Here is a 72,089-nt window from a genome sequence, read left to right as displayed (position 1 = left end):
ACATGAAGGAAATTAAACAGAGGACCAGATACTGCAACCCTTTCTCATGTGACTAAATCTTATTCCTATTAATATAACAATTGACATTTTTGAAAAATGGAAATTTCCTTTGAAATGTTTGCAAAAAATACTTTATTTTCTAACCAGCTCTATCCATTAGCATCAGTGGAACTACTGTGACTTATAACTACTTACAAAAATAAGAACTGAAGAATGGAATATGTTGTTAGTGATTACGTCATTCTGTTGGATAACAACAGAACTGAACAACAATGAAGAAAGTTTGAGTAACTTTTAGAGTTGGATGAAGATTGTAAAATAATTTTCCACAAGACAGGATGACATAAATAGATCCTGGGAATCACCAAACTGGACTCTGTATTTTGGTCAAATTGTTGTTCAAAATAGTCCCTGATTTTTAAAACTAAAGTAAAAAAGATGCAGAGTTTGCTTTGTTTTTAAACAAAGAACCCTTACACAAATGGCCTCCATCACTTATAAATGTTTTGTAACCAGTCAATTCAAGGAGAGAACAATGATCAGATTTAGTTGGTAGCCTTTTGCTACTCTTATGGCAACTAGAGTACTGAATGAGTGGTATTGCTATGAAGAGTCTGTTTTTGATCACTTTTAAACATTCCATTCAGGGTGTTATGACATTGTTATTTAGAGGCTGGTGAGTATTGGCAGTATAAAAAAAGGAATAAATTGAAGTTCTGACTCAGTGAATGCTTTATGTTATGATTGTTCAGCCACATAGTTATACAGTGCATAGCTCTTTTGCTGCTGATTCCTTTGATTTTTTTAAAAAGATTGCTTTAATATTAATTTGTGTTCTCCACGGGCTACAACACTTATTATCATTTCAAAGAAGTGTATTCTTCTGTCATTTTACCTAATGTATTCTAAACAATTACTATCCAACACTTCAATTTCCTGACCAGAACACACACAACCCCCATCCCCAGCCCCCCCAAAACCCCACTTTTTTCTCTCAATAATGAAATTTACAAAACCAGAAGATTCAAGATTGAGGCAGAGAGCATTGTATCCGTCTGTCATTTGAGTTTCAGATACTGTATCAGTCCAAAAGGTGAAAGGCTAAAATTGGCCATTACAATGGAAGCTTAACTACACGGGGGTTACTGCTCTCCATAATATCTAAAACAGCTAGATTATGCCTGTCTGGAGTGTACAGCTGGCAAAACAAATATAGCTAAATTTAATTGAGTTTGCCTTCAGTTAAGATTGTTATCTCTAAACATGATTTATATGTTAGGGGCAAAGGGATGAGGGAAGAATATAGAACTTCTTGGGTTCTTTTTTTCACTGACCCTATTTTCCTCAAGTCACAGCAGCCCATTATTAATTTTCAGACATGGATTGATTTTATTGTTAACCATTGTAGATTTGTATTGCAAAGTGTCTGGAATCATTGTTATCTCTTTATTTTTTACATAAATAAAATATAAAAGACTACTGACTTTTAATAACGTAGTAAATGTTCTCAGTGATAGAGAAAAGCTAAGCATAATTTCCCACTGAAATAAACTTCTTTAGCCCTGGAGCCTAAGTGAATTTCAGCAGTGATGATTAATAGGGGCACTCAAGAAAAGCATTTCTCAAATCTGTTTTTCTCATGAATTCTCTTCTAAACTGTCATTTTAAATCTTTGAAGATTAGTCTTGTGAATCTGCCTTTGCTGTTAAAAAGGATACAATGGACCATAACAATTGTCTGAATTTTCTATAGGCATCACATAATAGGGTCATCAACCTGGATGTGATGCAAATTACAGAGCACTTGTGGATTCAGATTTCTGGGATATTTTTGGTCCTTCTCAGTGAAGAAAATGTAAGGGCAGATCCACCAATAAGCATAGTGCTTATTACCCCAAGTAGTCCCACTGGCTTCAATGGGGTTACTCAGAGTAATAAATACTATGCTCAATTTTAAACTTTTCCCGATTAAGTCACTTACTTTGCACTGGATTTGTCCAAAATTGTATCAGTTATGTACAGACACGGAACCAGGAGCTGTTGCCATTAAACTCTACTTGACAGGCAAGGTAAAATGTGTCAATGTCATCCCTATGTGTCAATCCACATTTAGTCTCAATCTCGGGTGGCTGAACGCCACTTGTCCCTCTTAGAAGTTGTGTACAAAGGGCTAGGATTTAATCAATGTGAACTTAAGACCCGCACTTACTGGGAATTCCTCGTTCATGGGGAATAATTGCAATCCCCGATCCCCATCACGAATGGGGTTCAACGGGTTACCCACACCTGTTGGCATAGGGTAGACACACGCTGAGCCCAGGGGCGGCTCTAGCTTTTTTGCCGCCCCAAGCACGGCAGGCAGGATGCCTTTGGCAGCATGCCTGTGGGAGGTCCCCAGTCCCGTGGATTCGGCATCATGCCTGCCGGTCCCGCGCTTTCGGCGTCCCTGCCGCCGAATTGCTGCCGAATCCGTGGGACTGGTGGACTTCCCGCAGGCATGCCACTGAAGGCTGCCTGACTGCCGCCCGCACGGTGACCGGCAGGCCGCTCCCCGCGGCTTGCTGCCCCAGGCACGCGTTTGGAGTGCTGGTGCCTGGAGCCGCCGCTGGCTGAGCCAGTCAGTGTAGCGCGCGTGCAGCCCCGGACATCTAAGGGCATCACAGACCTGTTATTGCTCAATATTGGGTGGCTGAATGCCACTTGTCCCTCTAAGAAGTGGTGTACAAAGGGCAGGGACTGTAATTCAGCAAAATACTTAAGCATGTGCTTGAGACCTGTTAAGGTTAAGCATGTGCTTAGGTGGTATGCTTAACAGGGATGGAGTTAATCAGATGCTTAAGAGTTTAGCAGAATTGAGGCCAGACCCCAATTCAAGTGAGCTCAAAGCCAGGGCTGAATTTGGCCACAGACTTTTAGGCGGGAAAACAGTTTGCGCGCTTTTCCAGTCATTGACAGCGCGGACGCCACTGTACTCCGAGCATGGAGCCCGCTGCGACCATCGCTGCAGTTGTGGCCGCTCTCAACGTCTCGCAGCTTATCATAAAGGTTTCCCTGAGGCAGATGCAGAAAAGTCAGGCGAGGAGGCTACGGCACCGCGGTGATGTCCTGAAGTCTGAGAGTAGCACAGACCTGTCAGAAAGCAGGCGACCCAGCGCCGAGGACATCACAGTGGCAATGGGTCATGTTGATGCCGTGGAACGGCGATTCTGGGCACGGGAAACAAGCACTGAGTGGTGGGACCGCATAGTGCTGCAGGTCTGGGATGAATCCCAGTGGCTGCGAAACTTTCGCATGCGGAAGGGAACTTTCCTGGAACTTTGTGAGTTGCTGTCCCCTGCCCTGAAGCGCAGTGACACCCGGTTGCGAGCTGCACTGAGTGTACAGAAGCGAGTGGCCATAGCCCTCTGGAAGCTTGCAACGCCAGACAGCTACCGGTCAGTCGCGAACCAGTTTGGGGTGGGCAAATCTACCATGGGGGTTGTTGTGATGCAAGTAGCCAAGGCAATCGTTGATGTACTGCTGCCAAAGGTAGTGACCCTGGGAAACGTGGAGGCGATCATAGATGGCTTCGCAGCGATGGGATTCCCAAACTGCGGTGGGGCCATAGATGGAACTCACATCCCTATCCTGGCACCGGACCACCAGGCCACCCAGTACATTAACCGAAAGGGCTACTTTTCCATGGTGCTGCAAGCACTGGTGGACCACAGGGGACGTTTTACCAACATCTACGTGGGATGGCCGGGCAAGGTTCATGACGCTCGTGTTTTCAGGAACTCTGGTCTGTTTAGACGGCTGCAACAAGGTATTTACTTCCCGGACCACAAAATAACTGTTGGGGATGTGGAGATGCCTATAGTCATCCTCGGGGACCCAGCCTACCCGCTAATGCCCTGGCTCATGAAGCCCTATACTGGCGCCCTGGACACTGAAAAAGAACTCTTCAACTACCGGCTGAGCAAGTGCAGAATGGTGGTGGAGTGTGCTTTTGGCCGTCTCAAGGGGAGATGGAGAAGCTTACTGACTCGCTGTGATCTCAGCGAAACCAATATCCCCATTGTTATAGCAGCTTGCTGTGTGCTCCACAATCTCTGTGAGAGCAAGGGGGAGACCTTTATGGCGGGGTGGGAGGTTGAGGAAAATAGCCTGGCTGGTGATTACTCACAGCCAGACAGCCGGGCGATTAGAAGAGACCAGCGGGAAGCGCTGTGCATCCGGGAGGCTTTGAAAGCAAAGTTCCTGAGTGAGCAGGGTAACCTGTGACTTTATAGTTTGTGTACTGAGAAGCTAAACCTGCCCCCGTTTCTTTACCCAGTTAATGTTGACTATCCTATCCAGTTACATACCCCCTTCACCCCCCCTCCAACACACGTGTCGAAATAAAAATAGTTCTACTTTGTTAAAGCACACCTTTTTCTTTAATACTGTTTTCGCGGGAATTTTTTAAAACTGGGACGCAGACTGTGGTGCGGGGCGGGTGTAGTGTTGTGACGCGAATGCAGCTTCTAAACTCAAGGATTGACAGGCTCCGCTGCGGTGGGATGCTTGTTTCAACGGAGCCTGTCAACCCTCCTGATCGGGACTGTGTGTATGGGGGGTCTATTTGACTTTGTGGCAGGGGGAGGACGGTTACAGATCCCATGCTGTGTGGCTCTGTCATCCTGCCTAAGGACCGGCGCTTAAGATCTGTAACTGCCCTCCCCCGCCACAAAGTCACAGAGCAACCCACCCCCCCCCAACATTACATCAAAACAACCTCCCAGACTAACCGGGGCAACTAGTCACTGCATCACTGCACTGTGTATGTGCCCTGCTGCTGTGCCTGCCCCCGACTATGTACCCTGCCAAAGGAGACTGTCCTGTCCAATTACCAACCCCCTTTCCCCTCCTCCTCCAAAAGAACATGATTGAAACAGTAGTTAACAGAAACGAATTTTTTATTATCAACTACACATGGCATTGGGAGATGAAACTTGGACGGGGGCTTGTGTCAGGCGGGAAGGAAAGAACTTTTCAAATTTTGGCAAATGAGAGCCTTCTGCTACGAGAGCTCTCTGCAGGGGTGGAGTGAGACTTAGCAGGGACTCTGCCGCCTCTCCTTCTTTGCACTTTGGGTGAGGTGGGTATGGGACTTGGTGGCGGGGGAGGGCGGTTAGAGATGGACTGCAGCGGGGCTCTGTCCTCCTGCCTCCGTTCCTGCAGAACATCCACAAGGCGCCGGAGCGTGTCCGTTTGCTCCCTCAGTAGTCCAAGCAGCGTTTGAGTCGCCTGCTGGTCTTCCTGCCGCCACCTCTCCTCCCGATCCATGTTGGCTTGGTGCATTCGGGTCAAGTTCTCCCGCCACTGGGTCTGCTGTGCTGCCTGGGCTTGGGAAGAGGCCATAAGCTCAGAGAACATGTCCTCCCGTGTCCTCTTCTTCCTACGCCTAATCCGCGCTAGCCTCTGGGAGTGTGATTCCAGGCTAGGTTGTGAGACAGTCGCAGACGGGGCTGTGGAAATGGGAAAAAGGGAGTGAATTCCTCAGAAAGATAAATGTAGTTGTGAACAAAGAACATAGTCTTTCTCTGTGAACAAGACCATGCACAGCACCTTTCACATGCGCACTCAGCACAAGGTCGAATTCTCGGCCTTCGCATTCAGTGCCTGGGGTCTTGAACAGCACATTTGAGAAGCGAGGCAGCACAACGGAATTTCTGTTGCAGGCAGACATGGTAAGCCGTACACTTGTGGCAGTTTAAAACTTTTATATTACCACTGGCCTCATTTCACATTTAAATCAATGTCAGTCCCTGCTGCCAGCAATCCGGCAAGCGGGAACTCTGCCCCTGTCCCACCCCCTCGCGGCTGTCCCCGGGAACGATCCCTTTCGGCTGCCCCTCTCCCGCCTCCACCGCGTGGCTGCAAACCAGCGGTTACAGTTCTGTAAAGGAACGGGAAAGCAGTCCCAACACTAACATTCCCCTACCTAATTAAAAGCAGGTCACCATGGCAGACATCACCCTGATGAGGATCTCCGAGAGCGACAAAGAGAGAATGCTCCGGGAAAGCCTCCAAAGACCAGGGCCGTATGCCGCCCTGCTGTGCAGAGCAATGATCCCCGAGTACTTGATAATCTCGTGGCGCGGCAACGTGTCGTACTTCGGAGGACCCAATAAGGCCGCTCTCCCCAAGAACCTCATGCAACGGCTTTCAAGTTACTTCCAGGAGAGCTTCATCGAGATGTCCCAGGAGGATTACTGCTCTATCCCCGGACACATAGACCGCATTTTACTGTAGCTGCAGTAGCAGGGAATAAACAGTAGAGCGGCTTGTGCAGGACAATCACTGAAAACCGGACATTGCTAGATTTCTTTTCAAAACTTGCACTGCCCATTACTAAACCATTAAGCGCCTAGGGCACACTAATCATGAACAACCCATTCTTTTAATTGTTAATATTCCTGTTTTGTTAAAAATAAATGTTTAGATGTTTACAACACTTACTGGCTGATCCTTCCCCAGATTCTGTGTCCGGGGTAACGGCTGGGGACGCTTCGTAGGGGATCTCTGTAAGGGTGATGAAGAGATCCTGGCTGTCGGGGAAATCAGCGTTGTGAGAGCTGCCGACTGCCTCGCCCTCCTCATCTCCTTCCTCATCTTCCCCGTCCCCTAACATGTCCGAGGAACCGGCCGTGGACAGTATCCCATCCTCAGAGTCCACGGTCACTGGTGGGGTAGTGGTGGCGGCAGCACCGAGGATGGAATGCAGTGCCTCGTAGAAACGGGATGTCTGGGGATGGGATCCGGAGCGTCCGTTTGCCTCTTTGGTCTTCTGGTAGCCTTGTCTCAGCTCCTTGATTTTCACGCGGCACTGCGTTGCATCCCGGCTGTATCCTCTCTCTGCCATGTCTTTAGAGATCTTCTCGTAGATCTTTGCATTCCTTCTTTTGGATCGCAGCTCGGAAAGCACGGACTCATCGCCCCACACAGCGATGAGATCCAAGACTTCACGATCAGTCCATGCTGGGGCTCTCTTTCTATTCCCAGACTGCACGGCCATCACTGCTGGAGAGCTCTGCATCGTTGCCAGTGCTGCTGTGCTCGCCACGATGTCCAGACAGGAAATGAGATTCAAACTGGCCAGACAGGAAAAGGAATTCAAATTCAAATTTTCCCGGGGCTTTTCCTGTGTGGCTGGTCAGAGCATCCGAGCTCGCACTGCTGTCCAGAGCGTCAACAGAGTGGTGCACTGTGGGATAGCTCCCGGAGCTATTAGCGTCGATTTCCATCCACACCTAGCCTAATTCGACATGGCCATGTCGAATTTAGCGCTACTCCCCTCGTCGGGGAGGAGTACAGAAGTCGAATTAAAGAGACCTCTATGTCGAACTAAATAGCATCGCAGTGTGGACAGGTGCAGGGTTAATTCGATTTAACGGCGCTAACTTCGACATAAACGCCTAATGTAGACCAGGCCATAGTCTTCTAATTCTAATTGTGCACATTACTCCTGTTTTTCAAAGTACAGTCTCTGTGTATGGCCCTAATTAGGTACATTATCTTAATGGGAAATGCGGGTGTGCCACACCTCACTGAATGTGCTGAGTGTCTTGCAGGAGTGGTTCCCTAATGAACTAGCATGTGCAACAGGACTTGCTCTGACTCTCTGAATCTAATTGTTGACCAAGTCCCTAAAATTAGCATTGTTCAGAACCTTTGACCTTAATGGGTGACTTGTGTTCTTCTCACAGCTCAGTCACTTTAAGCCTTGAACTAGCAGGAGAAATAAGTGGCACATCACCAGAGTGAGGGAACAGGTGATTTACAGGAATGAGAAGTATTTTGTTCAGAAGGCAGTTAGATTTGCTTTCCTCTGATTAATTTAGCAAGTAGAACAATAAAATCTCAAAGACACATTTTTTTTATTTCTGTATCCAATAACGAAACATATAAACAACTGCAGATCTTTGTCACTTAACAGGAAAACTGATCTAAAATGGTTCATAGACGTTTTCCCCAAGATACAGTTTCTCGAGACACCATCTCTCTCCTTATCATCCTGTCCTGAGTTTGAGTATGAAGATTGCAAATCCCATGGGTACAAAATCAGCCAGCAAAAAATGTCAGGGCAATTGGAATTTAGCTTCTTGGACTAAAGTTTAATTTTCACCAGGTGTGAAAACCAGAAGCATTCACGTCAAAAGGTAATGATTTTGCTCCTATTCAAATTGATGGAAAAAAGACCAGTGACTTTAATGGTGCAAAATTGAGCCCGTTGCCTTTTTGCAAGATGGGCAAAAAGTCCAAATGAACACATTTCTTTTACATGCAAAATTTTTCATATCACTCTTAGATATAGGGCCAACTTCACTGCTGATGTAAATGGGTGTTGATCCACTAACTTGTGTGGGGTTTTACCCCCTTTCATTGGCAGTGAATTTGGCCCATTGTTTCAGCAGTGTGTTCTGCATTACTTATGGTCCTTGAGTTTAGTCTGAATATGGAGACGTTTGTTCCATTGCTAGTTCATATTGATATTTCAGGATTTTTCTGAACAACTGATCCTACAGAGAGACTTGCCTGGGCATAAAGGTTCACCAGAATGTATTCCCAAGTGAACCCTAGAATTTTCTTTTTTCTGAAAGGCACTCAAGGGGCACTATGAAGCCACAACCAAAGTGAGTTGTTCCTTGATCTCTCTTGCTTCTTCTCTAAATATTGTACTTCCATGTTGTATATTTTTTATTTCAGGTAGGAGGCAGTGTCAGTAGGCTGAAACATACACTAATGACAGCTAATGCTCTCTCATCTTTAAGAGCTGATGTCACAGGTCAGCCAAGATTTGGCATATGAGATGGCTAATAGAGGCCTTTTCTCTCCAGGCTACACAAAAGCTATTCCTTTACAAATCTTTCTCTGTGGTCAAAAACTAATTCCACCCTCCTGTCCCAGCCCCACCCTGGGGCCAGAGATTTGGCATGTTAGTGATAAAAGTGTATTGCTTGAAAGGAAACTTCTTTAGCAATGGAGAAATACTTGTACAGAAAAGTTTAAAGAGTTTCAAAGGAAAATAAGATGAGAACTAAAAACTATTCAGCTTGAGAACTTGCTAGTGGCCCTGATGGGGGGAGTGCACTAATGAAATGATCCTGCAAACACATATGCACGTGCTTCACTGTACTACTCTGAGTTGTGCTGTTGAAATCAAAGGGGTTACTCATGGTCATAAAGTTAAGCAGGTGCATAAGTGTTTGCAGGATCAGGGTCAAATGTACACAGAGTTTAGAATTTTGTTATGCCTATTTGGCCATTCATTCATAGTCCTCAAAAAAATCTGAAGGGATTCCAACCTGTATGCATCCGAAGAAGTGGGCTGTAGTCCACGAAAGCTTATGCTCTAATAAATTTGTTAGTCTCTAAGGTGCCACAAGTACTCCTGTTCTTCTTTCAACCTGTATGATCATTTGTTTTGTAAATCTTATGAACAACTTCCTGTGTACTGTAGTGTTAAAGGGTGTGTGTGTGGCTGGGGAGAGTGGGGGAAGAGAGAATCTCTCTTACTCAATTAGAATTAAAAAAATTCCCAGAATAAGTTCTGGAATTACTGAAAAAGAGGAAATTGAGAAGGTCAAAATGCTGAACAAGCTGGATGAGGTAATGTCTTGTATTGCACCAACTTCTGTTGGTGAGAGAGACAAGCTTCCAAGCTTACACAGAGATCTCTGCAATTGAAATATGGTGTCCAGACATCTTTGTATTATTCACTTCCACTTTGTAAATATGGATGAGGAAAACATTTTTTGGGGGGTGAAATTAGAACTCATAAATGTGAGCAGAGAACCAATTTGCAACACAGCTGTCATTGCAGTCTGAAACTTGTCCAGAAAAAAAAGTGCCTAATTCTATCTACTTCTATGGCTCTCTAGTTTCTGAGCACCTCATAATGTTTACTGTATTTAGCCTTACCAGAGAGTTAGGAAAGTGGTGTTCTTGCATAAAGAGATAAGTGACTTCCTTGTTATCATATAGGAAACCCATGCCAGAGCAAGAACTTGAACCCAGCTTTCTTAAGCGCTAGGCTAGGGCCCTAACCACTAGGCCATCCTGCCTCTCCTGCAATGTGGCATTGAGGTGTGGACTTATGTCAAATACTAACACTAGGGTCAGCCCATCAAAATAATGTACATTAGTAACAAAGTCTAGAATTGGTTTAAAAACAAGTCTGCAGAGATTAAAAGAGTAGCAGACCAATCCACTGTGTAACCTGGGCTATGGGACTCAATTCTGGGATCAAAAAAATGGGATATAATAAAATAAGTAAATAATATATTATATTCTCCACCTTTAATACAGATTCTTTCAAGGTTTGCCCTTTTTCTTACTTGGCAATACATTTAGTCTAAGCTCAGGAATCGGTTATACCCTTCCCTTTACAAGTCCCACCCTATATATGCTTGTGTAATATAGGATAGGGCTAGGATGTGAAGTAAGTGTGTCTTTCTAGCACCCATTTCCATAGTGTCCAGTCATCAAGACGGAGCACAAACAAACAGGAGTGTCTGACTGTTTTCTTTACCTCATTCTTACAGAAAGTGGCAGGTTGTGGCAGGAAATTTCTTCAAAGAAAGTTAGTGTCTCTCTTTTTGCCCCTAAATTTTTAGGTCTTTAGAAATGGATCTTTTTGAATAATAAAACAATTGCAGAAGCAGAGATTGTCACATAATTCAAAAAATTAGGGTTTTGGCAAACAAATGCTCTGTTGCTTTCTTGGAATTTCCCAGATTTTATTTATACTTTCTTTGCTTGCAGTATCAGTCAAAGAATAATTGCCAAAGACAACAAAGGAGATGTGACATAAAAGAATGTTGATATAGATTTACTGTAGGTCTCGAGAGGGTTAGAGGTAAACATTCATTCAAACTGTGGGAATTGAGAAGAATGGTACTGCATAAAAAACAATTCATATCCATGAGAGGGACCAAATTCTTTTTTTCACTGACCCTGCGTTAATCTGTGTTGACACTGCTTGGTTACAGTGTTGAGTTTTTATTACTTTGAGGAATTTTTGTCACTTTGTGAATCAAACCACTCAGCTCTGGCCTCAGCTGCATGCCTCCATAGTGGCAAAAACACTCCCAAACTCTGGGGTGTTTAAAATTTGGATTTGAATTTTTCAGCTTCAGTTTATCACTGTCAAGGGTGGGGTTTTTTTCATAAGTTTTTTTTTAAAACCTTCCACAGGGAATGAATTGAAGCAAGATTCATTTTGATCTGTATACTAAAAAGTGCTCTGCTCTGCTTTATATTAAGACATGGAGATTCTCTGTGTGATGTCAGAGAAAGGCAGATAAGCAAGGATTTATGAAATAATAATTCTCCTTCTGTGAGTCACTGCAGTGAATCTTCATTTGCCAACACATCTCCATTTGTGATATTTCCTGAAAGTCCTGTCAAAAGAGCTTTTGTAAAAAAGGAGTCATTTTCTTAATTTCAAGAAGAGGACTATTGAAAGGTCTGGCAATTCAATTTAAGGAGCTTAATGATGAAAACCTTAGACAGGGAACACATTTGTATTAACACAATATACTAGACAAATAAAATAGCCTAGGAAAATTTTTATTAGTTCACTATCCACTTGATCAGTAGCTTTTAGTTCTGTTTCAACCTTGTAGAGGAAGAAGCTGCTTTTTGATGGCTTGCTTAGCAGAGAATGGTAGAAAGATCTAGGTTCAGGGAGTAGCATCATGAATATCCCAAGGGAGACACTATCAGGTGGATTGTTTGATTTTGAGAGCCCTGAGTCTCACAGTGGTAAACGTAAGTGGGAGATTAAAGTTTTATTAAAAGGTTTAGAAAATATTTGCCCTTAGTTAATTATGGAGGCACCAATTGTGGCTCTATAGTTAATGTTGAACTGAGATTTGCATTTAAAGCAGGGACGAGATATTTAGGGTCAGATTGTTCCCTGCTGTTCCATTGATGCACAATAGAGAGAAGGAGGAGGAACTTTAAGAAGCACCAACCATTTGTGTCCCTGTGCAGCAAAGACACAATAAAAGTCTCCAACTCCAGAGACTGTTCCCTCTAATGGGGAATAGGTGTGGCCATGACCTTACACTTACTACACACTGACTAGGAGAGTGAGCTATGCATGCAGGGGAACAAACTTCACCTCCTATAGGGGATGTACTAGCAGGTGAGTTCTTCTTGCATCCTAAGGCGTTCATATGGGCAGAACCCTTCTGTGAGCTCCCCCGGGATGGTGCAGCTCCACACTCACCCAACACAGCGATATACCTGTAAGACATAATTGTGTGCTCATTTACCATATACATTTTATCATGCCATGTAAGTTTAAGGTTATTTTATACACTTCCTGACACTATGCTCCTTTAACATCTCCAGTTACCCTTGTACTTTTTGAGTTTTCAAATTTGATGTCTTTGACCATAAAGGTGAGCTATTTTATATTTTTCAAGAAATATAGATTCACTCCAATTTTCAGAGTAACACAGACTGTCATTTAATAAATTTGTTATCTGTCTTTATTTAATAGGTTGATCATCCAAAAAAAATTCCAAATGCCTTAGATAAATATATAACTTTACTCTGGTTATATATATATATGTAGGGCTACTGAGTTTAAAAAAATTATTTTCATTACTTCAAAATAAGGGCCTGATTTACTACCTCATTCACAGTTTTAAAGTTGGAGGAGGGTGCAGGTTGGAAGGGGAAATTAAATAAGTAATAAAGATTTTACTGCTGCTTATTTTTCCACATCTACACATTGGTTACATATACAAATTAGCAAATCCACTTAACTTTTTTTAAGGAATATCTTTGATACAGAAAATAATAATGACAATAATTAATTCCTTTTATATACATATATACATAAAGATATAAAAATCTGGCCCTTTCTTTGAAGTAACGAATAGAAATTGTTTAAACTCAGAAGCTCTCCTTTAGACTCTAATCTGGAAAACTCTTACTCATATGAATAGTCTTCAGGTATACAAATCTCACTACTGAAATCAGTGGGAATATCTGTGCAAGTAAAGTCTACTGATATAGGAAAGAGTTGGCAGAATAAGTCCCACAGCTTTTATGATATTTTTTTCTTTGTCACTTTCAACATTTTTATTTTCATTCACAGGACTATTGACGCTCCCTCTGGTGGTTAACTGAACAAAAACATTCCTTTTTGCTTAAGGACGGTCATTTTATGGACAAGGTATTAGATCTGGAGTGCTAGGTTAAAATAATTAGGAAATGATGCATCAGATGAAAATAAAGGACCTCAGCCTAGTGTAGTCTGGTTTTCTTTATTTTACTTTGATCATAATATGTTTCCTGATTTAAAACTGAAAAATGAGAGTGGAGAGTGAAAGCTAGACAATACAGCATGTTAAGATTGTATAATATGTGCTAATGACCTTATATAGGTCTTCTAGGTCAATAATTCCAATGAAGAAATATTTAAGGGCCAGAATGTCAATTCCTACCCAGGCAAAACTCCCACTAAGTGGATAGAAATGATGAGATATATATGTATATGTATTCTGTCATAGACTACTGTAGTTAAGGCTGCATAATGGTTTCCAATATAACCCATTTTCCATTGCTCATAATTTTCTGAAAATGTTATCTTATGTGTTAACATTTGTCATTATTGGTAAATTTTGGGGAAGGTTTGAGGTATACATATCAGCTAAAGATATTTAGGCTTTAGTCAAATACAAGTATGGGACTAACTGGGTGGTACACAGAAGGTCAGACTAGATGATGTAACGGTGCCTTCTGACCTTAAACTCTATGAATCTATGAAAAAAATTGATTATTTTTGAGTATGTGGCCAATGAGGAAAACATAATTTTCCTACTATAACATAAAGGTACAATGCTTATCCCAACAATTTTACAGTCACAATGGTTGGAGGTAGACTAATGATATATAACATAGAAATAGACATTCCCTAGACCTAAAGAAGAGCTCTGTGTAGCTTAAAAGCTTGTCTCTTTCACCAACAGAAGTTGGTCCAATAAAAGATATTACTTCACCGCCTCATCTCTCATTCACAAGGGGAACTTTCAAATGTTCTGGAGCAATTTGGCTTTGATTTGATTAAGTTATGACCATTTGAAAATCACATGTTGTACATACACAATGTATTTTGCATGGGTTTTTGTTTTTGCTAAACTAATAAGAACATATATGCATGGCTAAATTAGTTGTGTAGTGAAAAGTGTTGTCAGACACCACTGGTGTGGTGCTCTGCTCTGTTCAATGTTGATAACAGTGGGCTGGGTGCATGTGTTCCCTCTGTGTGGTGCCCCGGCTCTGCAGATCGCTGGCACAGCAAACCCTGAGAGAACCCCCAATGACCACAGACTCCGATAAGGTATGAAGGCATCCGGCCAGGTTTATTGTCAAACGAAGCACAGTAATAGTTTCCTGCAGACTCTACAGGGCATACTACGAATATGTGCCCCTTGACAATGGACACAGCTCAGTCAGTGGCGGGACTTTCCACTGCCCCCTCGGCAGGACAAAGACACCGCCCCAGGGATGCATTCTTATATACAGGTACAAACAAGTTATACATCACTCCTGACATATTGAGGTGCAACCCCTCTATGAGCAAGGTGCCACCTCTCACCTTGTACATGTTGGTTCGAACAAAACAACTCGATCAATCATATTACCCTTTCGCCTGTGTCTTTAGGATGGGTCAGCCTGTTCCTTGTTATGTGTGTGGAATGTACAAGTATTGGAGTGTTCTGATATCTAGTGTCCAGGACCTTTTAGGTATGTATCTTTTTGCATCATCAGCCCTTTCCTTGCCAGCTTCTGTGAGCAGGGCCTGCCTCTGGCTTACAGCTTAACTTTGCTTTATGTTAGCAAAGTCTTGACCATTACTTTAGTTCAGGCCTTAGGCCTCATACCGGGCCTCTGATATAAGGGTTTATGTTTCAGGGCCTCATCTTACTACAAAAAGTATTTAGAAGGTATACATGAGCTGAGCAACTTAAGTGGTACATAGGCCTTGTGGTGGCGCTCTGCAATGAGGGTATTTCTTCCCTAGTCATTGTTGACTTCTCTGTTTCTGCATCTGTTCTTCATCCAATTTAAAACAAAGAACACAAGGCTTAAATATGTTGCTGATTTAATGAAGAATCTTGGTATATAAAAGCTACGGCGTACTGTTTTATTCCTTCTCTCTCACTTGTAAATCTTGTAATTTTTCACATTCAGACGAACAGGAGAAAAAATAAACAGTGACTCAAAATACAAGGTAAGGTGTTGTGATGACTGTTCTAAGACTGTAGTGCATTCATCCCATAGTGAACTGGTGTGGAATAAATAAGGAAATGTGTTCACTCTAAGTAGAACTACAGATCATTGTATCATATGGAGAATTGGCTGTTTGTGTGTGTTTCTCCCTAATCCTACTTGCTCCTCCTAATTTCTACTGGTCTGGAGAATAAACTCCTAGAGAAAAACCTACATAAAGGGATCAGAAAGCTCTGCAGAATCACCTCTTCTTCTTCTTCACTTCTTCCCCAGAGAGAGGTAGCTAAAGTCACCAGAGAATGAGGTCATTTGGGAAACTATTCTACCATGGGTGTTGTTGTTTGTTTCCTGTAACTTTGTATTTGATAACAGGGATTAATTTGGTAGGATCTGACTGGAGTGTCATTCTCCTTCATTGCTGACTGGCAGTCTCTAGCTATAAGGTGGATGTGGATCCTCTCCTGGTACCAGGAGAGTTTGCAAGCTAGTATGAGAGTGTTTCATGTTGGAGTCCTAAAATTATTTGAAGCTGATGGCTCAGTGTGGGTCTATTACTTCAAACAGGCTTCACCAGTTACTATTTGTTTAAGGAAGCTAAGCCTGATAAAAATATCTGACTGTACTGAGAGCTTTATTGAGAAGAAAATTGAGTACTACTATTAGGTTCTCCTTTGCAAACTCTTGACGCAGACAGACTGTTGCAAGCATAAATGGGTATTTTTATAGTGTCTGAAACAAAGGTGTCAAACTCATTCTGAAGATGGGTGGTTTCTACTTTATATTATGGTCCGACAGCTGGGGTATAAATTCAGGACTTCATAGTGCCCTCAATCCACAATGGACAGAGGTTGAGGGATGATTGTGGCCTTCCTGTAACTAAATTTATATTTATTCAGTAACTTATTGTCAGATCAATGTCACTCAATACATACCTGTCTCCATTACTTCTACCCATTGTTTCTCTTCCTTCTTCATGTGCCTTTCTCTGTTTCTCTCGCTCTTCTCTGTCTTTGTGTATCTTTTCTGCTCTTCCCTTTGCATTTCCTTCACTACAGTAACTCCCAATTCCCACCCTTGCGCATTTGACTCCCTCTCCCTTTCCTCTTCCACTGGCTAAAATAATCGGCAATGGAATAGTTAATGTTGACACTTCAGTGTCAACAGTGGGCTTTTGAGCTGACACTCTAATGAGATTAATAGGAGACTGGGGAGTTCACACCTCAGTCATTGTTCCAGGCTGTTTGCAGAGACTTCATGACATTAGTTTACTCTTGGTTCATGCTATAAAGCTTACCTCTGCAGCCATAATGGCTAGAAACTTACTTTTCATTAAATTAAAATTTAAATTCTGCATGATCTGAAATTTCATGCAGGCCACATAAATGCATAATGCAAGTCATATCCGGCCCACAGGCCATATGCTTGACACTCCAGCTCTTTAAATTGACCAGATGAATGCTGTGTAAATGGCTCCGCAACACTGCAGAGTATAAATATCTAGACAGATAGGTAGTCATATGCCATTGAGGACAAGTTTATGTTGGATGCTCCCTTTGATGTGCCACCTTAAATTTTAACCCTATCCTATGCCTAAAACTGTCACTCTTCAGAGACTTGCATTGCAAAATGACAACTTCCTTGAATTAGTTTTCAGAAGACAGTTAGTTTAGCTCTAACTGAAAACACAGATTCCAATTTCTGTTCACAGTTCTGTATAATTCTGAAAGTATAATAAGAAGGTTCTTAACAAAAGTAGTTAAACTGTACAGACAGTCATTGTGCAGAGCAGCAGAAACTTTTTATACTACTTAATTTACCATGTTAACATTTTTCATGTTGGAAGCTCTGTATTGGAAGGAGCTATTTCTCATTATAAACAAATAATCTGCAAAATTTCAATTAGAAAAGAACAAAGCTACACTTCTGCTGTAGGAACACAATTTGGGCATAGCAAAGAATTAAATAGCTGTTTTGCTCTTGCTGTCCTTCAATGTGTGAGGGCACTCTCAGTCTCATGTTGGCCTTCAAAATTGTTTACTTAGCCTTGAGGGTTTATAAATGAAGATTCCTCTGAAGTTTTTTTTCCCAACACATTAATGCAGGGAACACAAAACACCACTGTTGCTACTCATGCTTATGCATGCAGCTGATTGTACTCATAAAAAACTCCACGCACACACTGCGTGACACAGACTGAGAAGGCAGTTGCACAGCTTTCTTCATTTTTGGATTACGTTTCAATTGTACTGATCATTCGTTGCTGAAATCCTGACATCCAGATTAATATGCATACACAGACTTTTAAGGAGACAATCTTAAGGTCCTAACCAGTCTTGGAGTATGGGTTGCTTCAAAGGAATAGTTAAGGGGGTTTTATTTAAATGATCAAAGTACGCGATAGCATACAATTTGGTTGTATCCTCAAAATACTTGTACACCTCTACCCCGATATAATGCGACCTGATATAACACAAATTTGGATGTAACGCGGTAAAGCAGCGCTCCGGGGGTGGGGGGGTGGGAGGGGCAGTACTGCGCACTCCGATGGATCAAAGCAAGTTTGATATAACGCAGTTTCACCTATAACGCGGTAAGATTTTTTGGCTCCCGAGGACAGCATTATATCTGGGTAGAGGTGTATTATTGACAAAAAGTGATAACCTTTTGGCGCCACATGCTTTCTCAAGTATTAAGAGGGAGAAAATTCTTATTGCCAAATTTTGAACACAATTATAATGGATCGATAGAATATCTAACTACAGCAGCCCCTGCCAAGCACTACAATATATAATTATTTGAGAAGATAAAGTCAAATAAAAATTTTGCAGATGTGCAATTTCTACTCCTGATACATAAGTGTAGTCAAAAGTGCATGTGTGGGCTTCGAGACGAGAGTACAAATTAATATTTCAAGTAAAAAACAAATCAGGTTTGAGATTTCTCTGAGCGGATCATTAAGCAGAGGAGGCTTACAGACTTCTTGAGCTCCAGGGGTGGCATTTGCCCTGATCTTTCATAGCTCTGTGCTAGCTGAAACTGTAGTGTCTGCTCCGGATGTGGGCTGCTGTGGGGTGTGCCTGGCTGGAGCTCCTACTCGCCGCATTATCAATGCCAACCCCCTCTCCCCACCAGCCAGATAGGAAGCAGCAGTGGCATCCTAGCCTGGAGCTGAGTGTGGAATGAACCAAGCCCTGATCCCAGCCACCCCCAGCCTACCCCCTGCACTCCCCAGGATGTGGCTGGCCTGGCACCTCCCTGACCCCATCTGGGATCTGGCTGGCTGATTAACCTCCCATGAGCAGCCACAGCCTCAGCAAGGAGGCGGATGCAGAGGCAGGGATGCTGAAACAACTATGGTCTTTTCCCGAAATTTTCTGAAATGAGTTCCCTGCCTAGTTCATTGTAATTTTTGTATGCTATATTATTCTTTGTTACATACTTTCTAAACATCCATTCACATTATTACTGGAGCTGAGTGGAGGATGACCATTCTGTTTTGCAGCATCTTTCCAAGTTTTGAAATTGGCTTTCGTTCTGCTTTGTAATGAAAACAAAACCTCTCCAACGTTTTAACAAAAACAGAATTGTGTCAAAATGTCTGTTTTCAGATCAAAACATGAGCTGTTCAACTTAGGGGAGGTGTTGTGTATGGGCGAGGGGGCAGTGGTAGTTGGGGCACTCACTTGAGGTGTATTAGGCACAGATTCAGGTCCCCTGAGTCTCCCATGTCCTAGGCCAGTGCCCTAACCATCAGCCTATAAATAATTAAATAAATAAATAATTAAATAAATAAAATAAAATAAGCTATCTTCCTGATGAAAAATTAGTTGAAACTAATACGTCTTCAAGAAATATTTTGGCTTCGACAAAACAGCATATTTCAATGATATTTCATTTAATTGAAAATGTTGCAACCAGCTCTAATTTTTACATTCCTACTGAAGAAAATAACAGTCAGTGTAATACACTGTTTGTATACAGAAACATTCTACCTGAAAGCCTCCACTTACAACAATTTGGGATTCGCTACCATGAAGGCAATGGAACTAAGGCCTTGGCTACACTTACCAGCTAGTTCGACGGCTGGAAATCGAAGTTCTGGGTTCGACTTATCGCGTCTAGTCTGGACGCGATAAGTCGAACCCGGAAGTGCTTGCCGTCGACTGCGGTACTCCAGCTCGGCGAGAGGAGTACCGCGGAGTCGACGGGGGAGCCTGCCTGCCCAGTGTGGACCAAGGTAAGTTCGAACTAAGGTACTTCGACTTCAGCTACGTTATTCACGTAGCTGAAGTTGCGTACCTTAGTTCGAATTAGGGGGGTAGTGTAGACCAAGCCTAAGTCAATTTACACCAGCTGAGAATCTAGATCCGTGGTCTTTTACATTGGATTAGCGCCTGTTATATGTCTTAGGCCAAATTGGATCAATTCTTGCAAACATTAAGTTAAGCCAATTGTATTCACTATCATAATTAGTCATATATAAAGCATTAAAGTTCTTCCTGAAGTTTTTGCCAGGAAAGGTAATGCCATAATAGCACGGGATAGATTTATTCTCAAGACAAAGTTGGTAATAAAACCATTCTTGTTCATCATTACTATTTAATATCACACCCCTTTGGTTGTGATACTCTATTCCTATAGTATTGAAAAAAACCTCTCCTACTAGGGAAGTCTTATTGTAAAATAAGATAAGAAAATGTTATAAAATAATAAGAAAAAATGTAGTGTAATCCGGTGGCAGTGAAACCCTGGGTCCAAATTCTGGTCTTAGTTCCATCAGCATAAATATGGATAAGTTCCACTGAAGATTTCAGCGGAACTACTCCAGATGCAGTAACTGAGATAAGAATTTTATCCTTTGTCTTTTTGCAGCTGAAGAACATGGAACAAAGGTGAAATCAATCAACAACAAATTGTACACAGTTAATACAATCTATTAACATCTGCATTAGAAGTATTAAACTGTTGCATCTGTGTCCTCATCCAATGCTTAATACTTTATGACTATGGTAAGGATATCAATGATGCATATTTCACAAGAGGAATTAATCTGTCCATTGAAAAATTGGTTTACTGTGCATTAACATGATTTTCATCAAGAAAAAGAAAAGGAGATAAATCCCTCATGCACTTGTCACATGTTTTTTTTCTCAGCAAGAAAATCTTTAACTGGAAACAAATATACACTGAGCATATTCTCATAAATAAAATAAAATTAAGTCTCTGGGAGTTATTTTTACTACTAGATTTCCTCAGTCTCTTTTTTCCTGTTCTTTTTATTATTTTAATTATGCTTTCAAAAACACTGAAATATTGAACACCAGTTGCAGTGACAAAACGAAGTTGCTTAAATTCAAGACACTATAATTCTATCAGATCCCTAAAGGGAAATGTAAGCATATATTCAAAAGTTTCCATAACCCACAAAAAGTTATGATCTAGCTTCATAGCTGGTGTAAATTGGCATAGCTTCAACTAAGTCAAACGGAGCCATGCTGATTTACAAGTTCTGCTTCCTATAAGTCTCAAAGAATTGAATCTTAGACAAATAGAAGCACAACAGCTAAGTTATACATACTCTGTTCCATAAGGGCCTGATCCTGTGATGTACTGAGGAATCCTGAGAGGTGCTGAACACCCTGTCTTCCACTGAAATCAGTGGAAATTGAGGGTGCTTAGCACCTCTGAGAAATGCTCAACACCTTGCAGATTGATCCTTAAAGACTTGCAAATTTTAAAAGACTTCCTTCAAAAAATATTCAGAAAAGTTGGGGAAAGAATATAAGAATGGCCACAGTGGGTCAGACCAATAGTCCATCTAGCCCAATGACCTGTCTTCAGACAGTGGCCAGTGCTAGATGCTTCAGAGAGAATGAACAGAACGGGGCAAATATTGAATGATCCATTTCCTATTGTCCAGTCCCAGCTTCTGGCAGGCAAAGATTTAGGGACACCCGGAGCCTGGGATTGTGTCACTGATCATCTTGGCTAATAGCCATTAATGGACCTATCTCCTGTGAACTTATCTAATTCTTTTTTGAACCCAGATACACTTTTGGCCTTCACAACATCCCATGGCAATGATTTCTACAGGTTTACTGTGCATTGTGTGAAAAGGTACTTCCTTATTTTAGTTTTAAACCTGCTGCCCATTGTTTTCATTGGGTGACTCCCTGATTCTTGTGTTATGTGAAGGAGTAAATAACACTTCCTTATTCACTTTCTCCACACCCTTCATGATTTTATAGATGTAACCCCCTTGGGGTTTAGAGAGCATGGTCCTTTTAAATCTTTTTCCTCAGGGGGGGAAGTGCTGATTGTTCCAGAAGGAGGAAGTGCTGTTGGGGGGAGGGGAGAGAGAGTGAGGGTAGAGCAGTTCCCAAAGTTGGGTTCGCGAACCCCTGGGTGTTCGCAGAACATTACAGGGAGTTTGCCAGAAAAATTTCACTAATGACGGCCAGAGGACCCTGGGCACTGGAGGCAGCAGGTGGACCTGGTTGCATGGCAGACAGCCCGAGCCCCAGGAAGAGCGGGGCCGGGAAGTTGGGGCTGGCAGCCTGAGCCCTGCCCCTGGCAGCCCGAACCGCAGCGCTCCGCGCGGGGTTGGCAGCCCAAGCCCCAGGGAGAGCAGGGCTGGGCAGTTGGGGCTGGGAGCCCGAGCCCTGCTCCTGTCAGCGGGGGAGCCGGCAGTGGTTCCGGACTTCCAAGAGCTATGCAGAGGAAAGCAAGTGCATCCATCATTGAGGAAATTTAAACTTAAATCCCTGGAAATATTCATTTTTAGGAGGGGATTCACGAGATTTCACAATTTGGTGAAAGGGGTTTATGGGCTGTTAAAGTTTGGGAATCACTGGGGTAGAGGGACAGGGTGTGTGTCTGGAATTCCAGACACAAGGGATGCAGTACAGAGTGAAGCAGCCAAGAACCTACCCGAAGGACAGCTGGGGAGGGACAGAGTGGCCAATCAGGGACACCCCAGGACGGGAGCCAGGAAGAGCACTGTGGCAGGCAGGAATCACCCGAGAAGGACAAACTACAGCTGGACCCAGTATCATGGCTGCCCCGAGCTGTATGGAGCTGTGAGTACTGGGGCTTGTGTCTTTGCATTGGGAATAAGGAGGGATGCTGTTAGTTAGTTAAGTGGGGAGATTGTCGCTCTGTGTGTATTTGCAAAGAATGGCAGAAGAGGGCACTAGAGGGGTTTGTTGGGGGAAGTTTTCTGGTGCTGAAGATAACCAGGAACACCCAAGACTCACCACTGGACTGGAACTTTGCCCAGAACTCCTGAACTCTGTGTGCAGACACATTGCTTGGTGTCTGCCCTTTCAGACTGTGGTACTACTGGGCCTGTGGGGCCTCATGTTGAATGTAACTGTTTTATCACTCCCCCTATATTTCCCCCTGTTGTATTTCTCTGTAAATAAATATTTCCCTTTTCTATATTCATTGTTCTCTTCCGCTGCGTGTGTTCACTCTGGGGGGTTTGGATCAGGAGTTCCTGGGGTAAAAGGATCATTCCCTGCTGCATTCCTGCGCACACCTTCTCTTGGCCAGAGCTGCCTGCTCGCATATGCCATCTTGGCTAAGAGGGCAATAATGTTACATAGACATGTATCATAGCCCCCCTTAATCTTTTCTAAACTGAATGGTCTCCGTCTTTTTAATCTCACCTCATATGGAAGCTGTCGTGTTGCCCTTTTCAGTACCTTTTCCCATTCTAATATATCTTTCTTGAGATGGAGTAACCTGAACTGCAAGCAGAAGGTGTGGGCGTACCATAGATTCATATAGAGGAATTATGATATTTTCTGTCTTATTATCTATCCCTTTCCTAAAGGTTCCTAACAGTCTGTTAACTTTTTTGACTGCTGCTGCTCAAGAACTATCCACAATGATTCCAAGGTCTCCTTCTTGAGTTGTAACAACCAATTTAGACCCCATCATTTTGTATGTATTCTTGGAATTATATTTTCCAATGTGCATTACTTTGCATTTATCAACATTGACTTTTATCTGCCATTTTGTCTCTCAGACACCCAGTTTTGTGAGATCCCTTTGTAACTCTTCTCAGTCACTTTGGGATTTAATTGGCTTGCATAATTTTGTATCATCTGCAAATTTTGCCACCTCACAGTTCACCTCTTTTCCAGATCATATATGAGTATGTTGAATAGTACAGTCTCATTATAGTTGCACTACAGATCCCTAGAGGACTCTGCTATTTACTTCGCTCCATTGTGAATACTGACCATTTATTCCTACCGGTTGTTTCCCATCTTTTAACCAGTTTCTGATCCACAAGAGGACCTTCTCTCTTATCTCATTACTGCTTACTTTGCTTAAGAGCCTTTAGTGTCAGATTTTGTCAAAGGCTTTCTGAAAGTCCAAGTACATCATATCAACTGGCTCACCTTCTCCACATATTTGTTGACTCCCTCAAAGAATTCTAATAGATTGGTGAAGCATGATTTTCCTTTACAGAGGTTGTGTTGACTCTTCCCCAACATATTGTGTTCATCTATTTATCTAATAATTCTGTTTTTATCATAGTTTCAACCAATCTGCCTGGTACTGAAGTTAGGATTACCGGTCTATAATTGCCAGGATCACCTCTGGAGCTTTCTTAAAAGATCACTGTGATATTAGCTATCCTCCAATCATCTGGTACAGAGGCTGATTTAAGGTTACATACCAGAGTTAATAGTTCTTCAGTTTCAGAAATCTTAGAGAAAGAAGACAAGAGAAGTAACCAACAAGGAAGTCAACGATGGGTTAACATAATTTTTGTCTCACAATAAAAATCAAAATATTGGTTAAATAGAAAAGTCAATACCTCAGCAACCATGAAGAAAATACAGTAACCAACTATCTATTGAGCTATTTCCAGAACTCATCATTGTGGTAGCTGAATGTTATCTGAATACGAGAGTAATCATAACTATTGAAATAGGCTGTTCCTCAACCATTGGAATAATCTATATCTGTATTATAAGTTCATTTCCCCCTGAATGTTAATGTTCTTATGAGATATAGAGAGTGTCTTCCCACCATCACAGGGCTTCACTACTGCTTGAATATGGGATAAAAGAAAATGCTGAGCATCATCACATTTCTGAAATGTGAGTTTCTCATCTTTCTCATTCAGTCACAAACAAAACTGGAAAAAAATGCTCTGAATTCTAAACTGTCAGCTATTAGACAGAAACTTTCTTTAAGAGTATGTTAGAAGACCAATGTCCGGAAGTGGATTCTTTGGTTTCTCTATAAATACCAGCACTTCTTTCTTGCAAAATAGGTTAAGCCCACATTGTTTATATGTTCTGGCAATGGTCATTATTTTATGGGAAACCAAAATGTTTGCTTTTCTTGTGAAATATTTGGAAGCAACTTGGGTTTTTTGAGGGGTTTTGTTTCATTTTTTGAAAGATTTTCATTTTTAAAATGAAGTACATCATTGTCTGTAATCAAGATTCCTGTCAAACTGGAGCTTTCAAGAACATTCCACAATCCTTGCATAATACCATAAACTGTATTAGCTTTATTTAATAACTGTTCAGTTTTTATATTAATAAAATAAAAATCAGTTTTCGTTCCAAATTTGTAACTGATTGCAACATCAGAAATAGTCTGTGGTGATGTGTGATTACTTTTTAAAGTAGATCATTCAATGGTGAGCTAGATTCTGTTTTGAGTCCACACTAGTTTACCCTAAAGTACTGTATCTGCCATAGGAGGTTGTTGTAACACAAAGTAGTCACAGCTGCTCTTGTGCTGGGGTAAAGGGGCAACACAATCTAAATATTGGTCAGTGCTGGCTCAGATGAAGTCATGGCTAGGACAGCTGGTGACTGTACTGATTCAGCACCATCCTACAGCTGTTCTACTTCCAGAGCTTCTTCACAGTGTCTGATAGGAACTTCCAACCTTCTTATGGATGAATCTTGTCACCACCACCTTGCGTCACCGGGAGCTGTGGTTTTACACCAGAAAGTCTGACGAGTTGTGGCCAAATCTCCTTCCTCACTATGCAAATGAGACACCTGGAATTCTGAATTGATCCTTTTGTTTTTCTGTGGACCTATGTTTTCCTGAGTTGCAGGCAGAGATTAGAAATACCATCTACAAATCTGTCTATTTCATGGCATTAGATTGAAACTTTGGAGATATCCAGTGACTGTCCCAGAGGAAAAAAAAAATCTCAGCTACCTTTATAACAAATTAAAATTGTACAGTAAATTCCAAATAGACTGTAAGGGATAAAACCTCAATAAGCTCACTGAGACCAAAGAAAAAATGGAACCAGTATAGTCAGCTGGACTTAAAACCAAGCCCCACCCCAGAGCAAATTAAATACCATACAATGAGCCTAAGTCAATATTCAGCAAAGCTTAGTCAATACATCAGAAAGATTTTAAGCTACAGAAAACTCAACAGAGCAAAATCAAGCTTAAATTGCTGACAATCTCAGAAATATAATAATAATACCCCCCCCCCCATCTAACTGGCTGAACATTTTTAAAAAAGCCCAGGTTTATTGTAAAATAAAAATGGTTGGGGTTGGCAAATGGATCTGCTGAGATGTTGACAGCTGCTAGCATCCTACATCAAAGGCTGAGCCCCGTCTGAACTTTTACTTCAAGTCAGCTTACAGGTAGTGACTATGTAGTTCTCTTGTGTTTTTGTCAGTTTTTTTTATCTTCACGTACATTTTTAAAGCTGTACTTTCCTTGAGTATTGGCAAATTCAAAAGCATGATGATACAATTCTTTTGGGCACCATATAAAGCTCTGAGATAAAGCCATTCTCTACTCAACTACAGCACTTTGTAACTCAGACTCATTTTTTAGTCTATTTAGATTGTAAGCTAGATGGAACAAGAACCATGTCTTCTGTGTTTTTCATAGCATTATGGGCTCTGGTGGAGCTTAACAAATAAAAATAAAATAATTCTAATGGTAAGGTGGTATCCAGAAGGGAACATAATATCTTATCTATAGGGCCCTATCAAATTCATGGTCCATTTTGGTCAATTTCATAGACAGAGAATTTTAAAAATAAGAAATTTCATGATTTCAGCTACTTAATGCTGAAATTTCACAGTTGTAATTGTAAAGGTCCTGACCCAAAAAGGAGTTGTGGAGAGGCTGCAAGGTTATTGGCGGGGAGGGGAGGGGGTTGTGGTACTGCTACCCTTCAGAGCTGGGCAGCTGGAGAGCAGTGGCTGCTGGCCTGGATCCCTGCTCTGAAGGCAGAGCTGCCAACAGCAGCAGCACAGAAGTAAGCATGGCATGGTAAGGTATTGGCACCCTTATTTCTGTGCTGCTGCCTGCAGAGCTGGGCCCTCACTCAGCAGTAGGGTGACCAGATGTCCCAATTTTATAGGAACAGTCACGATATTCAGGGCTTTTTCTTATATAGGGACCTAATACTCCCCACCCCATCCCAATTTTTCACACTTGCTATTTGTCACCCTAGTCAGCAGTCATCACTCTCCAGCCATCCAGCTCTGAAGGCAGCAGTGCAGAAGTAAGGGTGTTGGTATGGTATTGCCACCCTTACTTCTGCACTGCTGCTGGTGGGGCCCGGCCTTCAGAGTTGGGCACCCGGCCCACAGCAGCCACTCTCTGGCCACCCAGCTGTTAAGGCAGCACAGAAGTAAGGGTGGCAATATTACGACCCCCCTAAAATAACCTTGCGACCCCCCTGCAACTCCATTTTGGGTCAGGATGCCCAATTTGAGAAACGCTGGTCTCCTCCGTGAAATCTGTATAGTATAAAGTAAAAACACACAAAAGACCATATTTCACAGGGGGAGACCAGATTTCACAGTCTGTGACACATTTTTCATGGCTGTGAATTTGGTAAGGCCCTACCTATCTATCTTAGGGTTTTATACTGCTGCCTTACCACTGTAGTATCCAAGTGTCTGCCGTGTAAAATTAATAGTAATAGCAGAAGCTCTATCAGACTTCATAGAGTGTCGGGCTTCATTCATTTTCATGGTAAAAACTAAACTCTGCTTGGGTTTTTTTGTGTGTGTGTTGTTGATTTTTTTGTTTGTTCACTACAGGTTTTTTATTTATTTTATCTTAGTCGAGAAGGTGTGCTGGGGTAGACTGAGGTCAGTATTTGAGGAGCAACCCTAATATCAGCCATCTGAAAAGAGATAATTACCCCACACTTTGGGTTGTGATGTCTCATCATATGGAACCCAAAATGACATTTGTTGTTGTTAAAAGTGTTAGTGGTGGTTTTTGCTATCATATCACCCTGCCAATTTATGTCTAGTTTGCTATCTGGTGTAGGTCTCTTTTCAGCGGCATTTCTGCTTTCCAGGTTTTTCCTTTCCACTGAATACCCATGTTCCAGATTATTTTACTCCCAAATAGGGTAGCTGGGATTTTTCCAAGTTCCCTCATGTATTATTTCTTGCTCAGGTTTCTGTTTTCCCTTAGAAGCATAAAAAGGGGATAGAAGAGAGGGAGCACACTTCACTTGAATTCTCCTTTTTCTCTGCTTCCTCCCACACCTCTCACTCCCTGGCGTGTAGCTTATTAGGATTCTAGGAGGTGGACTAGTCCTCTGGCTCTATAGCTGGATCATTCAGTGTCCATGGCCTTCTGTGGCTTGCACACCTCCAAGGGTTTAAGTTGCGCTGTTCTGGTTTCTGTAGAGTGTGCTGTATTATGCCCTTGCTGTATTGCTAGCATTCATTAAAAAAACAACCTCTTGATTCTGCCATTTAAGGAACTTTGCTCTCTTTTTTTTCTCTCTGTCTTTTGGGGGGAGTGAGGTTGAGATGGGGAATGAAACACAATTAGGTTTCTTCATCCAGGAAAAAGTCTGTTGGGTGCAACTCTGCAAAACATACTGTAGTTTAATTTGATAGGCTAGTGTCAAATATAAAAAAAAACCTAATATTTTTAAACAACTACCAAACATTAGAATATATTACTAGAAAAGGTAATTTATTCACACAATTTTTGTAATGAATAAATGCTGTGTGCTGTATAACATCTGTGTAAACGTTCGGGCAATGAACATTCAATTTTGCATATTAAAATATTCTTTTGAAATACAACACAAATTATTTTCATAGAATTCATTGGGAGGTACACAGCCTGGAACAAGAGAAACTACAGCACAGTAAACCATAACTTGAAAAAAAAGCAACAACCCTGCAGAGAGGAGCAAGCCAATGACTTCAACTGGTACAAGCAGAAGCAGAGAAAGCAGGGGAGGGGGCAAAATTAGATCCAAGCAGGGACACCTCCCCCCAGCACCCAGACTTGTGCAGGAGAGACCACACACATGCTTTGGGGATGCTAGGATCCATGCGGTACCTCACCTCTCTCCTGCTATGTGCCTTTCGAGGAAAAATGCAGAGAGGAGCCAGACAGAGATTCCAGCTGGTAGGGGCAGAAGCAGCCAAAGCAGGGACCTCTGGACATTCAGAGAACTTTCTTCAGTTTTGACTGGACTTTCTCTGCCCTGTGCTGATTGGCTGCTTGCTCCAACCCTCTCCCTCCTCCTCCCCCTCTTCCCCTCTCACAGTCTGTTCCCCTTGTTGGTATTACCCTCTTCCCTGCCTGTCCCACTCCTCACCTCTTCCCTTTCCTTCTTTTCCCTTCTCTTTCTATTTAGCTTATCCCCTTTTAAGTTACTCCCCCTCACTCCCCCCCCCAGATTGTGGCACTATCATGCCATTTGCTACCATCCCATTGTTCACTCTGCTTGTGTGTTCTACCTCTCCCCCCCATCCTGTGTCTGTCTTGTCTATTTAGACTGTAAGCTCCTTGGGGCAGGGACTGTCTATGACTCTGTCTGTACAGTGGCTAACACAATAAGGCTCCATTCTTGCCAGGCCCTTACGCACAGGGGCAGCTCCAGGCACCAGCTCACCAAGCGCGTGCCTGGGGCAGCAAGCTGCGGGGGGCGTCCTGCTGGTCTTCAGCGGCGTGCCTGCGGGCGGTCCGTGGTCACGCAGATTCTGGAGCGATTCTGCGGGAGGTCTGCGGGTTCCGCGGTTTTGGCGGCAGTTTGGCGGCGGGTACACCAAAGTTGCGGGACCGGCGGATCACCCGCAGAAACGCCGCCGAAGGCCGCCTGACTTCCGTGCTTGGGGCAGCAAAAAACATACAGCCACCCCTGCTTACGCACTACCATAATGAACATGTTTAACAGTAAAGTCAGTCCTCTGCATTCAAGCTACCTTCAGCTTCTATTCCACAGTTGATATTTATAAATCAGACTAAAGAGTTAGGCATTTAATCTGTGGCAAAATGGTAGTGTCTCTCAAGGGAATAGGGATGGATGTTTATTTCTTTTCTAAATGTCAGTAAAACTAGCAATAAACTCAGACAGTTTATTAGCAATATCACTCAATCATGGAGTTAAAATTAAACTTTATTGCACTGACATCTATGATCACAGTGTTATATTCTTCCTAAGAATACCAGCAGTAGGGTAGTTCACATCTTCAAATATGTGGATTTTCCCATGCTAATAATCTTCCAGCATGTGAGTTAAAAATGGATTACAAATTTTTGATTTAGCTTCTGAATGATAAATAGGGTTTCTATTTCAGGAAGTTAACTAAGTAAAAACAATTAACCATAGATGCTTTAATTGTTATGTACTATCTTGTATCACAAAATTAAAAGAAACAAGGTTAATCTTGAAAGGCAACCTATTTTCAACCTCCCTACACAAAAATTCAACAACCTAGGGAATGCTTTTGTAATAATAAAAACTGCCATTTACTAAAACAGGATAATGAATAAAGGGTTCATCCCTCAATGGTATGGGAAATCAATTGGACTACTCACATGCTTACAGTTAAGCAAGTTCTTAAGTTGTTGCTGGACTGGAGCAAGAGTTCACTTTACAAGATTGAGCCCTAAATCTGGTTTCATCCTTGCTATTGTAATGAAATTATTCATGAGGGGGCAGATTTTGCTGAAATGCTATCTTTGAGGGACTCTACCATCCACCATTTACCCATTTTATTCTTCATTCAGTATAATGGTAAAAACGATACTTAACTACCTCATGTTTATTGCCATGTTTAATAAATTTGTCTCTAAAAAGACTCTGAAATGCTTGGAAAAAAATCCTATATAAGGAAAAAAGTATGTGAGGTGTGTATAAACACACACATATGTATATTTATGGTTACCTTGTTCTAAGCAGAAGAATTATTGCTAATTATAAATGTATTGCAATGGGAAAAAGTATTTTAGATTATACAATATTATACTTTTATTATATAATGCTAAATCACTTCTAAAATGTAATACATGGGTATTTAAAAAATAATTTGTTGGTTAATTAACTTTAAACCATAATTGAATTCAGCCTCTTTCATAAACTAGATTTTGACTGAAGTATCTGAAGTGTTTAATTACAGGTCTTGTATAAAAGAATAATGGTGCACCCTTCAGAGCCTCTTATGAGAAAACCTGAGTGAGTGTACGAAAGGGAAGGAAATCTCTTTGAAGTTTTCATTTCAGATTTCTTCCTGATCATTCATTTATTTCATTTCACAGAACAGGCTGTGGAGCCTGGCCACAAATTCTGCAGACTGAATTTCATTGTCATGATCTTATACATTCACCTAGCTTTGTTCTCTCTGAATTTCTTCATAGACAGCTAGTTTTGGCTCAGCTGAAACATTTGGTATCTTCTTTAAATTCCTGATTCAGAAAAGCATCCCTATTCAAGAAAGTTCCTAGGTGTGTGCTTAAGAGATGTCCTCAAGTCCTTAAGGGATGAACATTAGTATGTGCTTTAAGTATTTTTTTGGATCAGAACCTGAATTTTGCCACCTCATTGTTCTCCTGCTTTTCCAGATCATTAATAAAATATATTAAATAATATAATTATTTGTATGGAATTCTTGGAAACTTTATTTAGGGGCTAAATTTTGGCATGCTTTTTCTGTGCACAGAGGTAAATCTTTCTGGAGTCTTTGAAGGAAGTAAACTAAACAGCTTATTGTGCATATGAAAAAATGTTTTGCGTTGTATGAAATTGTTCAGTTATTTATTGCACTTGAGCAACTATAATACAAAAATGTGAACTAAAATGCTAAACTTGGTATGTACACAATCCTTCACAAGGATCATAAACTTTATCAAATTTGGGGAACAAAATGTTTCTAATCATCTGAAAATTACAGGTTGGTTATATCTACTTTTCCTTCCTGATTTAAGACCTTGATCCTGTAAGTGACGAGTATTTTGCAGAATGGAAAGAGTGTGCAATTCTAGTCTACTAATGCACTACTAATCAAGATAGCAAAATTATAACATCATTATATTATCTGGTAGACATTTTTGGTACTGTTTTGCAAGCTGACAAATACTATGCATGTTCACATGAAAAGCAGTGTCTGAGTTGCAAATCTGGCTATACATCACCTAGGAAACTGTGTTAGTGCCAACACTTCTATCCAATACCACAAATGAAATGTCCAGGTTGTCGTCTCATAAAACCAATTTTGTTCCTGGATCGATTCTTCCTGGTTATTTCTGTCTGTTAAACAATATTGTATTATTTGGTCTGTATCTATAATCTGGGCTATATTACTCAAAATGTAACACCTATTAAGAGTAACAAGCCAAAAAAGAAGAAGAAACTCAAATGAATTACATTTTCAGACATATAGGGTGAAATCAACAGGAATGTTGCTATTGACTTCAATGGAGCCAGTATTTAATTCATGATATTTTAGAGAATGGTAACTGGCTGCAAGATATGATTTAAGTGCAATACATTAGTGTTACTCAAAAATACTTCTTGCATCTCAGCATATGAAGGGATTCAAACTGAAAAATATATACATCAACAATGTTAAGAAAATCTATATTGGGCCCTATAACATTAATTTTGGATCCCACAATTTCTAATATTTCCAAAGTAATTGATATATAACGGACACGTTTAGAAATGTGTGCTCTTGAGTCTGTTACAGATGCAGAAATGTATGCTACTGTGTTTTGATGGTCATTTAAAAACATATCAATATGATGATAAATTATATACTGAAATCAAACAAGCAAACAAGCTTTAAGTTAAAAAATTACCAACAAACAAATAATCTGTTTCTGTCATTTTTAACTAAATTACAATAGCTACGGAAAAGCAAACAGATTTAATATAATTAAAACATTCTCTTAAATTTCTACCAGCTAGATTTAGCTATTTCAGTATTTATTTTATTTTTGTACATAGCAGACCATATACTCAGCAGATTTATGTCAGTCTAGTTCTATTGAAGTCAATGAAGCTTGGCTGAGCTAGACTAGCTGATGATCTATATCAATATAAGCAGAGAAGGCAAACAGAGAAAAAAACCTTTCAAATTCTGGGTTGCAAAGCAAGCAAGAACTCATTGCATCCAAAAATTTACACCAGAATAGTTCAATTTATCCCTGCGGTTCAGGCACTAAAATTGCTGTGAAGTAGCTTTGAGCTCTTGGGCAATAATAATATCTAAATGAGGCTATGTAAAAAAGAAAAAAATATCAACCATATATCTAAAAAAATTAAGACTGAAGGATACAGATCTTATTCTTTCTTCTAAGAACATCCAATTTCCTCTTTAATCTTATTTTCTCTTACCTTTATCTCCGCCTACCTTCTCAGTATTCATTCTCTATTCTAGACCAAAAGAGTTTTAAAAAGAGAAATGGGAGATCAAATAACAATACAGTCAGGCATGGCACCTAAATTTATAATCTGAAAACAAGAGATGTTTAAGAACTATCAAGAAACCCTGTTAAAAGTCACATTTGAAGAATGGTGTGTGTGTGGGGGGGAGGGGATGGATTTATACGAGCTTCTTACAGGATGTTTTCAATTCCATCCAACTGTTTAGAAAATATGTTTATGTAACTTGTGTTTTGATAACCTCTTCTCTGAAAAGTTCACTTCAACTTTCTGAGCCTCATTTTCTCATCTATAAAATGGGGATAATATTATTCCCATGCCAGGGATGGTGTGAAGTTTGTAAAATTATTTAAACAGTAAACATGTTACATTGTATTATTAACAACAACCTATACCTGTTTTATTTTTGTGAACTTATCTGTATTACAAAACTTTAATAAAAATTGTGAACATAGAAATGAAATTAGTGCCATTTAAAATATATTTAGTCCAGATTTAGGCTTGCAGCAAACTAAGGCCCCAGTTCAGGAAAACAGTTATCATGGGGTTAAATCCATCCCGGTTCAAGAAAGCACTTAAACATGCATTTATTTAACTAACACATTGACTTCACTGGAATGTAAGGATATGCTTCTTTACCCTTCCTGAAGAAAGATGTTGTCAGGAACTGGGGGCCAAGTTTGCAATCCTGCAAACACCTACACATAGTGGCACAAATTAGTAGTGCTTTTAATGTCAATGGGGCAATTTTTATGCACAGTTATTTGCATGCATGAGTTTTCAGGATCAGAGCTAAAGTTTTGATCCTGCAGTTTATTTCAATGGGACTACTCACACAGGTCCCTATTTCATAAGGTATCTATCTTCCGGGCAAGACTTGAGCATGTGCTTCTTTGCTGTCATGAACAGGTATGGATTTAAACTTCGGTGGTTTCCTGAAGAAGGTCCATAATAAGGCTTACAAGATTGGACTTTATGAACCCAATCCTCGTGAGGGGCTGAGCATCCTCCAGGAAAGAAGGCTGCTGAGGCATTTCAGAGGTCGGGGCCCTCAGGCAGCATCAGTCACACATCTTCATACACCTTTTGAAATTGTGCGTCGGCTGGTAAGGGCAAAACCTAAACCATGGCAGGGATCATCGCGTGTTTTTGTGAACCACTGTCTAGATGTACAGTGCTGTCTATTTATTGACTACAGCCCCCTGTGTGTGGCAGCAGGAGCTGGCCCTCTGTTTGGAGAAGTTGGTTGTGGTTCCAATTAACACACACACACACACACAATCCAGCGAAAGGTAAGTCCCCAGCCAGCCTTCCAGAGATGGGAAGGGACGCGAGCAGCGTGCGACGCAGCAGTATTAACGCTGCTTGCCTTTGATGGGAAAGGATGAGTCCTGGAGGCTGGGGCTCAGCAGTGCATGGGCTGGACCAGGAAGCGTGGGAGGGCTGAGGGGAGGTGTGAGGGTGCAGGAAGGTGAGTCCTCCTGGCTCTGGATTGGCACGGGGGTTGCTGATAGGCAGCGTAGGGGATGCTAGCGTATTGCCCGCGCATTAGCGGCGCGATTAGCTAGGCTGTCTGTGGCGAGTTAGGAGCTGCGTACACGTGCAGCCCGGCGGGGCGGCAAGTTCCCTTCGGAAGAGGCAGCGCGCTGGAGCCAGGTGGCTGGCGAGCGCGCGGGAGGCAGCCGGGGAGGAGCCGGCTGGAGAGGAGGTGGAGGGAGCGGGGAGGGCCCAGGGAGGCTGCTGCGCTCTCAGGGAGACCTCAGTCCCCGCACACTCGCCCAGCGCTGCTCTCCGGCTCTGCCCTTTGGTGGCACAGCGCTGGGGGGACCCAAACCCCGCAGCCGTGGCGGAACTGCGAAAGAGACGGAGCTGGGCAGCGCCGCTGTGGGCGCATTTTACCACCAGGATCCCCCAGTAGCTCCCCTGCCAACCCCCCTCCGCAAATCCCTGAGGCGGGTGCCTGCGTGTGTGAGCCAGCCCCGGCGGGCTGCATCCCGGGAGCCCCTACCACGCACTAGGCGCTGAGCCGGTGAGCAGCAGAGGCGAGATGCCATCCACCCTCCAGGCACCAGAAAGTTTCGCAGCTCCGTGAGCGCGGCGGCAAACTCCCCTCCACCCCCTTCTTCTGCTGGGCGCGTGGGGCTCCCTCGGTGCCTCTGCAGCAGCACGGGCTGTGGGCGTCTCTGGGGGCGAGGTGCAGGACAAGGGCGCTGTTTGTTCTCCTCCGTCCGTCCCAGCTGTTACTGGGGGGCAGCCGCAGCAGCCATGGAGCCCGAGGCGATTGCGATTCTCTTCCTGAACCAGAGCGAAGGGCCCCCCCGGGGGGAATTCAACCTCTCGGGGGAGGAGCAGGACACCAAGCCCCTCTTCGGCATCGGCATCGAGAACTTCCTCACCCTGGTCGTCTTCGGCGTGATCTTCGCCTTGGGGGTGCTGGGCAACTCGCTGGTGATCACGGTGCTGGCCAGGAGCAAGCCGGGCAAGCCCCGCAGCACCACCAACATCTTCATCCTCAACCTGAGCATCGCCGACCTGGCTTACCTACTCTTCTGCATCCCCTTCCAGTCCACGGTCTACGTGCTGCCCACCTGGGTGCTGGGCGCCGTCATCTGCAAGTTCATCCACTACTTCTTCACCGTCTCCATGCTGGTCAGCATCTTCACCCTCTCCGCCATGTCGGTGGACCGCTACTTGGCCATTGTGCACTCCCGCCGCGCCTCAGTCCTGCGGGTCTCCCGCAACGCGCTGCTGGGCGTGGGGCTCATCTGGGCGCTCTCCATCGCCATGGCCTCGCCCGTCGCGCACCACCAGCGCCTCTTCCACCGGGACGCCAGCAACCAGACCTTCTGCTGGGAGCAGTGGCCCAACCCCCAGCACAAGAAGGTCTACGTGGTCTGCACCTTCGTCTTCGGCTACCTGCTGCCGCTGCTGCTCATCTCCTTCTGCTACGCCAAGGTGGGTACGAAGGGGAGGATGTCGGGGGTGCAGGGGATGGGTGTACGGGGTGCAGCTACAAGGGGTATAGCTATAGGGGTGTGTATGTGGTAGTTACAGGGGCGTAGGTATAGGGCGGGTGACTGGGGGTACAGTTACAGAGGTGGGGTGTAGCCATAGGGTGTGTGAGAGAGTTTGGGCTACAGTTACGGGGTGGTGTTTAGCTGTAGGGTGTAGCTATAGGGTGTGTGTGTGTATGGGGTAGTTACAGGAATGGGATGCTGGTATAAAGTGTATATGTGTGTACGGGGTATAGTTACAGGGATGGGTGTAGTTATAGTCGTAAAGGTATAACGATGAGTGTGTAGAGGAAGGGGTATAGGCATAGCTATAGGATAGGGCGGGGTATAGGGTGTTAGCATTTGCAAAACTGCGGGTAGATGGGTGGGCTACATGGTTTGTGTGTGGGTGCAGTAGTAGAGCGCTAGGGTATGAGGGTTAGTTTTGGGACGGATGCATGGAAAGAGGGTACAGAGGTAAGGACATGGGAGGGGTTGAAGTTTCGGTGTGTGTAAGGGAGTGGGGTAGACTCAAGTGTGGATGGAGTTACACGTGTGGATTTATAGGCTAGGAATGTCCAGTTGGAAGGTGTTTCGGGGAACGTCACACCTGTGTGGGTCCGAGGGTGCAGCAATAAACGGGGGAGGAGATATAGTATAGGCGGTTGTGGGCGTATTCTCTGGTAGGTTTCATTTTTTTTTTTAAAAACCTTCTTTTTAAAATCTCCATTTCAGCTGCGATAAACACTCTGTGTTTTCCCGTAGTGCTGGGTGATGAGCTCCGAACTGGGTAAAGTGCAACAGTGTGCAAAGTTGTTAACATATAAAAAAATCAAATTGAAATGATTTAAAACATACTGCACTTAAACAAAACCCAGCCACATTATTACTGGGGTCCTGATGATTCGTACGATGCCTGTTCTACCACTTGTTTCTTAACGTCTAGTTAAAAGACACTAAGAGCAACAGGCACGCTGCCCGCTCGTCAGGGAGCCTCATCCTGCATCATCTGAAGTTAATGGGAGCTTTGCCGCTGACTTCAGGGGGCTCAGGATCACGCCTTTTGCTTCCAGAAAGCAATCACTTGATGATGAGCAAGTTTCTGATGAAAGGAGCTTAACTGTGACACACTCACTCTCCCCCTTTCTCCGCTCAGGCAATGATCCATTTTCTGTACCAGTGTTTTCTGCACCTTTGAAGGAAGCACCAGTTTAGACTACTGTTCTCCAGAATCTAGAACAGGTTGAATACAGTCCGACTGGACAGTTCTTTTACTGAGATCTTGCAAACCTTTACTCGCTTCCTTAGTTCTTACTCACTCCAGTAAACTGCATTGAAGTTAATACTTCTGCTCATGTGAGTAAAGTCTGTTCTCTTGCTGAGGGATCAGTTCCTCCAAAGCAAACATGTTTTGAGGGGGTTGGAGTGTCTAATTTATATAGTTTGTGTATAAATTCATTAATTGTGATGTGGAAAAAAGGGCTGATAGAGTGAAAACCTGCATTTTAAAACACTTTGAAATATGTATTCAAAAGACAAAGTTTCTAAATTACAGGGCAAAAACAACATTTAAAATGACAGAGGTGTCAAAGTGGCAAAAAGGCAAAAAATTAAAATTAGTATCAGCCCTTAAAGGTTTAGTTCTCTTTTCTCTGTGTGGTGGGTGGATTTCTCATTGTCTGTAATAGGAGTTACTGTGTGGACTGAGGGGGAAGTAACCAATACCATAGATTTGATCATCACCATATTTAAATAAAGATATTAACAGGTATGGAGAAAGTGTTAATGGACATGCTCAACAGATGCCTTTTTTAAACATTAATTTTTAATTAGTAAGTATAAATAATTTTATAGCCAAAAGAGCCTCATTCACAATATTGAGTAACGGCCTCTAAACTCTTGTTTTTTACGTGAAAGAAGTTTTATAAGTTAAACAAGTGTGAATGTTTTTTAAAATTATAAATTTTTACTTGTGGAATTTAAAAACAAAATTAAAAGGGATTGTTTTGTTAACAGACTTTATTGTAATATTTAAGTTAATATAATCACACCATTTTGATTACAAAAATAACTATTTACTATAAATATTACTGTAAATAATTTGATTTAAAAAAAATCTTTAAATCTGAGTCCCTGAATGTCAAGTTTATGCCCAAAGCAAATCTTTTACGGTCAAGTTAAAATAGCCTGAAATAGGGGTTAACTACACTAATTAAATGAATGTTTAATTAACATTAAAATGTTGTCACAGCCAAGAAATCAAGGCAATTCAAAGTTACATCTGAAACCGCCTTCTTAATTCGCTACCAAGCTGTCCTTACTTCACCCTTGTTTTGGTTAGGAATTGAAGGGCTCTGAGATGACAGGCCTAATCCTGCTCCTGCTGAAGTCAGGATCCAGGTGTGAGTTGCTCACCACCCTCAACACTCATTCGTGGCAGTGAGAACTGAGTAAACTTAGCCCTTTGCGGGAGGCACTTGGAATCTGTCTGCAACATAAGGGCTCACTCCTACTGTCACTAAAGTCATTGACAAAACTCCACCTGCAGTATTTTGGCACATCTGTGTGAGCAGGGGGTAGGGTAGGTTAAGATTGGAATGGCAATAAATCAACGACAGAGTTTCAGCCTTAAATTTGTCAATGCCATGGCTGCGATAGTATATGTCCAGCAAAGGAGTCATCATGAAGCTCCATTCAGCAAATTACCATAGAATTCTATTGAAATAAACACAACCCATGACATCTTGGCTTCCCAGTACACACAATGTGAAAGGAAAGTTACTGTTTAATATAACAGGTACATCAATGGCAACATTTAGTTATAGAGCATATTACTAGGTCAGATCTGCAGCTGGTATAAATTGATGTAGCTTCATTGATTTCTATGGAGCTACATTGAATTACGCCAGCTGAGGATCTGTGAAATAATAATGATAAGGAAGCTTCAGTCTTCTCATAATGTAGTTTAAGACAAAGGGAATGCAGTTCTCTATTTGAATAGATGGCATTTTCAGGACTGTTGTAAGGCAAGTTCTTGGTTTTTTTTATGCAAATTGTAATTTCCTTCATTTTTTATGTATTTAAATGGCAGGCTAGCTGTATTCCCTCTGTTTTAAATTACATTATCAGAGAATTCACATCCTACTGGGAAGTACTAGCAAAAGGACAGCTCTTGCTGAGAGACAACAGCATCATTACAAATTACAGAAATACAGAAACAGTGATGAGTATTTCTAAAATCTATCCTCCTGCAAGCCCAGAGAAAACCAGAGCTGGCATTCGCATGCAATGAGATGTATAAGCAGTGATTAACTATTTAATAGTTCAGTAGTGCATATTAAGTTAAGTGCATATTATTTGATGGATAGCTTGAAATGGCTCTTCGGTAAGTGTGATTTGTCATGAGATAACATATTTCTTTTATTATTTACATATTAGCTTATTGTATGTACTATTATGAGGTTACTATAGGATTACACATTAAAAAGTGCCAATTAAGGCCCAATGCTCAAGCCTGCAAAGTGCCAAAGCTCATTTTGGGAGGTCCTGAGCATCTTCAGTTCCTATTTACCAAGGAAGTCAAAAGTGACTAGTGATTTTGGGTGACTCAGTTTTTGGGTGCCCAACCTGAAAAAGCTTAAAGCTATCCTCTGAAAACCAGGACTCTTTCATGTTGGGCACACAAAAATCATGGCACCCAGAAACTGAGGTAACTACAATATTAGTCACTTTTGAAAATCTTGGTCATTGGCTTTGATGGGACTACTTATGTGGCAAGATATGGCCCTGAATGATTATTGTCCATTTACCCATTTCAAATATTAATAACTGCCCTATTTTTTACTTTTGCCTTTAGAAATACTAAGAGAAACCTGGCTCCATTAGGTACTAATATCCTGAACATTCTGAACTGTGGACTGAAATCTTGTATCCCAAGTTTCAGCAGGAGGATGTTAATGGAAGAGGTATAATCCAGACCCACCAATAAAAATAAAACTAAATAAAATCTATAATAGTAGTAGTGACACAATACTAAGTAGAATGGAATGAAAGGCTCTGCTGTAGTAATTGGAGTTGGTCCCATTACCATAACTATGGCACTGCTGACAATGATATTTGAATGTAAATAAGATTTATATGACAAATCGTGGTTCAGAATGCAATGTTTACATATATCAACATACAGGTCATTATTATTAGACAATTACCTTGTGTAATCTACTCAGGGACATTCTTTTAAATGGATCTTTCCAGGAGCTACTAATAATGAAAGTGTAACCAATGAAATGGCTGTAAGTAGAGCAGGGTCACTTAAACCATGTTCTCTCTCTCTCTCCCTCCCCCTCTCTCCTCCAATATGATTTCAGGAGGAGAGCGGGGAAGAGAGAGAGAGAGAAAGGGAGGAGCCTGATCCAGCATAAAGGAGACATATACATGGGTTACATTCCAGCAATTTATATTATGCACTTTTTTTTGGTAACACAGTCAGTGATGGCTTGAAGACTCTTCTACCGCCATGGTCATAAAAAACCCTGCAAAACCGCGGGTTAATCAGGAGAATTTATTCCATTTTATTCTTTCCTGAGAGCAAAATATGATCTGAAAAAACAGGTGTATGAAAGCTGGGAGTTTGAAAAGTTTAACATAAGGAATTGTTTTTCCAGATTTGAAGTCTTTTGAGATATAAATTCTTGTTAGAAAAGAGTATGGAGTACATTTTAAGCTAAGTGAGTGGGGATTTAGTTGTGTGAGTCAACTATCTTCTCCAGGCTGCTTAAAAAAATAAAAAATGACCTTTCACTTCAGCTAGCTTTCTGAGCACAGATGGAGTATTACATCTTGGTACCAGGCTCACTTGGATGCATTCTGCATGTTACAGGTTTTTCCCCTAAAAATCCTGCAGTGGTACCAGCAGCTACAAATGCAGAAGTAGATGTTTTAAAAACTACTTGGGGTCAAATCCTGACTGGCATCTGGAAAACAGCATAATAGACCCCACCAAGCCCATAGTGTTTGCTGTAAGAATGGTTTTCACTTCTCTCTCACTGGCTCTAACTGTCTTCCAAAGTCAGCCACACATACACCACTCACTGCTCTCATCCCCTCATCCAGCTCCTACTCATAGCTTGCTAGAAACTGCTTATTCTGTATATTACTCTGGCAGAAGCAGCCAGGATTTTCTCTTCCCTCCCTTTGCCCAGGTGAGAGGAGGAAAGCAGGAGTCAGGAGAAGCAAGATCATTGCCCCAGGTTCTCTACAAGAACCCAGGAGTTCTTCTCATGGAAGTCTGGGAAAAGGGCTGTTCTTGCCCTCTGGTCTCCTTACCATTGAGGTGGAGAGGTCTGGGGGTTCAGCCAAGGCCACACTCAGTAAAAGCCAATCTATGTGTCCTTTTCATCCTCTTTGTGGGTCCAAGCTTGTTTACTGACAGTTTGTGTCATGTCAGGAAGATGCAGAAGAATGGAGATTGAGATGTACCAAAAAGATGCAGGATTGAGTTGTTGGTATGTATATACTGCTGAACTAATACACTTCTAATGTATTTAACAGTTATAATACTTTTAGCCTTGGATTTACATAAAAATTGTCTTTAATTGATGTTTTCAGGTCTCAGGCAGTCTTTTAAAAGTGGAACATCTTTCCTCTTCCTCCACAAGTGACCATCATCGTTCAGAAATATATCCTTTTTCTTTTTAACTCATTGGATACATTTTTCAGAACATATGATTAATACTGGATCAGATCTGTGATCCATCTTATCTAATATCCTGTCTCAAAGTGACCAGAACCAGATGGTATAGAGTAAGGGGCAAAAGACACCACGATAGGCAGATACGGGATAATCTGCCCCCAGGGAAGTTTCTTTCTAACCTCTAAATTGAGATTGGTTTATAAACCCTGAAGCATGTGGTTTTCTATCCCTCCTAAAACTCTGTAAAAGTATGTATTGTTATGACTCTGAACAGTGTTGTTATCCATATAAATACCCAATCCCTCCTTTGATTTTGCTAAATTCTTGGTCTTCAGGACCTCTGGTGGCAATGAGTTCCATAGTCTAATTGCGTATTTGAATTTGTCACCTTTCCATTTTATTGAATGTTTCTTTTTTTTGTATTATACAGTCTACTTCTCCATAAACATTTGCATGGCAATTTTTTTTTCTTCAGATCCTGGCCTACAAATACTCTTAATTTCAGAGTGAATGATGATTGCAGCCAAAATATGTTCCTGCTACACTACCCAAAAATCTTGTGCACAGGCTATCAAGGTTCTGTTACAATTTCGAAGCTGCTCTTTAATGACAAATCAATTCTGTTGCCAGAATAAAAAACTGACCTACTATAGTTACATAACAAGTCATGGCAAGTCTTGCATAAAGGTCATATTTCACTTGTGACATGTTTTTGTATAAATTAATTAAAAACATTTTTAGGTTCCTTCTTCAAAATCAGACAGCTCCAAGGGGTGATTATTTTAACCAAATATCCAGCTGATGAATGCAAATTACGCAGAAGACTAAAGAAAGTTACGGTTCAAAATATACATTTTTTATTTTATGTGCAGAGAAGGTCATCCTAAATTCACAAACATAGACATTCTTATGGAAGGAAAATGATTGCCAGTTAAAAATTATTGTAGAACAGGTTTATGTTTATTGGCAGATTGGGTTCACTGCCATGCATATTTTGTTATGTGATGCATCTGCTTTTTATATTAGAATTAAATAACTTATGTGCTTCATATTTGTTGATTCCCACAGGTGCAGATTAGATATTACAGATTACACTTTTGAAATGTGTAGACTGCATACATCAACATTTGCAAGCAATATTGGACAGCATAATTTTGAAAAATGTCCTTTAATTTTAAAAGCAGTTTAATATACACCTTGCATTTATCTTTTTCAGGTCCTTAATCATCTGCATAAAAAGCTGAGAAATATGTCAAAGAAGTCAGAAGCATCGAAGAAAAAGGTAGATTGCTTTCCTTACCAAGCATTCTAACTTCTCAATGTAATGTTGATTATTACCAAAAGTGTAACAAAGAGATGGACTTGAATCTAAATACACCTGAACATTGAGGGTTTAAAATCCAAACCTGAAACCAGATTTGAATTTTGCATTTGGCCCCTAGTCTCTACAATGGGCTAAGACACTATTCTAGATCTTTATACCTTGAACTTTTGAGGATGTGAAAACCAGATCCAGACCCAGTCCTTGTGACTCAGAGGTATTTATAGTATAAAAGTACTTTTCAGTTCTCCTGTGTGTTTTCCCTTTCTTGTGAATTTTTTCTGCTAATGTAATTTTTGATGTAATACAAAGAATTTCTGATTTTTAAGATAAACCTTCTAAATAAGGTTTATTGTACTTCCTGATCCTCTTTTAAAACTTTGCCATCATGAAAAATGTTTTTATTCTCTGCTGTTCAGGGCTTAAATTAAACACCCACTACTAATACTGCAAATAGGATTTGGAAAAGATCTTTAAATCACAAAGCTAATATTGTTCTTTAGGACTGTATAGAAGGGTCTGTATCATAGTGAATTTATCTGGTAATACAGCATATACAGTTCTAATTTTGAGCAGACTTGAAACCAGGAGTTTCTTGCCCAACTTCTATATTTATGAACAATGCAGTCAAATAAATCTTTAGGGCACAGCTATGCAGTCTAGGGTTACAAACTTTCTACTTGCACAAAACTGAACACCCTTGTCCCACCCCTACCCCGCCTCTCCTCCGAGGCCCCACCCCCTGCTCACACCCTCCCTCTGTTGCTCGCTCTCCCCACCCTCACTCACTCGCTTATTTTTACCAGGCCGGCTCAGGGGGCTGGGGTTTGGGAGGGGGTGAGGGCTCTGGCTAGGGGTGCAGACTCTGGGGTGGGGCCAGAAATAAGGAGTTCAGAGTGTGGGAGGGGGCTCCAGGCTGAGGCAGTGGGTTGGGATACAAGAGGGGGTGACAGCTCTGAGGGTGTGGGCTGTGGGGTGGGGCCAGGGAGGAGGGGATTGGGGTGCAGGAGAGGGCTCCGGGCTAGGGGTGGAGCCAAGGGGTTCAGAGTATGGGAGGGGGCTCTGGGCTGAGGCAGGGGGTTGGGATGTGGGAGGACGTATGAGCTCTGGACTCGGGGGTGCGGGTTCCGGGCTGGGGCCTGAAATGAGGGGTTCAGAGTGTGGGAGGGTGCTTCGGGCCTGGGCAGGGAGTTGGGGTGTGTGTGGGGGTGAGGGCTCTGGCTGGGGGCGCAGACTCTGGGGTGGAGTTGGGGGTGCAGGAGGGTACTCTGGGCTGGGACTGAGGGGTTTGGAGGGCAGGAGGGGGATCAGGGCTGGGGCAGGGGGTTGGGGTGCGTGTGTGTGTGTGAGGGCTCTGGCTGGGGATGCAGACTCTGGGGTGGGGCTGAGGATGAGGTGTTTGGGGTGTAGGAGAGTGCTCCAGGCTGGGACCGAGAGGTTTGGAGGGTGGGAGGGGGATCAGGGCTGGGTCAGGGGGTTGGGACATGGGGGGCTCTGGCTGGGAGTGTGGGCTCCGGGGGTGGGGCTTAGGATGAGAGTTTTGGGGTGAAGGAGGGTGCTCTTGTCTGGGACTGAGGGCTTTGGAAGGCGAGAGGGGGATCAGGGATGGGGCTGGGGGAGGGAGTTGGGGCCTGGGAGGGGGTCAGGGGCGCAGGTTCTGGGTGGCGCTTACCTCAAGCAGCTCCTGGAAGCAGCAGCATGTCCCTTCTCTGGCTCCTACGTGGAGGGGCAGCCAGGCAGCTCTGCGTGCTGCCTTATCCGCAGGCACCGCCCCCACAGCTCTCATTGGCCACAATTCCCTGCCAATGGGAGTTGCAGGGGTCGTGCTTGAGGCGTGGGTAGTGTGCAGAGCCCCCTGGCTGCCCATACGCATAGGAGCCAGAGGGTGGACATTCTGGCTGCTTCCTGGGGGCGTGCAGCACAGAGGCTAGCAGAGAGCCTGCCAGCCCTGCTGCGTGGCGCTGCCAACCAGAGAGTCAACGTCCCAGTCAGCGGTGCTGACCGGAGCCGCCAGAATCCCTTCTCGACCAGGTGTTCCGGTTGAAAACCAGACACCTGGTCACTCTAGTGCAGTCTGAGCTGATGGATATAATCATATGCCCATGCAGAATCTCACTGAAGTAAATGGAGATCCACATGCATGCAGGGCATTGCCTGTGCAGACTGGATTGCTGAATCAGGCCCTAATTTAGACAGTATTTATACAATCCCTAATTTTTGATAGAAACACTAGTCAAGATTTTTTTTTTAGAGGCACAGTCTTAAAAGGATTAGGTATTAAATCTCTGATTCAGCAAGATACTTAAGTACTTTGTGGAATTGGGATCTATGATATAACTACTAAAGGCTCAGAAAGTCGCCAACTTTTGTGATTTTTATTGCGCGTCTTGTGACTTTTGGTGTTTTGAAAGCTTCAGCTCTTGGAGTCATGTGGTTATATGAAAATCTGAGCTTTAATTTAACAATAAAAAAGTGTACCCTTATGTATCTTAAGGGCTCAAAAACCAGAAGGCAAACAAAATTAACCAAAATAGCACTGTTTGAAAAATATAATTGTTTTAAATCAATCTCATGAGTTTTTGGGGTCCAACTAATGACAGTTGAATGCTTGGGGTTGGCAATACAATTTTACATAGTATATATTTTTTCAGCAGGGTAATTTAAATTATTATTTCTTCTAAATAACAAGAACTCTTGCTCATTTTCATTCTGCATTTAGGGCCTAATCCTATGTTTCTCACCTTATTCAAACCAATGGGAGTTTTGCCTGATTAAGGATTTCAGAAGTGGATTTTTAAATTAGACTTTCATATATAAGAAAAAAGTTAAATGCAAAATAAATGTTTGCCAGAATACTATTTTTGTATATTTATTGATCACACACAAAACATTAGCATTAATATATTAGAATTAGCATATTTTCTGAAATTATATTTCAGGTAGTTTTATTTATTTATTTATGTGTAATGTTAAGTCATCCCATTAAATAAACAAGAGCAGCCCTGTAGCGTTTCCTTGGTTGCAGATTATACCGATAATGTTGTAAAGGTAAGCTTTGGAATTAGGCTTGAGAGGGATAATGGAATAAAACAGATGTGCGAGGATTGTCAAACCATTACGCACCCTTATGCATCCCACAGGTACCACGTATCTTAAGCATGATAGATTTAAGAGACACAGGGACAAAATCTGCCCTAAATTCTATGCCAACCAACTACAGTCGGGGGTGGGGTGGGGAGGGTTGCTTGGGTGTAAATAAGGACAGAGACAAATTTCTCTTAGTAAGTTGAGCAGGTATACAATTATCCATATTATTCTGCTTTGGATCAAAATGTTAACATAATGGAAGGGGTACAGCACTGTGCTTTCTTTATGTCATAGCTGTAGGAAAAAAAGAAATTTCTGAAAAAAAAATCTGTAGGTTTATTTTCCTTTTTGTTTCCTTCTGAAAATGTGTGTGTGATAAACACAGTATTTCAGTTCCCAGTGGGAATCTTTCCTAAATTGAAGGGTCCTATTTGTAATCCTTTATTAAGGCAGATCTTTTATTAGGCAGATTCTGTGCTGGTGTAAATTAGCACAATTTTATTGATATCAGCAGAGTTTTATTGATTTGCATCAGCTGAGGACCTGGCTCATTATTTGCAAATATTTCAAAATTTGGCAAAAATTTCCTTGCTCTGTCTTGTCCTTCATATCCCCTACTACTGCCCCTAGAAACAGACTTGGGAGAGGTGTCCTCTTGGTGTCCACTCCCCTTCACAAACATATTTTATTTTTTAAACAGAGGGACAGATCCTCAGCTGTGAAAATTGTCAGATACAGTGACATACTCTATGACAGCAGTTCTCAAACTGTGGGTCGGGACCCCAAAGTGGGTCACAACCCAATTTTAAAGGGGTCGCCAGGGCTGGCTTAGACTTGCTGGAGCCCAGGGCTGAAGCCCGAGCCTCACCGCCTGGGGCTAAAGCTGAAGCCTGAGAGCTTGAGCCCTGGGCAGCGGGGCTCAGGTTACAGGCCCCTTGCCTGGGGCTGAAGCCCTAGGGCTTTGGCCCCTCCACCCAGGCAGCAGTGCTTGGGTGGGCTCAGACTTCGGTGCCCCCTCTTGGGGTTGTGTAGTAATTTTTGTTGTCAGAAGGGGGTCATGGTGCAATGAAGTTTGAGAACCCCTGCTCTACAACAATTTACACCAGCTGAGGATCTGCCCCAGAGACTACAGGTTGCCTGAATCTTGTTCACTACCTACTCTAGAATCAAACACGTGGGTTATTTCATGCTAGTTTTTAAATTTATCCATAACATAATCCCACTGTAGCCAGTGAAGTTACACAAGAGATGGATCTGGCTTTAGACTTGAAGGAACTCATTTAGGGCACAATGGGAGAGTGTGTGCAGGGGTAAGACAAGTCTAGGATAGAGTGCTGTGGAGTATGACAGGTGGAAAGATCACTAAATAGAATCATAGAAGTGTAGGACTGGAAGGGACCTCAGTAGGTCATCTAGTCCAGTTCCCTGCACTCAAGGCAGGACTGAGCAATAACTAGACTAGTGGTTTTCAACCTGTGGTCCGTGGACCCCTGGGAGTCTGCAGACTATGTCTAAGGGATCTATGAAAGACCATAGAACAGTGGTTTTCAACGTGTGGTCTACAGACCTCTGGGGAGGTCGGTGGACTATGTCTAAGGTTTCAAAAGGGGTCTACCATTCAAAATTTTTTAGGCATCCACAAATGAAAAAAGGTTGAAAACCACAGAACTAGACCATAATCTGTTCTTAAAAACCTCCAGTGATGGAGATTCTAAAACCTTCCTAAACAATTTGTTCCAGTGCTTAACTACCCTGACAGTTAGGAAGTTTTCCCTAATGTTCATCTAAACATCCCTTACTACAATTTAAGCCCCTTGCTTCTTGTCCTATACTCAGAGGTTAAGGAGAACAATTTTTCACCCTCCTCTTCGTAATAACCTTTTAAGAAAACTTATTATGTTCCCCATCAATCTTCTCTTCTCCAGACTAACAAACCCAATTTTTTCAATCTTCCTTCGTAGGTCATATTTTCTAGACCTTTAATCATTTTTGTTGCTCTCCTCTGGACTTTGTCCAGTTTGCCCACATCTTTCCTGAAGTCTGGTGTCCAGAACTGGATACAGTACTCCAGTTGAGGCCTTATCAGCGTGAAGTAGAGTGGAAGAATTACTCCTCGTGTCTTGCTTACAACACTCCTACTGGGGTTTGCTTTTTTTGCAACAGTGTTACACTATTGACTCATATGTAGCTTGCGATCCACTGTAAACCCCAGATCCCTTTCCACATTACTTCTTCCTAGGCAGGCATTTCCCATTTTGTATGTGTGCAATTGATTGTTCCTTCCTAAATGGAGTACTTCGCATTTGTCCTTATTGAATGTCATTCTCCTTTACTTCAGACCAGTTTTCCAGTTTGTCTTGATCACTTTGAATTTTAATCCTATTCTCTAAAGTACTTGAAACCCTTTCCATTTTGGTATAATCTGAAAACTTTATAAGTGTACTCTCTATGCCATTCTCTAAATCATTTGAGAAGATATTGAAGAGAACCGAACCCAAGGCCTATCCCTGCGGGACCCCATTCAATATTCCCTTCCACGTTGACTGTGAATCATTTATAACAAGCCTCTGGGAACCAATTATGCACCCACCTTATAGTAGCTCCTTCTAGGCTATATTTCCCTAGTTGGTTTATGAGGTGGTCATGTGAGACATTATCAAAAGCCTTACTAAAGACAAGATATACCAGCTCAACCGCTTCTCCCTATCCACAAAGTTTGTTACCCTGTCAAAGATAGTGATTAGGTTGGTTATATGTGACAAATTCATGTTGGTTGTTACTTACACCTTATTATCTTCTAGGTATTTACAGATTGATTTCTTGATAATTTGCTGTATTATATTACTGGTCTGTAATTCCCCAGGATGTCCTTATTTCCCTTTTTTATAGATTGGCATTATATTTGCCCTCTTCCAGTCCTCTGGAATCTCTCCTGTCTTCCTTGAGTTTTCAAAGATAATCGCAAATGACTCAGATATCTCCTCAGTCAGTATTCTAGGATGTATTTCAACAGTAGTTGTCAACTTGAAGACATCTAATTTGTATAAGTAAATTTTAACTTGTTTTTCCCTATTTTAGCATCAGAATCTACCTCATTTTCACAGGCATTCACTATGTCAGATGTCTGATTGCTACTAACCTTTTTGGTGAAAACTAAAACAAAAAAGGCATTTAGCACTTTTGCCATTTCCACATTTTCTATTATTGTCTTCCCCCCCCCCCCTCATTGAGTAATAGGCCTACCCTGTCCTTGGTCTTCCTCTTGCTTCTAATGTATTTCTAGAATGTTTTCTTGTTTTCATGTCTCTAGCTAGTTAATCTCATTTTGTGCCTTGGCCTTTCTAAGTTTGTCCCTACATGCTTGTGTTGTTTTTTAATAGTCATCCTTCATAATTTGACCTTGTTTCCACTTTTTATAGGACTCTTTTTTGAGTTTCAGATCATTGAAGATCTTCTGTTTCTTCTTATTTCCCCCAGCTACTTCATCATCACTTGTGGATGTGAAAGAGTTTTCCTTTTGGCATGGGAAGGTTCTTCTTAGCAGACCATCTGCTCTGTTGATTAGGTGACCCTGATGTGGATGGTTTCCTGGAGCTTTTGTATTTCCAAAGGCAATGGATATTATTTGATGGATTGGGCCCAGTGAAATAAGAATCTAGGTGTGGATGATTGTGTTAGTGAGGTTAAGAGTGAAGGTGAAGTTCTACTGCTGCGCAAGGAAGCTACTCAGAGCGGAATACATTTCCTATACCAGCCAAATTCTGTTTGCAGCTAAAGGGAATTAAATCTAATGCTAACATTTCTCTTGAGTGAGAACTAATTAGCACAATCTCCCATGCAGAACATTTTTATCCATTGTCACTGAAATGGAAATGATTTTCATGAGCAGTCCAAACTTCTCTTAAGGAGATGAGATTGATTTCTTACCGGCCTGAGCTAAAAATCTATTGTTCAGAGTATGTGGCTGCACCAGTCATTACAGGTAAATAGAACCCAAATTCAAGAACCTAGCAAAATATCTAGGCCTCATGTACACTGATGTGTACCATTTCATGGCTCTGTGTTATAACATAGTTTAGTGTTGCTTGAGTAGATGGGACTATAGGCTCTATGCCCAGGGATATAAGATAGCTCTGTAACATGGTTTGATTCCATCTACACAGGCAAGATCAAACCATGTTGTAAAAGTGACAAGACCCTATTTATGTAATAACAGTGAATGACAAATTTGGTAGTTAAGATGGGGCTTACGTCTCTCAGCAATGAACTAATTGAAAGAAGTAGTAGCTGGAAACTTAATAGGTGTTAATTTGTCAAACAATTGCAAAACAACAAGTATTTTCCTAAAGAAATAACTGAAACTTAAAGAAAGCCCCGACAATGATTTTTCCAAGCCACGGTTGCATTCCATTATCCTAGAAGCCTAACATTTCTCTATTTATATCCTAGTACTCCCCATTGACAGAGTCTATCATTGGAGATGGATGGCATCTCCTTATGAAAATAAGGACAATGAAGTCAGGTAGCACTAGTGGGTCTAGTCTGTTCTGCTCAATTCGTTAGTTTTGTCTAAAATACTGTTTTTGTTGGTGAGCTTGGGTTTCCAGGTTATCAAAAGCATATATTAGCCCCCTCCTCCCAATTTAGGTTTAATACATATATTGTGGTCAGTTTTCATTGCTGGGCACCAGGGTGTACTCCCATGATTTCCACCAACATTAATGGGATTTGTATGGCTAATGGACAGATTTGCAAAAGACCTCTGGTCCCCATTTAGGCACTTAAATTAAGTGGCCAGCTGGATGCTGAGCACTTTTGAAAATGTGGCAACTGAATTTAGGTGGAGGTCTTTTGAAAATCTTTATGCAATACACAGAAAACACAGCCTATTAGATTTAAAGTTATGGGATTTCCCAAAGGCTTGCATCACCACTGCATTACACCAGTTTTGTGTCAGTGGAACGCCATTGCAACTCAGTCAGAGGTGAAAGTAAGCCGGTACGCCCTGGTATGGCGTACCGGCAAGAGCCGGTTTGTGGTACCGGGGTGGCCTAGCTTCCCCGGGGGCAATTTAAAGGGCCTGGTACTCCCAGCACGGGTTGGAGCCCCAGGCCCTTTAAATTGCCACCAGAGCTCCACCGCTGGAGCCCTGGGGTAGGGCTGCGGGGCTCTGGGGGCTATTTAAAAAGTCCGGGGCTCCCCTGCTTCTACTGCCCCAGCCCTTTAAATAGCCACGGGAGCCCCGCTGCTTCCCCAGGGCTCCTGCGGCTATTTACAGGGACGGGGCGGTTGAAGCAGGGGAGCGGCGGGCCCTTTAAATAGCTCCTGGAGCCCCGGGCTGCTGCTGCTACCCCGGTGGGGGGGGCACTTACCTTAAAGGGTGGGCTGGTTCTGACTCCCTCAGCCACGCTCCTTCCGCCCTAGACCCCACCCCTTCCGGGGGCCAAAGCTGGCCCCAGTGTACTGGTAAGTCACTGGACTTACTTTCACTCCTGAACTCAGTGGAGTTCCACTGACACAAAACTGGACTAACAAAGTAGTTAATCAGAGCCTTAATCTTTACATATTGCTCCCTGCCATTTGAATTCACACAGTCCGTGCAATGGGAACCTCATGTTTATCAAGTGAAATTTGAGGGCCTATGTTCTTCTTGACCTAATCCAATTATATGAAATATAATACATATGAATTATATGCATCCGAAGAAGTGGGCTGTAGTCCACGAAAGCTTATGCTCTAATAAATTTGTTAGTCTCTAAGGTGCCACAAGTACTCCTGTTCTTTTTGCGGATACAGACTAACACGGCTGCTACTCTGAAACCTGTCATAATACATATGGCTGATAAACTGAAATAGTTTAGAAATGTGTTTTTTCCTAATATTTTTGTATCCCTAAATAATGGTTTTGAAGCATGTTGTTTGAAACTGTTTGCTCAAGTGTTAATAAATCATCCATGTTTCTCTTTTCCTGCCTTAGACAGCCCAGACTGTGCTGGTGGTGGTGGTGGTTTTTGGCATATCTTGGCTGCCACATCATGTGATCCACCTCTGGGCTGAATTTGGAGTTTTCCCACTGACTCAAGCTTCATTTCTCTTCAGAGTAACAGCGCACTGCCTGGCTTACAGCAATTCTTCTGTAAATCCTATTATATACGCATTCCTCTCTGAAAATTTTAGGAAGGCCTACAAACAAGTCTTCAAATGCCAGATAGGTAATGAATCACCTCTGAATGATGTTAAAGAAAGTAAAAGTCCGATAGATACAGCACCGTCTACCAATTGTACTCAGGTGTGAGCAACAATTAAAAAAATATCCTGTCATGTTGGGTTTTCATACGTGTGGACTAGATGTCTAGAAAAGCACAATGAGCTCCTAAAAAGAGCTGCAGCTTCAGCTTCAGCTTTAGCTTGATAATTGGTAGAATTAAAAAATTCAGTTTCCTTACATTTACCAGATAACTGTGGCCATTCTTAATATTAGACATCTTTGTCTAGCATGGTTCAAATGAAGATCTGTCCTCTGAAAGATGTTCCAGAAAAAGTGGGTAATGGTATGTCAGTACTAGCCCTCTTATTCATTTAGTAGGAAAGCTAATAACTTGCTATTTATAAATATTAACATACAGCATATTCCAATTGCGCCTATAACACAAATATGTTAACATAGAATGCAATTGTACAATTCCTAATCCAGTTCTATAATGTCAAACTTTATTCTATAAATTGTGTGTGTGGGGGCGGGGAATTAGCTCTCACCTCAAAGAAAGGTAATTAATGGTGCAGTACTATGAACTTCAGTCATCTCTTCAAGGTTGGTTCTGACAATGGTTTTGTTTGTTTTTAAGCAAATGTTGAGCAGAAATAATTTTCATATGCTGAAGTAATTACTTAGAGAAGAAATGCTAAACTAACTATATAACTGTAGAATTTACACCATGTTATTGAGGTACTGAGGTTGTACTTTGTGTGCCTAGCCTGGCTGCATATACAAAACAATGGTTACACCTTTATAAAATTTTGCTTAAGACACTCACATAATTGTGGCATAATATAGGTTGATGTAGTCAAAGTGGGAAGGGTTTGTTTTAGGCCTCTGTGTGTGTGTGTGTGTGTGTGTGTGTATATATATAATCAATAACTAGAAATGGCATATTTTTATATATATATATATAAATAAAATATGCCATTTCTAGTTATTGATATATTTCTAAATATATTTCAGCTTAAACATGAAGTTATGGATATATTCATAGATTCATAGATTCTAGGACTGGAAGGGACCTCGAGAGGTCATCGAGTCCAGTCCCCTGCCTGCATGGCAGGACCAAATACTGTCTAGACCACCCCTGATAGACATTTATCTAACCTACTCTTAAATATCTCCAGAGATGGAGATTCCACAACCTCCCTAGGCAATTTATTCCAGTGTTTAACCACCCTGACAGTTAGGAACTTTTTCCTAATGTCCAACCTAGACCTCCCTTGCTGCAGTTTCATACACACACACATTGCTATTCTTTGAAGGAAGCTTTAAATGGGGGTTGAAATTGTTGACATTAGCATTCCAACGGTTCTATTAGAGTCTTAATATCAGACAGCTTAATAGTTTTAAGTTGGAAAAAAATACAGTTAGTATTTTTAAGACAAATTAAATGGTCCAATCCTGTAGACATTTAACTAACTTGAGTAGTTCCACTTTGTTCCAGATCCTCAGCTAGTGTAAAGCGGTGTACCTCCATTGTCCTTAATACAGCTACATCAGTATATACCAGCTGACATTCTGACCTTCTAAGTTTAAATTTGATCCAGCTTCCACTGAAGTCAATGTTGGTTCCATTGACATTAGTAGGAGTTGGGTTGGATCCATATTACATGCATGATTTTTTACATTTTTCTCCAGTTAATGCTGAGCCACATTCCTCTTCCTCCTGAGACTTACTGTTTACAACAGGGCAGGTGTAAGTATTTTTTTGTGCTTAGTGGAAGATGGTTGTGACAAAGTCAGTGAAATTCCAAGCTACAGAGAAATTTATTATGGCTTAAGTCACACAAAAATGTCTGCATTTACACACCAATTCATTCACTTAGACATAGTAGAGAAAACATCTTCCCAGAAAATCATACTGCATATATAGAACTATTGTTTATTTATTTACTTTTTCCTGTATGTGAATGGCTTACTCTGTTACATATCCCTGAGTACACATGAAATGGCATAGCGCTATTTTCCCACATGCAAAGTACATTATCAGAGTCAAATTAATTAATAGGTAGCATGTTTAAAAAGGACTAGGTAAATTCATAGAGGATAGGTTCATCAATGGCTATTAGCCAGGATGGGCATGGATGGTGTCCCTAGTGTCTGTTTGCCAGAAGCTGGGAATGGGCAACAAGGAATGGATCACTTGATGATTCCTGTTCTGTTCATTCACTCTGGGGCACCTGGCATTGGCCACTGTCGGAAGACAGGATACTAGGCTAGATGTACCTTTGGTCTGACCCAGTATGCCCGTTCTTATGTTCTTAAATTAGAAAATGCTGAATGTAGTTTGGGAGACAGCTCTTTCAGGGGCTAGTCTAAAACTGTGGACTGAATTTCCACAGGAACTTCCACAGGGGCAATCAAAAATCTCACCACCTATTGCATGGCATACATTGTTGACCTGCCTTCTCTAACATGGTATACACAGCAACATATATACATAAATGAAATATATATGTTTTAAAAACCTACCAAAAGACTCCAGTTCAAACATAATTCTTTCTCTGGGGAGAGTATGAGAGAGGGAACAAATATCATGTGACAGGTATTAGTCATGTACTACTGGAAGGGGCTTACATACTATGGTGAAGAGGGGTGGTATAACAACCCATAGAGAATAGAATGGAGAGATCTTGCAGCATTTCTATAAAGATATAAAGTTATTTTGAGCAGTGGTGCTGAAAGGGTGCTCTGGGATAGGGCAGGGGGTTGGGGCAAGGGGGAGTGAGGGCTCCAGGAGGGAGATTGTGTAGGGGAGGGGACACTGGTCTGAGGCACGGGGTTGGGGTGCAGGAGAGGGTTCAGGGTGTGGGTCCTGGTGATGCTTACCGCGACTCCCAGGAAGCAGCCATCAGTTCCCTGCAGTCCCTAGACACATGGTCAGTCAGGGAGGCTCCATGCGCTGCCCTTGTTGCCCGCAGGCACCACCCCCGCAGCTCCCATTGGTCATGATTCCCAGCCAATGGGAGCTGCAAAGCTGGCCCTCGGGGCAGGGGCAGCGCATGGAGCCTCCCTGGCTCCCCATGTGTCTAGGGGCTGTAGGGACCTAACAGCCCCTTCTGGAAGCCGCGCAGAGCTAGGGCAAGTGGGGAGCCTGCCTTAGTCCCGGGCCCTGCTGCGCTGCCGACCTGACTTTAATGGCCTGGTCAGCAATGCTGACTGGAGCCACCAAGGTCCCTTTTCAACCGGGTGTTCCAGTCGTAAACCGGACGCCTGGCAAGCCTAGGCCAAATTGAGGCCCTAAGTGCTTTCACCGGGGATGGATAGACATTAATGCTTTAAACGCAGTATTAATGTGTGCTTGTATTATGGGACGTTGTACCCTACAGATCCTGTTTGGCTGCAGGTCTTGGGGACTTGCACATGCACAACCAGAGACCTGAATTTAAATACCCACTGAAGTCAAAGGAAAGACACCCATGGACTTCAGTGGGCATTGGATTGGGCTGGATTCTGCCAATCTTACTTTAGATGAGTGGTACTTACTCATGTGAGTTATGTGTATTTTGTCAACAAATGGTTCCTGTTTAGGCTCTTTCACACTGACTATCTCTCAAAAAGTTTAGAATTAAAGTGCACATTTAAAATATTCAAAACATAATTTTAATGTGATACATTGTTTTAGTACTAGGAGCTAGCCAAGTCCGCTTTAAAATTGAATAAGGACAAGATCATGATTTCCATATTTGTCTATATGGAGTGGATGGAAGGAGAGGAAAGTCCACTTCGTGGGCCTATATTTTGTCAGTGAGAAAGAGGCATATAGCGAGGTAAAAGCTGTGCAGGTTCTCTTGCTCATGTGAGAGTTGCTCCCTCCTGCAGAATTCCAAAGTCCTCTAGAAAGAGGCTCGCTCTTCCAGATCTCACATGGAAGGGAGGCTGCTGATGGTTTCTAGACAAATATTTTCACATTAGGGAATTTCTTTTTTCTCTTTTTCTCTTTAAAAAATAATCTGAAATTTGATTAGAAAACACTGCGTTAAGAGAGCTTTGATTTTTTTTTAAGGTTTCTCATTCAACATTAGCTCTGCAAATTTGTGTGTATGCATTATTAAACCAGGATTTATTTACGTGATCACATACTCTCTAAAGTAATACAATGCATCATAGATTGTTCTACATGTTAGGTACACATCTGTAGCATCTTTAAAACTGTGCACTACTATGTATATGCCAAACAATCCATAAGTCATTTATCTGAAAATCAGAAAGTAAACTATTCTTATAAAATCATACTACACAATAAGTGCAACTGCACTACATTATAATCAAATCTTGCTGGCATATTGATGCCACCTACATATTCAGCTACGTTAGCTTCATAGCCAATTGCCTCATCTCCTGGATTGCACCTGAGGAATGCAGTTCTTCTGGTTAAGAAAATGGATAATACATGGCTGCTGATAAATTATTAAAATACATACATAAAAGTCTAAGTCAAAAGTCTAAGTCAATACAAACATACTGGCCCTTTGACAGTGAAAATAGTATAAATATTCAAGAAAGAAATATGAGAAAATGCTGTATCCGTTTATCTCAAGGAGGAGAAACAATGGAAAATTATAATGGATTATTTGAGAAATAATGTGATAAGGTAAACATCAACTGCATTGGAATGCATATGCAAAAGAGGACAGAGTCAAGCTGGTGTGGGAGTCACTCTTAACATTGCTATTTCCTGACTTAACTGTGCCATCTCAACAGTCTCTTAATATAGGGTTTTTTATTATGGAATATATTGTGGCTTTGGTAGAGGAGTTATTTTCAATACTTTAACAGTGGTTTTCATGCTATAAACTAGCTTAATAAAACAGCTTACTTTTTTGGCAAGATAAAACATTTGTTTTAACACTCATGGTCCTGCAAATTTTGATAGTCAGACATTTTGAACTTGTGCATGTCTTTCCTAAATTTTGAAGCTTATGGCACTCATTTTTGTAAAAGAACATTACTATCTCCAAGAGATAAGCACCAGGTGCATTGTATTTTAAAATGTTACAATAAAGAAATTTTGTTTTGAATGTATAAATTGTGTGGACCGTGGAGAAAATCTATGTACAGTGATAATGCTATGAATGTTATTATTTTAGACTGCATTATATTCATGGCTTCTGCACACTTTGGTCTATTTATATTGTGCCTAACAATAGCTATACATTTTCAGATAAGAGCAAAGAACATCTAGCTTAGAATATTTGTATTAGTATTGTGTATTCATTACATACACAAATAGTGAAAGAGCAGAAAATTTAATCTGTATTTGTGTCAGTGTATAGTTGACTTAAAGTACCATGCAGCTGTTCTAAATTCTATCTGTATTCTGCCTTAATTTTAAATACATCTGTACAATTTATGTTTCTGCACATAATTGTAATATGTACTGAAATATTAAAACAGTTTTAGTGTGTTTGTATAACAATCTAACAATCCAAAGGTAATCTTTCAGGGAGTTAAGGGGGATTAACCTTCAGTGCTATACCAATTATCAGATGGAGTCCCATAGTAAACCCCCCTCGTATCAGAATGCAACTGCCTTTATTGAAGTTTTGTTGTGCCATTTTACTGAATTTTTAAAAGCCTTTGAAATTAAATATTTTAAATGAGCAGGTTTCCTTTCCCTTAGACTGGTGTAAATAGAGAATAGCTACTGAAGTTAAGGGAGCCATACCAATAGAAAACTGCTGTAAGATTAGAATTGAGCCCTACAGGTTTGTGCATTACTCATGAATTACACCCACAGGGCCAGATTCTGATGTCACATTAGCACTAGTCTACAAACACAGTTGTACCACAATAACCAAATGTGTGAATCATAGCTTATTTAGTTATTTCAGTGCAAGTCTATGTGTGGCTCCTCTTATTTTGGAATAATAACGACTAAGGTTGGTAATGGCCTTATGAGGTAACTCATTTAATTTAATTGGTGCAGGTTTGTGTGTAGACTACTCCTGGGAGAATTCTGTGCCAAAATTAAAAATTATGCATACAATATTTTAAAATTCTGCATATTTTGTTTGTCAAAATAATACCATAACACAATGCCAGTTTCAACTATTTTGGTAATTTATTTCAAAATACCAGTCAGCGAGTATGTGTGTAACAATACAGACAACAAAAAAGATTCAGGAAATGTTTTTTGATAAGTAGATTCCTTACTAGGCATATTAATACAGAACTTTGAGTAATAATACATTTAAATTACAATACAGAAATGGATTTAGTTGGGGATTGGTCCTGCTTTGAGCAGGGGGTTGGATTAGATGACCTCCTGAGGTCCCTTCCAACCCTGCTATTCTATGATTTCCTGCACCCCTCAGAAGCCGTGCAAAGGCTTAGGGAACTCAGGGGCAATGCAGGAGCTGAGGGAGAGGGAAGTAATTGCTGGGAAGGAGCCTGTGAGTGAACCTGGAGGGTTGTTGGATGTGGGTGAGAGAAGTATGGAATGGGTTTTTTCGGGGTGTGTGGAGGGATTGTTAGGGAGTTGGGGACCCTCCCCCATACAACGCCTGGCTGACCCATAGTCTCTCCCATTCAGTCAGGCACGTCTGCCCCTTTCTCCATGTGTTCCTGCACCCCCACTCAGCCATTTTGTCTCCTCCATCCCCATGTGTCCCTGTACACCCAGTCAGACATCCTCCTCCCCCTGTTCCCATGAAGCCCTGGATCCCTCTTCCCATTCCCATATGTCCCTGTAGCCCTCTTCTCATCCCCATGTGTCACTGCACTCCCCTCCTGTCCCCATGTGTCCCTGAACCCCCACTCAGCCACCCCTCTTCTTCCATCCCAATGTGGCTCTGCACCCCACTCAAACATCCCTCTTCCCTCTGTCCCCATATGTCCCTGTACCTCCACTCAGCCACCCCTACTCCCATTCAGCCCCTGGCTCAATGCTGTCACCTCATTTGCACCTCATTTGTCCCTACCCTAGTCTGTCCCCCCACTAGCCCTTCTGAACCCAGGTCTATGTGATCCCCCCAGTAGCCCTGTGTGCCCTGCTCTGTCCATCCCCCCTATAACCTGTGTCTCCTCACTTGGTCCTGCAGGCAGGATACTGCTTTGGCCCATGAGCCTGCTGCCCTGGTGGGCAAAAGGTATAACTGCAGCACCTCCGGCAGAATCTATTTTCTGCAGAGAAAAAAATCTGTACATGTGCAGTGGTGCAGAATTCTCCAGGAGTAGTAGACCAGCTGTTAGCATAAATCAAGGGTAACTTTGTTGCAATCAAAGGTGTTATACCAGCATAAAGCCAGAAAGAGATCAGAATCAAGGCCGTTGGGTCTTATTTCCAAATGAAAGCCAAAGATCTGCATGCAAAATAATGCATATGCACAAGTGACAACATGGATAATCGTGATTGTGCTTTTAAACTGGGAAAATTTACACACACACACACCATAAGTGCTTAAGTTGTCACTTGCGTGTGAATTTACTTGACGTGTGCACAAATATAGGTGCACATTGCCATTCACATTTTTTAAACATTGACTTTGTTCATAGACAAACCCCTGGCTGGGATGATTTAGTTGGGGTTGGTCCTGCTTTGAGCAGGGGTTGGACTAGATGACTTCCTGAGGTCTCTTCCAACCCTAATCTTCTATGATTCTATGTCTCTATTTTTTGAAAATGTTTGCTTAATGGTCACACTCTGCTCTTGGTTGTACATGTACCCTTACATCTGATCTTTCCTGTACCTTTGGATATGAATGTGCTTGGCTGTAAGCCATTGGGATTCATGTCCATCTGAGGGCAGAGTCTGGCTTTAAATTCTCTGTGCCTCTTGATCAGCATTTAAATAGATTTAAAAATGGCAAACTGATATATCTGACCAATGATTGGTGAAGTGGTAAATAATGATAAGGATAGGTAATTTATATTGGATTTCTCGGTACCCACTGTAATCAAACAAGTGTGATGCTGTGAATAAAGGGCTTAAGGGAATTCTTGGAATACTGAATAGAAGAAAGTAGATAGGTGATGTTACTCTGTAGATGGTATTAGTGAGATCGCCACAGAAATGTTGTAACCAGGTTTGATGTTCACACTTTGAAAATGATGTTGATATGGAGAGTGTTCATAAAAGGACTACAAGAACGATTCAAGGTCTAGAAAATATATCTTACAGTGAGAGGTCTAAGGTGGTCAATCTATTTAATTTCCTGGAGAGAAAGTTAAGAGGTGACTCGATAGTAGTCTAATACTCACAAGGGGAGAAGATATCTGATGCTGCAGGGGCTCTTAATCTAGCAAAGACATAACAAGATTCAATGGCTGGAAGCAAAGCTATAAAATTCAATTTTTTTAAACAGTGATGGTAATTAACCTTTAGAATAGTTTACCAACTAATGTGTTAGATCCTCCATCACCTTGGAGTCTTAATTTAGTTTGGATAGCTTTCAAAAAGATATGCTCTAGTTCAAACACAAGTTATTGCGCTAGATGGAAGTAATCACTGAGTGAAGTTCTGTGGCCTGTGTTATGCAGCATGGCAGATTTTATTATCATAATGGTCCCTTCTAGCCTCAAAATCTATTAATGGAATTAATGTTATAGGAGATATACAGATATCAAAAGAAAAAATAGATCCCTAAAATCGTTTAATTTAAAAATGATCTCCTTATACATGTATCCATTAGTCTAGCTATGTATGCAAGTGAAGTACGTCCCAAAAAGCACAATGAAGAAAGAATTAAAAATCCTGGCATACAAATGATTCTTGTTAATGACAGAAATAAAATGATGTTATCCCCTTTTCCCTGTTTCACTTCATTACTTTTTTACCACTATTACCCTTGGCTTGATCACTCTGCAGTAGTTACACAAGGTATTTCACAGTTTTCATGAGGATTATGAGCGCTGATAATCATCATGTATATCTGAAAAACCTTGAGGTAATGGCACTTTGCTCAATAAGGAAAATCTGATAGTTTTTAAAGCTGTTATAAAATTATGTAGAAACTCTAGTAGTATTATGCATGCTGTTGGAGCACTGAGATAATTGCAACACTAAAATTATTGCAAAATGAGTCATGTGTTAATTTAGTTTAAGCATAAACCAGAGTTCACCAAACAATGTCATATTGACATATATCCCCAGGGGTCAGCAACCTTTCAGAAGTGGTGTGCCGAGTCTTCATTTATTCACTCTGATTTAAGGTTTCGCGTGCCAGTAATACATTTTAATGTTTTTAGACAGTGTCTTTCTATAAGTCTTATATATAACTAAACTATTGTTGTATGTAAAGTAAATAAGGTTTTTAAAATGTTTCAGAAGCTTCATTTAAAATTAAATTAAAATGCAGAGCCTCCTGGACCGGTGGCCAGGACCTGGGCAGTGTGAGTGCCACTGAAAATCAGCTCGCGTGCCGCCTTTGGCACGCATGCCATAGGTTGCCTACCCCTGATCTAGCATTACATTTAAATATGGTGGATGAATTTTTGCATGAACTTACAAATCCATACAAGAGGTGTAAGTCAGTGCAGAATTTGTCTGATTCCCTGATGTCTTGTAATTCCATTTTAAACACATGGGTCCAGATTATCTCCTGCTTTGAAATTTGTTCAGTGCAGGTGTGTGGTTATGGTTTCCTGAGTCTCTGGGCCAATCTTCCCCTAAATTGTACCAGCTGACAATGCCCCCCCCCCCCCAAAAAAAACCGTCTGCCAATTGGGGGTTGCTAGAGCATGGCACACTCTGGCCATGTCCCATCCCAACCTCAGCATGCTTCTACGTGCCTGCCCCAATATGATCCATGTGGTCTGTCGGATGGGGAGTCAGGTATAAGAACTGGCTATGCCAGCTCTATGCTTGCTGTGAACCCCTTCACCCCACCAGCATCTCCAGCTGGGTCAATCTAGGGGCTTTGTTTTCTTTGTGCTACAAGACAGGTGCAAAAGAATTCTCTGGACCATGATATATAAGTGATCCAATTGGTATCAGGATCATGAGAGCTATTTTTTTGTACCTCAGACCTTGCAGTCTGAGATTCTTTGACATACACATGCAACGTAGGAAAGATACAAGGAATATCTTCCCCTCCCTCAGCTGACTTTCTATTTTGTTCTGACTTTTCAGATAAGCACAGTAATGAAACAATCAATTCCTCAATTTTCTGGTGTCAATAGACTTTTGTTTCCATCTGAATTAAAGAAAAGAGTAAAAAAGGAGACAGTACAAACCAAACTACACAGCTTTGGACTGATGTGGTAGATAAAAATCATTTTATCATCACTGATACCAAAGGAGACAAAAGAAGAGAGAAAAAGGTGATTGCTGAACAGCAGCTTCTCAAGCTTTATAAAGTATGACTCAAATCTGCAGTCTTTATTCATGCAACATTCCCTTTGGGGAGTCAATATGGAATTTGCCTGGATGAGGACCAAGGAAGGACTTCAGAACCTGATCCATTAAGTTTTCATGGATTTCTCTCTTTGTGTCTTCCTGTACCAAACTCAATAGAATCATGTCTCTGTGTGCTACCTCCTCTCCAAACACTCAAGGAGTGGCACTAGCTCTGTAGAGCAAAGACCATAGTTGTGTTTGGCCCCTTTGAGCTTATGCTTGGAAGGTTTCTTGCCCTTCTCCCACTTCTGCACCACCAGAGGGAAAAAGGCATAATCTAGACCTAAATTAACATTAAACCACCAGTGGAATAACTAACCAGCTATTGCTAAAACTATGCCCCCAAATCATGGACATACTAAGAAGGCTCAACAGCATCATTCTCTGGGGGTGGGGGACAAAGAAGGGGATAAATGTGTTTAGAAATCTAGAATTCCGAATGAATTATTGCAGCTGATATTTACGTCACATTTGTTTAAAATGAATGATTATGCTCTGATCTGTCTGTGGAAAAAATCTAACACTAAGATTATGCAGCACAATCCCCTATAAGCAGACTGTAGGACATCATCTGAAATATGACAATAAAGTTTCAGACATAACTAATATGGTTTGAGGTTTTGGCCTTGACATAAATTCAATGAAAGAGAATGGGTCTGCCATGGTAGAAATAATAGCAGACTGTGGTGTGGTCATCTGTTGTACATGAAATCTTTTTCTCCTTATCACCCTCTTTCATCTCCCTTCCCTTCCCCTCGTCTTGTGGCCACTGTTCTGAAAAAAATTATATATCAAATTATGAGATCATTTAAATATATGTCACTATGGATGGAGAAAAGCTCCCTATATTTCTACACTAAAAATCAAATGAACAATGCTCAAATAAAAGGAAATTATCTTAGAGAATCCCCACTCTATTTTTAAATGAAAGCCTCAGGTCCAGATCCTCAAAGGTATTTAGGCACTTTAGTATCTTTTGACGATCTGGGCCTCCCTGACTTCAGGGCTGAATCAGTCTCTTTCTTTTCCCCTCCTTCCTCTGGGTCCTTCATGCCACTGTTGAAGCACTGAAGATTTTCCCATTTAATATTGATCCTGTGCCTTACATTACAGAGGGCCTGAGTTACAGCCCCCACACTCTGGCTGAGACCTGAATAGCAATCCCTTTACAAAATCACTTGTTAGCCAATTGGGGGCCTTACTTCTGAGTGACATGAGGCCTTCCTAACTCTCAGAAAATGGTGTTCTGCCTCCACTGAGATGCCAGTTAGCACCTGACAGTTTATGAAGTCAGATATTTGGATACCTTTGTTAAAATGACATCAGCCCTTTTTCCAGGTTGCAATCATTTTCAAAGGCTACAATAGTACCTATCATACAGCCCTTTTTTTGCTCAGGCTGGCAACACTCGTAATCTCAGGAGTTTTAACGAGGTAAGGACCAGAATTGCCAAGGTATTACTTTTCTTCTCCCCAGTTTTTTACAATAATGCCAATATTTAGGGGTTCTAGATAAGACTTTCCAGATCTCCTCTAAACACTTCAAATTCCTCAGCCATCACACCCTTCCAACGAATCAGATTCAAAATGAGCAACGAGTATAGGGATAGATTGTACCTGGCTCATGTGCTGGTGCTCAGGGTATGTGTGTGCTGACTTGTCACCCTTGCATTTTCCAAGGATAGACCCAACTGCAATCTCTATATTCAGGAGAGCACAGGGACCTTCCTATTAAGCCACTTCGCAAGGATGGCATGAGTCAGGGCCTTGATCCCACCGTCTCTATTCCTACCAGCAAAGATGGCTGAGCACCGAGAGGGGAGCATAGTGAATCATCCTCAATTTCCCCTGAAAGGATAGTGCAGTGTACAGGGCCGGCTTTAGCAAGAGCGGGGCCCGATTCCTGGGGGCGGGGCTTGCTGCAAGCCCCGCCCCCAGGAATCTAGCCGCGCTCCGGCTGGGGTTGCCGGGCTTGGGTCCGACCCGGAGCCGCACCACGGGGGCCGGGCCGGACCCGGAGCCGCGCCGCAGGGGCCGGGCCAGAGCCATGCCGCGCCGCGGGGGCTGGGCTGGGGCCGGGCCGGAGCCGCGCCGCGGGGGCCGGGCTGGGGCCGGGCCGGAGCCACGCTGCGGGGGCCGGAGCCGCGCCGCGGGGGCCGGGCCGGACCCGAGCAGCGCCGCGGGGACCGGGCCGGAGCCGATCCGAGCCGTGCCGACCGGGCCGGAGCCGACCCGAGCCGCGCCGCGGGGGCCGGGCCGGACCCGAGCCGGGCCAGAGCCGCTGGGGCCTGCGTGCTCGGTGGGAACGGGCGGCGCCTCCCCGGAGCCCTTCTCGCGCCCCCACCACCCCAGCTTACCTTGTGCTGCCGGCCCGCCCCTGCTTCTTTTCAGACTTCTTCGCGGGAAGCAGGGGAGGGGGCGGAGCGTTCAGGGGAGGGGAGGAGGGGGAAGTGAGCTGGGGGCGGGGTGGAGAGCTGCAGCGCGGGGCCCTCTTGGCGCGGGGCCCAATTCAGCCGAATCGGCTGAATCGGCCTAAAGCCGGCCCTGGCAGTGTATATATCTGGGATGTACCTAAAAGAAGAATCCTTACAGTGGATGAGAAGCTGGATATGAGTTGACAGTGTGCCCTTGTTCCCAAGAAGGCTAACGGCATTTTGGGCTGTATAAGTAGGGGCATTGCCAGCAGATCGAGGGATGTGATCATTCCCCTCTATTTGACATTGGTGAGGCCTCATCTGGAGTACTGTGTCCAGTTTTGGGCCCCACACTACAAGAAGGATGTGGAAAAATTGGAAAGAGTCCAGCGGAGGGCAACAAAAATGATTGGGGGCTGGAGCACATCACTTATGAGGCGAGGCTGAAAGAACTGGGACTGTTTAGTCTGCAGAAGAGAAGAATGAGGGTGGATTTGATAGCTGCTTTCAACTACCTTAAAGGGGGTTCCAAAGAGGATGGATCTAGACTGTTCTCAGTGGTACCAGATGACAGAACAAGAAGTAATGGTCTCAAGTTACAGTGAGGGAGGTTTAGGTTGGATATTAGGAAAAAATTTTCACTAGGAGGGTGTTGAAGCACTGGAATGGGTTACTTAGGGAGGTGGTGGAATCTCCTTCCTTAGAGGTTTTTAAGGTCAGGCTTGACAAAGCCCTGGCTGGGATGATTTAGTTGGGGATTGGTCCTGCTTTGAGCAGGGGGTTGGACTAGACGACCTCCTGAGGTCCCTTCCGACTCTGATGTTCTATGTTTCTATGATTTGATTCTATTAAACTCACCCAGAGACATCTGAGCCCCACCTCACATCCAGCACAATTTGTCCCAGAGACACTGAAACAGAATATTAGCATCAACAGTCCACAGTTGGAAATTCATCTATGACTGTGAAATTGATCAAAATGGACATAAATTTGGTAGGGCCCTAATTATCGATTGTCAGATAATCATGAAAGGTTTCCAAATACTGAAAATCTCATGCATTTGTACTGAAATCACTATTTACTATTTGTTATTCGTTGTTCTCCTGTTAAAGAGTTTTGTTTATCCAGTCAGAGACCAGAAAAAAAACATATGGCTTTGATGACCATTTACTATAATATTGAATATTACCACTGGATACTTTCTCAAAGAACCCATAGATTAATTTGACAATTGCTTGCATGTAATTAATCAGTATTTCTAAATCCTAACTATATTTGTAAACACTGGGACTGATTTGTGACGCATTTGCAATGGCCTGAAAAAAACTTGGTTATGTCAAATTTTATATTCAGTCTTGTACTGTTAGATTAGCTCTAAGGCAACCTCTGGCATGCGGCTCACCAGGGTAAGCACCCTGGCGGGCCTGTCCAGTTTGTTTACCTGCCGCATCCGCAGGTTCAGCCGATCGCGGCTCCCACTGGCCGTGGTTCGCCGCTCCAGGCCAATGGGAGCTGCAGGAAGCGGCGAGGGCTGAGGGATATCTGGCTGCCACTTCTAGCTAAAGACTTTCTAAAAGTTATTTAATTTTAAAAGACTGTGTTGAGAGCTAAATATTTATATAAAGAACAGGAGTGTTTGAACATTTTGAAAACAGAATTTCATTTCCTGTCAAACTCTAATAAAATTGAAAGAATATCTCAAAACATTGTCAGGTAGCATCAACAAATTAAGCTAAAGACTTTCTAAAAGTTATTTAATTTTAAAAGACTGTGTTGAGAGCTAAATATTTATATAAAGAACAGGAGTGTTTGAACATTTTGAAAACAGAATTTCATTTCCTGTCAAACTCTAATAAAATTGAAAGAATATCTCAAAACATTGTCAGGTAGCATCAACAAATTAAGCTAAAGACTTTCTAAAAGTTATTTAATTTTAAAAGACTGTTTTGAGAGCTAAATATTTATATAAAGAACAGGAGTGTTTGAACATTTTGAAAACAGAATTTCATTTCCTGTCAAAGTCTAATAAAATTGAAAGAATATCTCAAAAAATTGACTGAATTAGAAGAGTTAAAACTAGCACTGAATATTGTGTGCTACGTTCCTGCCACAGGAAGACAATTAAAGACATGTTGGATATTCAATTAATAAACTACATACTCAATTGAACCGGAGTATTGTGTCCAGTTTTGTGTGCCACATTTCAGGAAAGATGTGAACCAATTGGAGAAAGTCCAGAGTGGAGCAACAAAAGTGATTAAAGGCCTAGAAGATATGACCTATGAGGGAAGTTTGAAAAAAATTGGGTTTGTTTAGTCTGGAGAAGAGAAGACTGAGAGGGGACATGATAATAGTTTTCAATACAAAAAGGTTGTTACAAGGAGTAGGGAGGTAAATTGTTCTCGTTAACTTCTGAGGACAGGACAAGAAGCAATGGGTTTAAATTGAAACAAGGGTGGTTTAGGTTGACATTAGGAAAAACTTCCTAACTGTTAGGGTATTAAGCACTGGAATAAATTGCCTAAAGGGGCGTGTGTGTAATGACTGTCATTGGAGAATTTTAAGAACGGGTTAGACAAACACCTGGGATGTCAGGGATGGTCTAGACAATATTTAGTCCTGCCATGATTGCAGGGGACTGGACTAGATGACTTTGAGGTTCTTTCGAGTCCTATGATTCTATATTCATAAGATGAAGAGTTTCCTAAGGACTACCCATGAAGGCATCGAGCCAATGAAAGAATGACACTACCAGCTTAAATCTAAGCAAGCTTGAAAGAGGTGTGTTTCCTATAATTTCATGGAAATAGGTATGATATGGGTATAAAAGACTCAAGTGAGCAACCCCCCCTGCTAGATAGAAAGCACATCACAACTTATCTTATCCATCTCTACAAGCAAGATGCCACAGACAGACAAGAAAAACAGAAAAGAATGAAGAAGTCAACCCAAGGGGACCCTCGTCCCCAAATAAAAAACAAATTCATGAGAGAAAACCAACGGAATGGATTTAAACAATTGAAAAGATTTTATTGGGTATGAAAATGCTTGTAACTTAAATTACTTACAGTTCTCCTGTTAACCACCAGATGGTTAGACCATGTATTCTTGTAGAGGAGTCAGGGCTAAACACTGGTAAACAGAGAAACAGTGGGATTTAATTGGATTTAAGATTCTTAACATTTACAACTGGCCTGTCTTAAGACAGCCTCTTAAATGGCTTCTTCTAAGTAATTGTAACCCTTCTGCGAGGTGGAGCCAGCAACAACAAGGGCTGGGTTTAGTATCTAGGGGTTCCTTTTCAACAATACAACACAAAACCGGGTTAAGCCCCTAGCCAGTGACCTGGGACAATTACACACCACCCCCTGGGCACCTCTAAGAGGCAATACTTCCCCTCTCGCAAGCACAGAGTCTGAGTGTAGCAAAACTTTTAATAAAAGGAGGGAATTAACTCAGCATTAATTTGGGAAAACTATGTTCATAAACACAACTAGGGTTCATAAACACAAACCATGAGCAAAAGACCCACCCTCAAGTAAGTTGGGCAGTGTCCTTTTCCCCTCAAGGCCTTAAGTCCAGCAACCCAAAAGACCCTTTAACATGCCCATCCCTTCTCTTTAGCCCACTCACAGTTGCTGTCCTTTGGTCAGTGCAGCCCCAGAGTTCAGCGGTTCATCCGCAGAGTTCACCTCCCACACTGTGTGGAAGGTGGGGGGAGCGGGGTAAGGAGGCACCTTACACGCTGCACTGCTCTGGCACTCGCTCATTACCCCAGTGGCTGATTACCATGTCTCTGCAGGGCTCTGCTCTGGCCAGGGCCAGCTCTAGGTTTTTTGCTGGCCCAAGCAAAAAAAAACAAAACAAAAAACAAACCTCCGAGAACGCAGGAAAAAAAAATGGTGGCTGGAACGCCGCCCCTGAAATTGTGCTGCTTGGACTTTCTCCAATTGGTTCACATCTTTCCTGAAATGTTTCCCTGGCTCTGGCCCTCTCCACCAACTTCTCTGCTGGCCGCTTGCCACGCCTCTCTGCCAGCTGCCTGGCTGGCCACTCGCCAAGTTGTCTTCAGGGTCCCCCGTCCCCGACACACTTAACACTGCTCTCAGTGATTTCAGCTCTCAGTGGGGGAGCCTCACTGCTGGTGCACACTGGCAGTCTCTTGCAATAGAGACACTGACCCAAAGCAGGTCTAATACTTAGACTGAGGTATCAGTGATTTCAGCTCTGCAGCATGTAACAAGACTCCCAACTGAGTCTAAATTAGATCTTTTACTATACCATGGAGAGAGGAAGGGCCAATTGGTATCTAGAACCCTTAAACAGGGCCCACACCACCAAGCACAAATACCTGTCTCCATCCTCTCTCCACTCATTGGGATTTGGAACCCATGTCCCCGGCCTAATGAGTGCTGTTCAGTTGAGGGTGAGTCCCTCCATTGGGGTATGTCAGGTACAGTTCTGCTGCCCTCAGTTCACACAAAGATAACAACCCTTTCTCCTGCCCCAATAACAAGGAGGCTGGGGATCCAACACCAGCCACAAGTGATCATTTGGGCAAGCAATCTCATCATGCTGAGCACCAATGTAGGGTGGGTGTGTCCATGCAAAGAGATCAGCTTCTGAAGTCTTTTTCCACAGCTCATCACTCGATGTCAGGGGAGAGGCAGAGATGGGCTCCACCTAACGAAGAGAGGGAAGAGCATCTTCACAAGCAGGCTGGCTAACCTAGTGAGGAGGGCTTTAAACTAGGTTCACTGGGGGAAAGAGACCAAAGCCCTGAGGTAAGTGGGGAAATGGGATACCAGGAGGAAGCATGAGCAGGAGAGTGCAAGAGGGGAGGACTCCTGTCTCATTCTGAGCGGGACGGTCAGCAAGTTATCTTAAGTGCCTATACACAAATGCAAGAAGCCTGGGAAACAAGCACGGAGAACTGGAAGTCCTGGCACAGTCAAGAAACTATGATGTGATTGGAATAACAGAGACTTGGTGGGATAACTCACATGACTGGAGTATTGTCATGGGTGGATATAAATTGTTCAGAAAGGACAGGCAGGGCAGAAAAAGTGGGGGAGTTGCATTGTATGTAAGAGAGCAGTATGGCTGCTCAGAGCTCCAGTATGAAACTGCAGAAAAACCTGAGAGTCTCTGGATTAAGTTTAGAAGTGTGAGCAACAAGGGTGATGTCGTGGTGGGAGTCTGCTATAGACCACGAGACCAGAGGGATGAGGTGGATGAGGCTTTCTTCTGGCAACTAACAGAAGTTACTAGATTGTAGGCTCTGGTTCTCATGGGAGACTTTAATCACTCTGATATTTGCTGGGAGAGCAATACAGCGGTGCACAGACAATCCAGGAAGTTTTTGGAAAGTGTAGGGGACAATTTCCTGGTGCAAGTGCTGGAGGAACCAACTAGGGCAGTGCTCTTCTTGACCTGCTGCTCACAAACTGGGAAGAATTAGTAGGGGAAGCAAAAGTGGATGGGAACCTGGGAGGCAATGACCATGAGATGGTCGAGTTCAGGATCCTCACACAAGGAATAAAGGAGAGCAGCAGTATATGGACCCTGGACTTCAGAAAAGCAGACTTTGACTCCCTCAGGGAACTGATGGGCAGGATCCCCTGGGAGAATAACATGAGGGGCAAAGGAGTCCAGGAGAGCTGGCTGTATTTTAAAGAATCCTTATTGAGGTTGCAGGAACAAACCATCCCGATGTGTAGAAAGAATAGTAAATATGGTGGGCTTGGCTTAACAGTGAAATCCTTGCTGATCTTAAACACAAAAAAGAAGCTTGAGCCCCCAGGGAGGCACAAGAAGTGGAAGATTGGACAAATGACCAGGAAGGAGTATAAAAATATTGCTCAGGCATGCAGGAGTGAAATCAGGAAGGCCAAATCACACTTGGAGTTGCAGCTAGCAAGAGATGTTAAGAGTAACAAGAAGGGTTTCTTCAGGTATGTTAGCAACAAGAAGAAAGTCAAGGAAAGTGTGGGCCCCTTACTGAATGAGGGAGGCAACCTAGTGACAGAGGATTTGGAAAAAGCTAATGTATTCAATGCTTTTTTTGGCGCTGTCTTCACGAATAAGATCAGGTCTCAGACTGTTGCACTGGGCAGCATGAGGAGGAGGTGACCAGCCCTCTGTGGAGAAAGAAGTGGTTCGGGACTATTTAGAAAAGTTGGATGAGCACATATCCATGGGGCCGGATGCGCTGCATCCAAGGGTGCTAAAGGAGTTAGTGGATGTGATTGCAGAGCCACTGGCCATTATCTTTGAAAACTCATGGCGATCGGGGGAGGTCCCGGATGACTGGAAAAAGGCTAATGTAGTGCCCATCTTTAAAAAAGGGAAGAAGGAGGATCCGAACAACAGGCCAGTCAGCCTCACCTCAGTCCGTGGAAAAATCATGGAACAGGTCCTCAAGGAATCAATTCTGAAGCACTTAGAGGAGAGGAAAGTGATCAGGAACAGCCAGCATGGATTCACCAAGGGCAAGTCATGCCTGACTAGCCTAATTGCCCTCTATGAGGAGATAATTAGGTCTGTGGATGAGGGGAAAACAGTGGATGTGTTATTCCTTGACTTTAGCAAAGCTTTTGATACGGTCTCCCACAGTATTCTTGCCAGCAAGTTAAAGAAGGATGGGCTGGATGAATGGACTATAAGGTGGATAGAAAGCTGGCTAGATCGTCGGGCTCAACAGGTAGTGATCAATGGCTCCATGTCTAGGTGACAGCTGGTATCAAGCGGAGTCCGCAAGGGTCGGTCCTGAGGCCGGTTTTGTCCAGTATCTTCATTAATGATCTGGAGGATGGCATGGACTGTACCCTCAGCAAGTTTGCAGATGACACAAAACTGGGAGGAGTGGTAGATATGCTGGAGGATAGGGATAGGATACAGAGGGACCCAGACAAATTAGAGGATTGGGCCAAAAGAAACCCGATGAGGTTCAACAAGGACAAGTGCAGAGTCCTGCACTTAGGACGGAAGAATCCCATGCACTGCTACAGACTAGGGACTGAATGGCTAGGTAG

The 72,089-nt window shown here is 42.3% G+C and overlaps 1 protein-coding gene across 1 annotated transcript; it reads left to right on the top strand.

Moving 5' to 3' along the window:
• Window positions 1-33,601: 33,601 nt before the first annotated feature.
• Window positions 33,602-57,714, top strand: GALR1 (galanin receptor 1). Its single transcript, XM_005281450.5, has 3 exons — window positions 33,602-35,903; window positions 42,850-42,915; window positions 52,019-57,714. Exons 1-3 carry the CDS (start codon window positions 35,214-35,216, stop codon window positions 52,334-52,336), a joined length of 1,074 nt encoding a protein of 357 aa, XP_005281507.1. The 5' UTR covers window positions 33,602-35,213; the 3' UTR covers window positions 52,337-57,714.
• The last annotated feature ends 14,375 nt before the right edge of the window (window positions 57,715-72,089 follow it).

Source organism: Chrysemys picta, chromosome 2 (genome assembly GCF_011386835.1).
Source record: "Chrysemys picta bellii isolate R12L10 chromosome 2, ASM1138683v2, whole genome shotgun sequence".
NCBI classification, from domain to species: domain Eukaryota; kingdom Metazoa; phylum Chordata; order Testudines; family Emydidae; genus Chrysemys; species Chrysemys picta.
The sequence above is the reverse complement of the archived record's forward strand: the minus strand, read 5'-3'. Positions and strand labels throughout refer to the sequence as shown.

Excerpts from the sequence above, each read along its gene's own strand:
- GALR1 (XM_005281450.5), top strand. The coding sequence starts at position 35,214 with ATGGAGCCCGAGGCGATTGCGATTCTCTTCCTGAACCAGAGCGAAGGG. Across the intron at positions 35,904-42,849 it reads TCTCCTTCTGCTACGCCAAG|GTCCTTAATCATCTGCATAA; the intron begins GTGGGTACGAAG and ends TATCTTTTTCAG. Across the intron at positions 42,916-52,018 it reads CAGAAGCATCGAAGAAAAAG|ACAGCCCAGACTGTGCTGGT; the intron begins GTAGATTGCTTT and ends TTCCTGCCTTAG.